General features: G+C 44.6%; 2 protein-coding genes across 3 annotated transcripts; both read left to right on the top strand.

The window, feature by feature from the left end:
- The first annotated feature begins 13,690 nt into the window (after positions 1 to 13,690).
- Positions 13,691 to 21,986, top strand: gm2a (GM2 ganglioside activator). 2 transcript variants are annotated; one of them, XM_042326070.1, is made up of 4 exons: positions 13,691 to 13,992; positions 14,098 to 14,250; positions 17,936 to 18,118; positions 18,217 to 18,777. In XM_042326070.1, the coding sequence occupies exons 1-4, from the start codon at positions 13,894 to 13,896 to the stop codon at positions 18,283 to 18,285; spliced, it is 504 nt and encodes a 167-aa protein (XP_042182004.1). In that variant the 5' UTR covers positions 13,691 to 13,893; the 3' UTR covers positions 18,286 to 18,777. The 2 variants fall into 2 exon arrangements, with proteins under 2 accessions (XP_042182004.1, XP_024284450.1); XM_024428682.2 differs by lacking the exon at positions 18,217 to 18,777 and adding an exon at positions 18,784 to 21,986 and having other exon boundaries at positions 13,699 to 13,992.
- Positions 21,987 to 36,143: 14,157 nt separating this feature from the next.
- LOC112255852 (coiled-coil domain-containing protein 69) lies at positions 36,144 to 57,864 on the top strand. Its single transcript, XM_024428680.1, has 9 exons — positions 36,144 to 36,416; positions 40,613 to 40,676; positions 42,392 to 42,576; positions 50,545 to 50,632; positions 50,780 to 50,853; positions 50,991 to 51,092; positions 53,552 to 53,671; positions 54,106 to 54,203; positions 56,529 to 57,864. Exons 1-9 carry the CDS (start codon positions 36,396 to 36,398, stop codon positions 56,695 to 56,697), a joined length of 921 nt encoding a protein of 306 aa, XP_024284448.1. The 5' UTR covers positions 36,144 to 36,395; the 3' UTR covers positions 56,698 to 57,864.
- Positions 57,865 to 72,089: the final 14,225 nt, after the last annotated feature.

Here is a 72,089-nt window from a genome sequence, read left to right as displayed (position 1 = left end):
ACTCCAGGGTCGCTATCATCAATGGCTCATCTGTGGCCCCACTCTCCAAAAGTGTCTCATGGGATGCTGGGATATTCAAAAAAAGATATATATAACTTTCACACCTCACACTCTTACAGGTTACCAACGTGTATATGTCGTGAAACAGGACCAATATGAGCACCCCCTATTTGAACTAATCCCAGCCTTGTTGTCAGCTCCATTCCTAGTCAGAGGAGTCCAGGGAGGCTGAGGGGTGTGATTCACCTTGATCCAATCTGGTTTGTTCTGATCCATTTAACCTACAGAGAGCCAACCTGGGCTGTACTGGTCCATTTAACCTACAGAGAGCCAATCTGGTTTGTTCTGGTCCATTTAACCTACAGAGAGCCAACCTGGGCTGTACTGGTCCATTTAACCTACAGAGAGCCAACCTGGGCTGTACTGGTCCATTTAACCTACAGAGAGCCAACCTGGGCTGTACTGGTCCATTTAACCTACAGAGAGCCAACCTGGGCTGTACTGGTCCATTTAACCTACAGAGAGCCAACCTGGGCTGTACTGGTCCATTTAACCTACAGAGAGCCAACCTGGGCTGTACTGGTCCATTTAACCTACAGAGAGCCAACCTGGGCTGTACTGGTCCATTTAACCTACAGAGAGCCAATCTGGTTTGTTCTGGTCCATTTAACCTACAGAGAGCCAACCTGGGCTGTACTGGTCCATTTAACCTACAGAGAGCCAACCTGGGCTGTACTGGTCCATTTAACCTACAGAGAGCCAACCTGGGCTGTACTGGTCCATTTAACCTACAGAGAGCCAATCTGGTTTGTTCTGGTCCATTTAACCTACAGAGAGCCAATCTGGTTTGTTCTGGTCCATTTAACCTACAGAGAGCCAATCTGGTTTGTTCTGGTCCATTTAACCTACAGAGAGCCAACCTGGGCTGTACTGGTCCATTTAACCTACAGAGAGCCAACCTGGGCTGTACTGGTCCATTTAACCTACAGAGAGCCAATCTGGTTTGTTCTGGTCCATTTAACCTACAGAGAGCCAACCTGGGCTGTACTGGTCCATTTAACCTACAGAGAGCCAACCTGGGCTGTACTGGTCCATTTAACCTACAGAGAGCCAACCTGGGCTGTACTGGTCCATTTAACCTACAGAGAGCCAACCTGGGCCGTACTGGTCCATTTAACCTACAGAGAGCCAATCTGGTTTGTTCTGGTCCATTTAACCTACAGAGAGCCAACCTGGGCTGTACTGGTCCATTTAACCTACAGAGAGCCACCCTGGGCTGTACTGGTCCATTTAACCTACAGAGAGCCAATCTGGTTTGTTCTGGTCCATTTAACCTACAGAGAGCCAACCTGGGCTGTACTGGTCCATTTAACCTACAGAGAGCCAACCTGGGCTGTACTGGTCCATTTAACCTACAGAGAGCCAATCTGGTTTGTTCTGGTCCATTTAACCTACAGAGAGCCAACCTGGGCTGTACTGGTCCATTTAACCTACAGAGAGCCAATCTGGTTTGTTCTGGTCCATTTAACCTACAGAGAGCCAACCTGGGCTGTACTGGTCCATTTAACCTACAGAGAGCCAACCTGGGCTGTACTGGTCCATTTAACCTACAGAGAGCCAATCTGGTTTGTTCTGGTCCATTTAACCTACAGAGAGCCAATCTGGTTTGTTCTGGTCCATTTACAGAACTAAACAGAGAGCCAACCTGGGCTGTACTGGTCTATTTAACCTACAGAGAGCCAACCTGGGCTGTACTGGTCCATTTAACCTACAGAGAGCCAATCTGGGCTGTACTGGTCCATTTAACCTACAGAGAGCCAACCTGGGCTGTACTGGTCCATTTAACCTACAGAGAGCCAACCTGGACTGTACTGGTCCATTTAACCTACAGAGAGCCAACCTGGGCTGTACTGGTCCATTTAACCTACAGAGAGCCAACCTGGGCTGTACTGGTCCATTTAACCTACAGAGAGCCACGCTTGCCATTATGACCTATTTGAACTCTATATGTTATTTAACCTTTATTTACCTACAATGACGGCCTACCAAAAGACAAAAGGCCTCCTGCGGGGTTGGGGGCTGGGATTAAAAAATATGTAAATAAATGAAATACAAATTTAGGACAATACACACATCACGACAAGAGAGACACAACACTACATAAAGAGAGACCTAAGACAACAACATAGAATGGCAGCAAGACATGACAACACAGCATGGTAGCAAAACAACATGACAACATATGGTAGAGACAACAATTAATCAGACAAAGCAGCCACAATGTCACACCCTGACCATAGTTTGCTTTGTATGTTTCTATGTTTTGTTTGGTCAGGGTGTGATCTGAGTGGGCATTCTATGTTGTGTGTCTAGTTTGTCTGTTTCTGTGTTTGGCCTGATATGGTTCTCAATCAGAGGCTGGTGTTAGTCATTGTCTCTGATTGGGAACCATATTTAGGTAGCCTGTTTGGTGTTGGGTTTTTGTGGGTGATTGTCTCCTGTGTCAGTATTTGTACCACACGGGACTGTTTCGGGTTTTTGTAGTTTATTCATGTGTAGTTTCTTTATTAAAGAACCATGAATTATAACCACGCTGCATTTTGGTCCGCCTCTCCTTCCCAGGAAGAACCCCGTTACACACAACTGTCAGTAAGAGTGTCCACGACTGAGTCTCTGAATGAAGAGATTGAGATTAAACGGTCCAGTTTGAGTGTTTTTTGCAGCTCATTCCAGTCGCTAGCTGCAGCGAACTGAAAAGACGAGCGACCCAGGGATGTGTGACCTTTGGGGACCTTTAACAGAATGTGACTGGCAGAACGGGTGTTATATGTGGAGGATGAGGGCTGCAGTAGGTATCTCAGATAGGGGGGAGTGAAGGGGTGTTATATGTGGAGGATGAGGGCTGCAGTAGATATCTCAGATAGGGGGAGTGAAGGGGTGTTGTATGTGGAGGATGAGGGCTGCAGTAGGTATCTCAGATAGGGGGGAGTGAAGGGGTGTGTGAAGTGGGTCATCTACAGAGATGACTAGTTTACAGAAGTATAGAGTGATAGAATAGAAGATAGATAGGAGTATAGAGTGATAGAATAGAAGATAGGAGTATAGAGTGATAGAATAGAAGATAGATAGGAGTATAGAGTGATGCAGTGATGTGTCCTATAAGGAGCTCTGGTGGCAAATCTGAAGGCAGAATGGTAAAGAACATCTAGCCGCTCAAGAGCACCCTCACCTGCCGATCTATAAATGATGTCTCCTTAATCTAGCATGGGTAGGATGGTCATCTGAATCAGGGTTAGTTTGGCAGCTGAGGTGAAAGAGGAGCGGAGAGAATACTATAGACATCAAGAAAGCCAGTCAGTTGATTATTGACAAGTTTTTCAACATTATTGATAAACAGGGCAAAATAGAAATAGGCCTATAACAGTTAGGATCAGCTTGATCTCCCCCTTTAAATAAAGGACAAACTGTGGCTGCCTTCCAAGCAATGGGAACCTCCCCAGAGAGGAAAGACAGGTTAAAAAGGTCAGAGATAGGCTTGGTGATGATAGGGGCTGCAACCTTAAAGAAGAAAGGGTCTAAACCATCTGACCCAGATGTTTTTAGGGGTCAAGTTTAAGGAGCTCCTTTAGCACCTCGGACTCGGTGACCGTCTGCAGGGAGAAACTTTGTAGCGAAAGATGGGAAAAAGAGGGAGGAGCATCGGGACTAGTCGCATTAGAAGGGGTGGGAGATGTGGAGATGTTGGACGGGCAAAGAGGCATGGCTGAGTCAAATAGGAATCCTGACTTAATGAAGTGGTGATTAAAGAGCTCAGCCATGTGCTTCTTGTCAGTAACAACCACATCATCAACATTAAGGGACATGAGCAGCTGTGAGGAGGAGGGTTTATTCTCCAGGTCTTTAACAGTTTTCCAGAACTTCTTGGGGTTAGACCCACAGAGAGAGAACTTGTCCTTCAAGTAACTAACTTTGGCCTTCCGGATAGCCTGAGTGACTTATTTCTCATTTGTCTGAACGAGAACCAGTCAGCCTGAGTATGCGTATGCCAAGTCTTTCATCAAATTCTTGAGGTGGAGTAACTCTGCAAGATCACGGTCGAACCAGGGCCTGAACCTGTCATTCTTATTTTCTTTATGGGGGCGTGTTTGTTAACAATACCACTGAAAATATAAAAAAAGAAGTTCCAAGCGTCTTCAACAGGGGGGGGGATCAAGCTGATTCTATACCATTTTACAGAGGCCAGTTCATGAAGGAAGGCTTGCTCATTAAAGTTTTTTACCAAGCGTCTACGACAAATCAGGACAGGTCATTTCACTGAGCAGCCATTACGAACACAGGCTGTAAAAACAGTGATCACTAAGGTCATTACAGAAACACCAGACTGATACCTATCAGGATTATTTGTGAGGACAACATCAAGGAGTTGTCACATTCTGACCTTAGTTCCTTTGTTTTGTCTTTGTTTTAGTATGGTCAGGGCGTGAGTTGGGGTGGGCAGTCTATGTTTGTTTTTCTAGGTTGGTTTTTGAGTTTGGCCTGGTATGGTTCTCAATCAGAGGCAGGTGTCGTTAGTTGTCTCTGATTGAGAATCATACTTAGGTAGCCTTTTTCCACCTGTGTTTCGTGGGTGTTTGTTTTCTGTTTTGTGTCATCACCAGACAGGACTGTTTCGTTTCATTCTTCCTAGTTGTTATTTTGTTTAGCTTTCAGTTTTGATTATATTAAAAGTCATGAACACTTCCCACGCTGCACCTTGGTCCTCACCTTCTTCCACCGACGACAGCCATTACAGGAGTGTAGCCTTTTCTGGGTGTTTGGAGTCATACTTTAGGGGATTGGTAATAATCTGAGAAAGATTTAGGGAGTCCCATTGCTTTAGGACTTGGTCAGGTGCTTTAAGCATGTCCCAGTTTAGATCACCTAGTAGGACAAATTCAGACTTAGTGTAAGGGGCCAGGAGAGAGCCTAGGGCAGGTAGAGTACAGGCCGGTGCTGACGGAGGACGATAACACCTAGTGACAGTCAACAGAGAGCTATTTGAAAATGTAATGCTTAAAATCAGCAAATCAAAATTGTTTGGGAACAGACTTGGTGGAGACAACAGAGCACTGAAGGTGATCCTTGGTAAAGATTGCCACTCCCCCACCTTTGGAAGATCTGTCTTGCCAAAAAAAGGTTATAACCAGAAAGGTTAACATCAGTATTCAAAACACTCTTCCTAAACCACGTCTCAGTAATGACCAACACATCTGGATTGGAGCTGTGAACCCACACTTTCAATTGATCCATTTTAGTTAATAAACTTCTAGTGTTAATGTGCAGAAAACCCAGGCTGTTACGAGAGCAGAAATCAGTGAAGCAGATATCAGAGTTGAATTGGGGTTAGCAACAGTAGATGGGCCAGGGAGTACATGCACATTTCCAAATATCATCAGCAGTAATACAATCAAGGCACGGCAGAGAGTGTACTGAATAGTACTGTGCACAGTGATTTACGGTTGTACAGGTAGGAACAGGCCTACATCATAGTTTACCATGATGGCTTTGTCACAGACAACAGTGGTTCAACTTCAGTACAGATAATACAAATAAATTAAATATATTTAACTATATCAGACCATTCCCACACAGACGCACACACACACACACACAAACACACACACACACACACACAAACTCTCTCTCATACACACACATACACGCATATAAACACAAACAAACTCTCACACACACAAACTTTTGCTAGGAACTTTAATAATATCAAGTGCAATCTCATATGCAAATGCAAGGTCATGACATGGTGCGTCATAATCATGGCTGATAATGCATGTGGTCGAAAGTCAGAGTGGCATTTTTTCTACATCTTTTCCAACGTTTCACCAAAGGTGAGGGAAATGTAATCAATATTGCTTTCAATTAACAAAAAGATGAACGCAAACCATATGAATAAATTAACAATTATCATTCCCGCCAAGACTTTGCTTTATCACACTGACAGTACAGTTAACACACCATCTGTCTGACTCATGATGTGACAGTACAGTTAACACACCATCTGTCTGACTCATGATGTGACAGTACAGTTAACACACCATCTGTCTGACTCATGATGTGACAGTACAGCTAACACACCATCTGTCTGACTCATGATGTGACAGTACAGTTAACACACCATCTGTCTGACTCATGATGTGACAGTACAGTTAACACACCATCTGTCTGACTCATGATGTGACAGTACAGTTAACACACCATCTGTCTGACTCATGATGTGACAGTACAGTTAACACACCATCTGTCTGACTCATGATGTGACAGTACAGTTAACACACCATCTGTCTGACTCATGATGTGACAGTACAGTTAACACACCATCTGTCTGACTCATGATGTGACAGTACAGCTAACACACCATCTGTCTGACTCATGATGTGACAGTACAGTGAACACACCATCTGTCTGACTCATGAGGTAACATTTCCTCAACAGTTAATACACCATACTGTCTGACTATGATGTGACAGGTATATAACAACACCATCTCTGACTCAATGATGTGCAGTTTTGTTAACGACATCAGAACCTTCCAATCATGATGTGCATAGCAGTTAACATGAAACAGTGTTGACTAATGATGTGAATAACAAGGGTAATAATGGGTAATGACTCATGATACAGGTAATAACAGGTAATAACAAGGGTTATAATGGGATAACAAGGGTTATACTGGGTAATAACAACCATACTGTAATAACTAATGATGTGTAATAACAAGGGTTATAATGGGTAATGACAAGGGTTATGATGTTAATAACAAGTTAATAATGGGTCTAACAAGGGTAGATGGGTAATAACAAGGGTAATCTGTCTGTAATCATGAGGGTTATAATACAGGTAATAACCAGGGTTATGACTCATGATAACAAGGGTAATAATGGGTAATAACCATCTGTCTAATAATGTGGTACATACACACCATCTGTCTGACTCATGATGTGACAGTACAGTGAACACACCATCTGTCTGACTCATGAGGTAACATTTCCTCAACGGCTTGATAGCTATACTGTGATAGACCGGCCAGGTATATAACAAGAGGTCATAATGGGTTTTAATAACACTGGTTTCCAATCATAACAAGGGTCATAATGGGTAATAACAGGGTTATGAAACAGTGTTACAAGGGTAATAATGGGTAATAACAAGGGTAATAATGGGTAATAACAGGGGTAATAACAGGTAATAACAAGGGTTATAATGGGTAATAACAAGGGTTATACTGGGTAATAACAAGGGTTATACTGGGTAATAACAAGGGTAATAATGGGTAATAACAAGGGTTATAATGGGTAATAACAAGGGTTATACCGGGTAATAACAAGGGTAATAATGGGTAATAACAAGGGTAGTAATGGGTAATAACAAGGGTAATAATGGGTAATAACAAGGGTTATAATGGGTAATAACAAGGGTTATACTGGGTAATAACAAGGGTAATAACACGTGTAATAATGGGTAATAACAAGGGTTATACTGGGTAATAACAGGGGTAATAATGGGTAATAACAAGGGTAATAATGGGCAATAACAAGGGTAATAATGGGTAATAACAAGGGTCATAATGGGTAATAACACTGGTTATAATGAGTAATAACAAGGGTCATAATGGGTAATAACAAGGGTTATAATGGGTAAGTACAAGGGTAATCATGGGTAATAATGACAGGAGGGTTCTATAGAGACATGGAAAACGTGTTTTATATGGAATAACCTGTCATATGAAGTTTCTGAAACATGTGAAGGAAGCTTTCAACTCAATACTGATACAGAGGTATTCAAAAGACAGTGAAGACCACAGTATAAAGAAGTGTGGCTTCACAGCATGGCTTCACAGCATGGCTTCAACAGCATGGCTTCACAGCATGGCTTCAACAGCATGGCTTCAACAGCGTGGTTTCACAGCATGGCTTCACAGCATGGCTTCACAGCATGGCTTCACAGCTGGACGAAGGTGGTAGAGACAGGGCCGAGGCTAAAGAGATGGGAGAAACATGTTTTGTTAAATCCTCTTCACACTGTTTAATGTCTGAGACAGAGAGAGGGAGGGAAGACGAGGAGAGACACGATGGATGGAAGATCAGCTCAGACAATCAAAGGAAGAAAGATTTAGTGATGCGTCCCACCAGGTACCCTATTCCTTATTTAGTGCACTACTTTTGACCAGAGCCTTGTTTTATTATGCAATAATAGGGAAGTAAGGAAACAGGGTGCCATTTTGGACGCATTCTTGGTGATGCCAGAGAGAGGAGTCTGTCTGGTGTACCCTGTCCTACCGTCTGTCTGGTGTACCCTGCCCTACCGTCTGTCTGGTGTACCCTGTCCTACCGTCTGCCTGGTGTACCCTGTCCTACCGTCTGTCTGGTGTACCCTGTCCTACCGTCTGTCTGGTGTACCCTGCCCTACCGTCTGTCTGGTGTACCCTGTCCTACCGTCTGTCTGGTGTACCCTGCCCTACCGTCTGTCTGGTGTACCCTGTCCTACCGTCTGTCTGGTGTACCCTGCCCTACCGTCTGTCTGGTGTACCCTGCCCTACCGTCTGTCTGGTGTACCCTGTCCTACCGTCTGTCTGGTGTACCCTGCCCTACCGTCTGTCTGGTGTACCCTGTCCTACCGTCTGTCTGGTGTACCCTATCCTACCTTCTGTCTGGTGTACCCTGCCCTACCGTCTGTCTGGATCAAATGAGAGAGAGGACTGTTTGATAACATCATAGAATTGGTATCGCTCCAACATAACTCATACAGGTCTTCGTCAGCCTGGGAATCTGATTAGGCAATGTTGTCTTTGTGTTGATTTTATAGGCTTAGTCCTGTATAAACTAGAAACACGTAGAAACAACTGTGCTCTTACAGTACATCCCTACCAACCCTTCCAGGAAAAATCTCAACCAGCCCAAGCAGGATATATCTTTCTCAGGGTTATTATCTGTCCCACCAGTCCTGTCACTATGCTGTCTCAGGGTTAATATCTGTCCCACCAGTCCTGTCACTATGCTGTCCCACCAGTCCTGTCACTATGCTGTCTCAGGGTTATTAGCTGTCCCACCAGCCCTGTCACTATGCTGTCCCACCAGCCCTGTCACTATGCTGTCCCACCAGGCCTGTCACTATGCTGTCTCACCAGTCCTGTCACTATGCTGTCTCAGGGTTATTAGCTGTCCCACAAGCCCTGTCAATTTGCTGTCCCACCAGCCCTGTCACTATGCTGTCTCAGGGTTATTAACTGTCCCACCAGTCCTGTCACTATGCTGTCCCACCAGTCCTGTCACTATGCTGTCCCACCAGTCCTGTCATTATGCTGTCTCAGGGTTGTTAGCTGTCCCACCAGCCCTGTCAGGGTTATAGCTGCTGTCCCACCTGCCCTGCCTGTCACTATGCTGTCCCACCAGCCCTGTCACTATGCTGTCCCACCAGTCCTGTCACTATGCTGTCTCACCAGTCCTGTCACTATGCTGTCTCAGGGTTATTAGCTGTCCCACCAGTCCTGTCACTATGCTGTCTCACCAGTCCTGTCACTATGCTGTCTCAGGGTTATTAGCTGTCCCACCAGTCCTGTCACTATGCTGTCTCAGGGTTATTAGCTGTCCCACCAGAATATATTTAAATCAGCGAGTGTGTATAGGGCGCTGCATGTTGCATTCATCCAATGGCTGTTTGCATGAGCTGCATTGCTAGAAATATCTTAATGCATCTGCAGAATATTAACCTGGTCAGCTTGTAGAAATTTTCAATATTTTGCCTATCTGGGATAAATGTTGTCAGTGCATGACATTTAGGCTATATGACTGACAAAGTATAGGCTATATGACTGACTAGGTATAGGCTATATGACTGACAAAGTATAGGCTATATGACTGACTAGGTATAGGCTATATGACTGACTAGGTATAGGCTATATGACTGACAAAGTATAGGCTATATGACTGACTAGGTATAGGCTATATGACTGACTAGGTATAGGCTATATGACTGACAAAGTATAGGCTATATGACTGACTAGGTATAGGCTATATGACTTGACTAGGTATAGGCTATATGACTGACTAGATAAAGGCTATATGACTGACTAGATAAAGGCTATATGACTGTCTAGATAAAGGCTATATGACTGACTAGATAAAGGCTATATGAATGACTAGGTATAGGCTATATGACTGTCTAGATAAAGGCTATATGACTGTTTAGATAAAGGCTATATGACTGACTCTGTATAGGCTATCTGACTGACTAGGTATAGGCTATATGACTGACTAGGTATAGGCTATATGCCTGACTAGGTACAGGCTATATGACTGACTAGGTATAGCCTATATGCCTGACTAGGTACAGGCTATATGACTGACTAGGTATAGGCTATATGCCTGACTAGGTATAGGCTATATGACTGACTAGGTATAGGCTATATGACTGACTAGGTATAGCCTATATGCCTGACTAGGTATAGGCTATATGACTGTCTAGATAAAGGCTATATGACTGACTAGATAAAGGCTATATGACTGTTTAGATAAAGGCTATATGACTGACTCTGTATAGGCTATCTGACTGACTAGGTATATGACTGACAAAAACACTACCATAGTGTTATAACATCAGAAAATAACACTGAAAGGATTTTAACATTTAAATTCAAAACAACTTGTGTAAGACACTGCTGGACTTTGCTTTCAGCATTGTCTACGATGTCAAATCTCTGAGAGTAGGCCATGCCGTGGTGTTCACAGGGAGGTGAGGAAATAAAGACAACACCTCCATCTGGTGGTGGGAAGCAGAATGACAGTACTGCAGAACAAGATGCTGCCCGTTGACAAGTCTGCTACTGTAACTATAGGCCAGCTACCTAGATATGTGTAAACGTTGTCTTCAAAATGCAGTGCCTCAGGCTAGCAACCAATTAAGCCTCTACATCTGCGTTGCTTACTCTCGTGGGTTTTAGGCTCGGTTTCTGTATAGGCCTTTGTGACAACTGCTGTTGTAAATAGGTCTCTATAAATAAATGTGATTGATTGATTAAAGCCTATCCGATGGGTTTAGTTGCAATGCTATATGCTTGTTTTTGGAACCTGGATTGGATACTAATGGATGGGTGTTTTGCTGAGATGTTTGGCTACTGTTTTTAGAACTAAATCTGGCAACCACTGAATTGTCTTTATGCTGGGGACAGGCTATGGATTCGATTTGTTCACAAAAGCCTGTATCACAATTGATCAATCTATAGAATTAAGACCAATTTCCTGATTGAAGGTATCAAGTGAGGGATTAAATTGATTACAAAAACGAACACATCTGGTAAATATAGTTATATTCTAACGCATCTGGTAAACAAACTTCTGACTGTGGGAAGATCCCAACTGTTTAATTCCTCGCGTCTTCTCTCCACTCGCCTCCTTCTCAAACCCCATTGGATGAGAGAGCTTCCAAATACTGATCTTCCCCAGTATTTGGAACCAAGGACTGATCACCCCAATCCACAAAAGTGGAGACAAATTTGACCCCAATAACTACCGTGGAATATGCGTCAACAGTAACCTTGGGAAAATCCTCTGCATTATCATTAACAGCAGACTCGTACATTTCCTCAATGAAAACAATGTACTGAGCAAATGTCAAATTGGCTTTTTACCAAATTACCGTACAACAGACCATGTATTCACCCTGCACACCCTAATTGACAACCAAACAAACCAAAACAAAGGCAAAGTCTTCTCATGCTTTGTTGATTTCAAAAAAGCCTTCAACTCAATTTGGCATGAGGGTCTGTTATACAAACTGATGGAAAGTGGTGTTGGGGGTAAAACATACGACATCATAAAATCCATGTACACAAACAACAAGTGTGTGTGTTAACAACAAGTTAAAATTGGCAAAAAACACACAAATTTCTTCACACAGGGTTGTGGGGTTAGACAGGGATGCAGCTTAAGCCCCACCCTTTTCAACATATATATCAACGAACTGGCGCGGGCACTAGAGAAGTCTGCAGCACCCGGCCTCACCCTACTAGAATCCGAAGTCAAATGTCTGCTGTTTGCTGATGATCTGGTACTTCTGTCACCAACCAAGGAGGGCCTACAGCAGCACCTAGATCTTATGCACAGATTCTGCCAGACCTGGGCCCTGACAGTAAATCTCAGTAAGACCAAAATAATGGTGTTCCAAAAAGGTCCAGTCACCAGGACCACAAATACAAATTCCATCTAGACACTGTTGCCCTAGAGCACACAAAAAACTATACATACCTTGGCCTAAACATCAGCGCCACAGGTAACTTCCACAAAGCTGTGAACGATCTGAGAGACAAGGCAAGAAGGGCATTCTATGCCATCAAAAGGAACATAAATTTCAACATACCAATTAGGATCTGGCTAAAAATACTTGAATCAGTCATAGAGCCCATTGCCCTTTATGGTTGTGAGGTCTGGGGTCCGCTCACCAACCAAGACTTCACAAAATGGGACAAACACCAAATTGAGACTCTGCACGCAGAATTCTGCAAAAATATCCTCCGTGTACAACGTAGAACACCAAATAATGCATGCAGAGCAGAATTAGGCCGATACCCACTGATTATCAAAATCCAGAAAAGAGCTGTTAAATTCTATAACCACCTAAAAGGAAGCGATTCCCAAACCTTCCACAACAAAGCCATCACCTACAGAGAGATGAACCTGGAGAAGAGTCCCCTAAGCAAGTTGGTCCTGGGGCTCTGTTCACAAACACACCCTACAGAGTCCCAGGACAGCAGCACAATTAGACCCAACCAAATCATGAGAAAACAAAAAGATAACTACTTGACACATTGGAAAGAATTAACAAAAAAACAGAGCAAACTAGAATGCTATTTGGCCCTACACAGAGAGTACACAGCGGCAGAATACCTGACCACTGTGACTGACCCAAAATTAAGGAAAGCTTTGACTATGTACAGACTCAGTGAGCATAGCCTTGCTATTGAGAAAGGCCGCCGTAGGCAGACATGGTTCTCAAGAGAAGACAGGCTATGTGCTCACTGCCCACAAAATGAGGTGGAAACTGAGCTGCACTTCCTAACCTCCTGCCCAATGTATGACCATATTAGAGAGACATATTTCCCTCAGATTACACAGATCCACAAAGAATTCGAAAACAAATCCAATTTTGAAAAACTCCCATATCTACTGGGTGAAATTCCACAGTGTGCCATCAAAGCAGCAAGATTTGTGACCTGTTGCCACGAGAAAAGGGCAACCAGTGAAGAACACGCACCATTGTAAATACAACCCATATCTATGCTTATTTATTTTATCTTGTGTCCTTTAACCATTTGTACATTGTTAAAACACTGTATATATATATATAATATGACATTTGTAATGTCTTTATTGTTTTGAAACTTCTGTATGTGTGATGTCTACTGTTAATTTTTATTGTTTATTTCACTTTATATATTATCTACCTCACTTGCTTTGGCAATGTTAACACATGTTTCCCATGCCAATAAAGCCCTTGAATTGAATTGAATTGAATTGAGAGCCAGAGGTCCCGCCCATCTGACTTTCTCCTACAATGAGTTTTGAGAAGAAGGAGAGAGGAGCGAGGGCGCGAGGGAAACAATTAAGATTTGTCCGTTGACATTTGCGCCCGCTGTACGGAGTCTGTCACGTGACGAGCGTCCAGTTTGCCTTGATAAACACGGAAGTGGGACACAAATCTTTGCCGCAATGCCTCACAAAGTGTTATGACACAGTCATTACCGATTATTTTTAAAACGTGCACAATCTTAGTTTACGCGATTTCTGCTGTTATTTTGAATTAACCGTAATTATTTATAGTTCTGCTGTAGAGTAGATTAGCACAATGAAGAACTGTATTGCTGCTGTGATAACACTATGCATTGTAATGCAGGTGAATGACGCTTTGGATTTCGAGAAAACGCGCACGGCATATTCTGCAAAGGCGAGTGAAATATCTGTAAATGTATTAAAATGTTGTTCAGTAACCTACGCTATCAATTCTTTATGTATGGTATAGTAACATAGACTATTCAATACTGTTGCACAGATCTTTGGGTTCTCATGGGAGAACTGCGGTAAGCCAGACGACCCAGCGGTTCTGAAGACCCTAACCCTGTCCCCGGACCCCATCACAGTTCCAGGGGACCTGACGGCCAGTGCATCCGGGAACACAACGGTCGAGCTGGCCGCTCCCCTCGCTGTTAGTACTAAGCATGCACCAAGGGTCTCCTCTTAAAATCCTCAAATGAGATCTTGAATGCTATTTGATTACTTATGAAGTATACTGATTTGTTTAGGTAGCTAGCAGTGGTGGAAAAAGTACCGAATTGTCATAGTTAATAAAAGTAAATATACCTTAATAGAAAATTACTCAAGTAAAAGTGAAAATGACCCAGTAAAATACAAGTTGAGTAAAAATCTAAAAGTATTTGGATTTAAATATACTTAAGTATCAAAAATAAATGTAATTGCTAAAATATACTTAAGTATCAAGAGTAAAAGTACAAGTATAAATAATTTAAAATTCCTTATATTATTAAGCAAACCAGGTGGGATTTGCTTGTTTTAAAAAAAATCTACGGATAGCCAGGGACATGCTCCAACACTCAGACATCATTTACAAACAAAGCATGTGTTTAGTGAGTCCGCCAGATCAGGGGCAGTAGGGATGACCAAGGATTTTCTCTTGATAAGTGTGTGAATAAGGCAATTCTCCTGTCCTGCTAATGGAAAATGTATGGTGTAAAATGTACAGAATTTTCTTTAGGAATGTAGCGACAACAATATCAATAGTACAGATATCCCCAAAAACTACTAAAGTTGTACTTTAAAGTATTTTTACTTAAAGACTTTACAGCGCTGGTAGCTAGTGAGGTAGGCATATGGTATTGCCTGTCTTTTTAATATATACATATATATAGAATGAATAGGCTCTTGGTGGATAAAAATGGGCACAGTAAAAGACAGTTATACACACTATAGCCCTAATAAATAAGATACCATCAGTTCTTCCTGAAAAACTTACCAACAGAATTGAAAGCTGTTACTTAGCCATTTCAGTCTGTAGGCCTATTCAGACATGTGAGAGCCTATTCCACTTTGTCTGTGTGTGTGTGTCTATTGTTGGATCTGAGTGCTTCTGGGGGGCTCTGGGTAGTTCTGGGTAGTTCTGGGTGGCTCTGGGTAGTTCTGGGTAGTTCTGGGGGGGGGGCTCTGGGTAGTTCTGGGTAGTTCTGGGGGCTCTGGGTAGTTCTGGGGGCTCTGGGTAGTTCTGGGTGGCTCTGGGTAGTTCTGGGTGGCTCTGGGTAGTTCTGGGGGCTCTGGGTAGTTCTGGGTGGCTCTGGGTAGTTCTGGGTGGCTCTGGGTAGTTCTAGTTCTGGGTGGCTCTGGGTAGTTCTGGGTAGTTCTGGGGGCTCTGGGTAGTTCTGGGGGCTCTGGGTAGTTCTGGGTGTTTCTGGGTAGTTCTGGGTAGTTCTGGGGGCTCTGGGTAGTTCTGGGTGGCTCTGGGTAGTTCTGGGTGGTTCTGGGTAGTTCTAGGTGGTTCTGGGTAGTTCTGGGTGGCTCTGGGTAGTTCTGGGGGCTCTGGGTAGTTCTGGGGGCTCTGGGTAGTTCTGGGTAGTTATGGGGGCTCTGGGTAGTTCTGGGGGCTCTGGGTAGTTCTGAGTGGCTCTGGGTAGTTCTGGGGGCTCTGGGTAGTTCTGGGTGGCTCTGGGTAGTTCTGGGTGGCTCTGGGTAGTTCTGGGGGCTCTGGGTAGTTCTGGGTGGCTCTGGGTAGTTCTGGGTGGCTCTGGGTAGTTCTGGGGGCTCTGGGTAGTTCTGGGTAGTTATGGGGGCTCTGGGTAGTTCTGGGGGGCTCTGGGTGGTTCTGGGTGGTTCTGGGTAGTTCTGGGTAGTTCTGGGTAGTTCTGGGTAGTTCTTGGGGGCTCTGGGTAGTTCTGGGTGGCTCTGGGTAGTTCTGGGTGGCTCTGGGTAGTTCTGGGTAGTTATGGGGGCTCTGGGTAGTTCTGGGGGCTCTGGGTAGTTCTGGGTGGTTCTGGGTAGTTCTGGGTAGTTCTGGGTAGTTCTTGGGGGCTCTGGGTAGTTCTGGGTGGCTCTGGGTAGTTCTGGGTGGCTCTGGGTAGTTCTGGGGTAGTTCTGGGTAGTTCTGGGTGGCTCTGGGTAGTTCTGGGGGCTCTGGGTAGTTCTGGGTAGTTCAGGGTGGCTCTGGGTGGTTCTGGGTAGTTCTGGGTAGTTCTGGGTAGTTCTTGGGGGCTCTGGGTAGTTCTGGGTGGCTCTGGGTAGTTCTGGGTGGCTCTGGGTAGTTCTGGGGTAGTTCTTGGTAGTTCTGGGTGGCTCTGGGTAGTTCTGGGGGCTCTGGGTAGTTCTGGGTAGTTCTGGGTAGTTCTGGGTGGCTCTGGGTAGTTCTGGGGGGCTCTGGGTAGTTCTGGGTAGTTCTGGGTGGCTCTGGGTAGTTCTGGGGGGCTCTGGGTAGTTCTGGGTAGTTCTGGGTGGCTCTGGGTAGATCTGGGGGGCTCTGGGTAGTTCTGGGTGGCTCTGGGTAGTTCTGGGTGGCTCTGGGTGCTGTGTTGTTAAACAGGTAGAAACTTGCCTGCGGAAGGTTTGTCTGACTCACTGATCCCATGAGCTTCATGTGAGCAGCTCACCACATAAACCCCACTCTGCTGCACTGATGACCCAAATAGATATGAAATGTACCGTATACTTCCTGATACAATGCTCACCCTTACAATGTAGAGTTCACAAGAGAAGGGATGGCATTGACAGTGGTGTTGGCAATGTTCTGATCAAGAATGCACCAATGTAATATTGTTGCATTTTGAAGGTTTTTGCAACAGACATACTAGACATTCTGCTTTAGTTGATGCAATGCATGTGTAACGGATATGAAATGGCTAGCTAGTTAGCGGTGGTGCGCGCTAATAGCCTTTCAATCAGTGACGTCACTTGCTCTGAGACCTTGAAGTAGTGGTTCCCCTTTGCTCTGCAAGGGCCGTGGCTTTTGTGGAGCGATGGGTAACGATGCTTCGTGGGAGGCAGTTGTTGACGTGTGCAGAGGGTCCCTGGGTCGAGCCCGGGTCGGGGCGAGGGGACAGACGTAAAGTAATACTGTTACACATAGAAGAGTGACTTAATTGTTCTTCTTGGAAATGAATTTCTTAGATCACAGGGCCAGATTATCATTTTCCTTCCCTACCAAGTAAAAAGGCAGTAACTGCTCATAGCGTGGAACTGAGAAAAATGCCTTTTATTTACTTTGGTTTTACAGTAACTTTATACAGTTACTGATAACATGACCCCCTTATTTTCTCCTGAACACAATACAATAGAGGCAGGATACTTGTCCACATGATTAAACATGTATTTAATGTAGGAAAAATGACATGAAACAAATGTTCAACCAAATGAGCAGTTACTGCCTTTTTAGCTTGGTAGGGCAGTAGTTGCCTACCCAGAATTCTTTCTAACATTGCAGAATTCCAATGGTGACATCATTGCAAGGGAAGAATATAACCCTTTCTTCTTTGCTGTAAACGACTAGGGCACAATGTTCAAGTCAAGAATAGCTCGGCATTAGACATGGCTTTAAAACACCTTGGTACTGGTCTGATTTTCTCCTCTTTAGGTAACCTGGCCACGCTTGGTGGTACAACTGTAAAATATAGTTTTATTGACACTTGTTATTTTATTGATACTTTGTTTTTCATAACATCCTGGTCCTATTTAGGATGCAGTCAAAAGTCAAACAGTAGTTAAATAACAGTATTTTGTCCATAGGTAAATGTAACCTTGTGATGTTCTACCTTGTGGATAGGTGCACTGTTACTGTAGCCTACAATGTTTTTCCAGACATCCCACTTAACTGGCCCTATATATTTCTCTTTTAGGTGAATGTGACCCTGGAGAAGGAGGTGGCAGGGTTCTGGGTCACGGTCCCATGTCTGGAAGAGATAGGGAGCTGCCATTACACAGACGGCTGTGACCTGCTCAACCAGCTGATACCGCCAGGACAGGACTGTCCTGAACCTCTTCACACCTACGGCATCCCCTGCCACTGTCCCTTTAAAGCTGTGAGTCTCGAGTTTGTGGTAGTGTTCATTTAGGGCACAATAATTTGAAACCATTTTGCTATGAAAAATGATCATGGTTGTTCCTGGTCCCTCTATAGGCACATCTGTCCATTTTCTTCCATTTGGTGCATTTTGAACACAACCCTCCTACATGGTATGTGATGTAGAACGTACCTGTTATTCAGTGGTTACCGCTTAGGTTACTTCCCTCTTTCATATCCTCATCAGTGCAATGTAGTGAATGTCTGTTGTTAGCACTGTGAATGATTGGTAACAGAGTGCTGTTTGTTGAACAGCAGCTAGCCAAACAACAAAACGTTCTCTGAATGTTTTCAACATGTGCACTTAGCGTTCTGTTGCTCAGTACTCATTCTGGTTTTCCTCAAGGTTTTCTTTTTGTTTACTCAATGTCTACTGTGTTCAAATGACCTATTGTCTCTCTCCTGAGGGTGCATACCTTTTCTATACAGTAAAACATGCTTCACTCTAAGGCTGTGTCCCCAATGACACCTTATCCCTGTATATACTTCGACCACGGTGCACTACCTTTGAATAGAGCCCTATGGGCCTTGGTCATACGTAGTGCACTTTATAGGGTATAGGATGCCATTTGGGATGAAGTGGAAGTGTATTGGTTGAAACCTCTATTTCCTGTCTGTTCTAAGGGGATGTACACACTACCAGAGTCAGACTTCTACCTCCCTGACATTGACCTGCCCTACTGGCTGACCAACGGATGCTACAGAGTACAAGGAGTGCTGGGAGCTATGGGGAAAGAACTGGGCTGCCTCAAAATCACCTTATCTGTCCACTCTAATAACTAAATAATGGATGAATTACCTTCTCTTTCCACTCTAATTAAATGATGGATACATTACCTTCTCTGTCCACTCTAATTAAATGATGGATACATTACCTTCTCTGTCCACTCTAATTAAATGATGGATACATGACCTTCTCTGCCCACTCTAATTAAATGATGGATACATTACCTTCTCTGCCCACTCTAATTAAATGATGGATACATTACCTTCTCTGCCCACTCTAATTAAATGATGGATACATTACCTTCTCTGTCCACTCTAATTAAATGATGGATACATGACCTTCTCTTTCCACTCTAATTAAATGATGGATACATTACCTTCTCTGCCCACTCTAATTAAATGATGGATACATTACCTTCTCTGTCCACTCTAATTAAATGATGGATAAATGACCTTCTCTGCCCACTCTAATTAAATGATGGATACATTACCTTCTCTTTCCACTCTAATTAAATGATGGATACATTACCTTCTCTGTCCACTCTAATTAAATGATGGATACATTACCTTCTCTGCCCACTCTAATTAAATGATGGATAAATGACCTTCTCTGCCCACTCTAATTAAATGATGGATACATTACCTTCTCTGCCCACTCTAGTTAAATGATGGATAAATGACCTTCTCTGCCCACTCTAATTAAATGATGGATACATTACCTTCTCTGCCCACTCTAGTTAAATGATGGATAATTGACCTTCTCTGCCCACTCTAATTAAATGATGGATACATTACCTTCTCTGCCCACTCTAGTTAAATGATGGATAAATGACCTTCTCTGCCCACTCTAATTAAATGATGGATACATTACCTTCTCTGCCCACTCTAGTTAAATGATGGATAAATGACCTTCTCTGCCCACTCTAATTAAATGATGGATACATTACCTTCTCTGCCCACTCTAGTTAAATGATGGATAAATGACCTTCTCTGCCCACTCTAATTAAATGATGGATACATTACCTTCTCTGCCCACTCTAGTTAAATGATGGATAAATGACCTTCTCTGCCCACTCTAATTAAATGATGGACACATTACCTTCTCTGCCCACTCTAGTTAAATGATGGATAAATGACCTTCTCTGCCCACTCTAATTAAATGATGGATACATTACCTTCTCTGCCCACTCTAGTTAAATGATGGATAAATGACCTTCTCTGCCCACTCCAATTAAATGATGGATACATTACCTTCTCTGCCCACTCTAGTTAAATGATGGATAAATGACCTTCTCTGCCCACTCTAATTAAATGATGGATACATTACCTTCTCTGCCCACTCTAGTTAAATGATGGATAAATGACCTTCTCTGCCCACTCTAATTAAATGATGGATACATTACCTTCTCTGCCCACTCTAGTTAAATGATGGATAAATGACCTTCTCTGCCCACTCTAATTAAATTATGGATACATTACCTTCTCTGCCCACTCTAGTTAAATGATGGATAAATGACCTTCTCTGCCCACTCTAATTAAATGATGGATACATTACCTTCTCTGCCCACTCTAGTTAAATGATGGATAAATGACCTTCTCTGCCCACTCTAATTAAATGATGGACACATTACCTTCTCTGCCCACTCTAGTTAAATGATGGATAAATGACCTTCTCTGCCCACTCTAGTTAAATGGTGGACACATTACCTTCTCTGCCCACTCTAGTTAAATGGTGGACACATTGCCTTCTCTGCCCACTCTAGTTAAATGGTGGACACATTACCTTCTCTGCCCACTCTAGTTAAATGGTGGACACAGGGAACATTATGTACCATTCAATGAGCTGGTGTACTGACATGTTGTCTTCTTTATTCTGAAGGGAACGTCTGCGCTCATCTCTTCTCATCTTATCAAAGTGCCAATTGAGAACTGGGCCTGTATACACAAAGCCTCTCAGAGTAGGAGTGCTGCTCTAGGATCAGTTTTATCTTTACAATCGTAATGAATAAGAGAGGGGGACCTGATCCTAGATCAGTACTCTAAAACGCTTTGTGGATACTGGCCCTGTACCAAACAAGCAGTACCTGAGCTGCTACTGTAGTGGTACTGTAGTTTAAGGATACGATTCAGACTCACTTTCAGGTAAAACAGTTAAGTTGAGTGATTTTGCATGGCTTGCTACTGTACTGCTATGAACTTGTCAGAACCATTATGATTATTTTTCTTAATGTTTTACACTGTCTTTTTTATGCAGAATTATTTTTATTAGATTTCTTCTCAAGGTTGAATGGCCGAGGGTATGCTTCTATTGGTCATCGGCTTTTACCCTGGGTAAGGTACTGGTCACATAACTAGTAGTTTTAGGAGTTTTAATTGTGACAGTCGTTTCTAGCTGATGCTTACTGTGTCATAATTTTTGGTTCTATGGGTCGTAATGCTACTTCCTGTTGCTAGTGGTGACACTTCTGATTTTACGACCCCTGGGAATATGTTGTTCTTCCTGTTGCTAGTGGTGACACTTCTGATTTTACGACCCCTGGGAATATGTTGTTCTTCCTGTTGCTAGTGGTGACACTTCTGATTTTACGACTCCTGGGAATATGTTGTTCTTCCTGTTGCTAGTGGTGACACTTCTGATTTTACGACCCCTGGGAATATGTTGTTCTTCCTGTTGAGGGTGTATTGATCTGTTTTTTTCTGAAGGTGTTTTGTTGTTGACATGTTCAAAGTGCCTAAATAGACCTGCTGGAAAGGAGATCTGCGAATCAGGTGGGACTGTGTGATGTTTCAAAGGGAAATGGGATGAAAGCAGCCAATCAATTCCCTCCCTCATATAATACCGTACCAATAGGCTAATCCTGTTCTATAACCAATTAAAGTGTTGTAAGGAATGTAAGTGCACTTCCTATCTTAAATAATAATTCTAATGAAATGGTTATCAAGTAAAGAAGTCTTAAGGAATCAACATGAAAAATTGCACCTTGATTATTTAGAAATGACATGCTTACTACTGTAACAAATCAGCATTATGTTGGTCAATATTTCACTGTAAAAACATTTTTTAAAAATCTTCAATAAAATAATATCATATATGTTGGTAAGTCTTTTGTTTTCTGAAATGCATTACTGTATTGCGCAATCAAGGTGTTCAGGATTTGAATCTCTGCAGTTTCACAGGATGGCCACAGGATGGCACTAGAGGTTAACCGTTGATTACATGATGGATATGTTAGTACCTAGTCTTTCTGATGTTGACCAGTCAGTCTGCAGTTGGAAATCCACTCTTTGTGTCCTCATTCCTGATTTTTACAGGGTGTACTCCAATTCACTTTACTAACATATGTCCAGGTGCTCTGTAGCCTCTCTCTCTCTCCCTCTCTCTGTCTCTGTCTCTCTCTCTCTGTCTCTCTCTCTCTCTCTCTCTCTCTCTCTCTCTCTCTCTCTCTCTCTCTCTCTCTCTCTCTCTCTCTCTCTCTCTCTGTCTCTCTCTCTATCTCTCTCTCTCTGTCTCTCTCTCGCTCTCTCTCTCTCTCTCTCTCTCTCTCTCTCTGTCTCTCTCTCTCTCTCTCTCTCTCTGTCTCTCTCTCTATCTCTCTGTCTCTCTCTCTCTCTCTCTCTCTCTCTCTCTCTCTCTCTCTCTCCCTCTCTCGTTCTCAAAATATGTCTCAGAGCAGATGCCTCAATCAATTTATAACATTTTGGACATGCGTTTTCTGGATGTTTTTGTTGTTATTCTGTCTCACTGTTCAAATAAACCTACCATTAAAATGATAGACTGATCATTTCTTTGTCAGTGGGCAAACGTACAAAATCAGCAGGGGATAAAATACTTGTTTCCCTCACTGTATATCCACAGTAAAACGAGCTCAGCAAGGAAGAAGCCACTGCTCCAAAACCGCCTTAAAAAAGCCAGATTACGGTTTGCAACTGCACATGGCGACAAAGATCGTACTTTTTGGACAAATGTCCTCTGGTCTGATGAATCAAAAATATAACTGTTTGGCCATAATGACCCTCGTTATGTTTGGAGGAAAAAGGGGGAGGCTTGCAAGCTGAAGAACACCATCCCAACCGTGAAGCACGGGGGTGGCAGCATCATGTTGTGAGGGTACTTTGCTGCAGTAGGGACTGGTGCACTTCACAAAATAGATGGCATCATGAGGCTGAAAAATTATGTGGATATGTTGAAGCAACATCTCAAGACATCAGTCAGGAAGTTAAAGCATGGTCGCAAATGGGTCTTCCAAATGGACAATGACCCCAAGCATACTTCCAAAGTTGTGGCAAAATGGCTTAAGGACAACAAAGTCAAGGTATTGGAATGGCCATCACAAAGCCCTGATCTCAATCCTATAGAACATTTGTGGGCAGAACTGAAAAAGTGTGTGCGAGCAAGGAGGCCTACAAACCTGACTCAGTTACACCAGCTTCGTCAGGAGGAATGGGCCAGATTTCACCCAACTTATTGTGGGAAGCTTGTGGAAGACTACCTGAGATGTTTTACCCAAATTAAGCAATTTAAAGGCAATGCTACCAAATACTAATTGAGTGTATGTAAACTTCTGACCCACTGGGAATGTGATGAAATAAATAAAAGCTGAAATAAATCATTCTATCTACTATTATTCCGACATTTCACATTCTTAAAATAAAGTGGTGATCCTAACTGACGTAAGACATGGGATTTTTACTAAGATTAAATGTCAGGAATTGTGAAAAACTGAGGTTAAATGTATTTGGCTAAGGTGTAGGTAAACTTCCGACTTCAACTGTATATACAGGGGGTACCTGTCACGCCCAGATCTGTTTCACCTGTTCCTGTGCTTGTCTCCACCCCTTCCAGGTGTCGCTTATTATCCCAGGTGTATTTATCCCTGTCTTTCCTGTCTCTCTGTGCCAGTACTAGCGGTTTTCCTAGCTCTTTTTCCCCAGTCTCTGTTTTTTCCTAGCCCTCCTGGTTTTGACCATCGCCTGTCCTGATGCCAAACCCGCCTGCCTGACCACTCTGCCTGTCCTGACCTCGAGCCTGCCTATCGCCTGGTACTGTTTGGACTCTGAACTGGTTTAGGAACTCTCGCCTGTCCTGACCTGCAAATATTGCAAATATTCTGGATAGCCGTTTGATTAGATGTTCCGGAGTCTTATGACTTGGGGGTAGAAGCTGTTTAGAAGCCTCTTGGACCTAAACTTGGCGCTCCGGTACCGCACGCTCCGGTACCGCACGCTCCGGTATCGAGAACAGTCTACGACTAGGGTGGCTAGAGTCTTTGACAATTTTTAGGGCCTTCCTGTGACACCGCCTGGTATAGAGGTCCTGGATGGCAGGAAGCTTGGCCTCAGTGATGTACTGGGCCATACGCACTACTGTCTGTATCGCCTTACAGTCAGATGCCGAGCAGTTGCCACACCAGGCAGTGATGCAACCGGTCAGGATGCTCTCGATGGTGCAGCTGTAGAACCTTTTGAGAATATGGGGACCCATGCCAAATCTTTTTAGTCTCCTGAGAGGAAATAGGTTTTGTCGTGCCCTCTTCACGACTGTCTTGGTGTGCTTAGACCATGTTAGTTTGTTGGTGATGTGGACGCCAAGGAACTTGAAACTCTCAACCTGCTCCAATACAGTCCTGCCGATGAGAATGGGGGTGTGCTCGGCCCTCCTTTTCCAGTAGTCGACAATCATCTCCTTTGTCTTGATCATGTTGAGGGAGAGGTTGTTGTCCTTGCACCATACGTTCAGGTCTCTGACCTCCCTATAAGCTCACTATAGGGAATATGGTGCCATTTGGAACTTGGGAATGCTATTTGCTGGCCAGCAGGGGGGTTGGCTACCCTCCTGATGACTGGTCCTCTTACCCTCCTGATGTCTGGCCCTCCTATCCTCCTACCCTCCTAATGTCTGATTTTCCTACCCTCCGGATGTCTTGGTCCTCTACCCTCCGGATGACTTGGTCTCCTACCCTCCGGATGTCTGGTTCTCCTACCCTCCTGATGTCTGGCCCTCCTACCCTCCTGATGTCTGGCCCTCCTACCCTCCTGATGTCTGGTTCTCCTACCCTCCTGATGTCAGGCCCTCCTACCCATTGATGCCTGGCCTTCCTACCCTCCTACCCTCCTGATTTCTGACCCTACTACCCTCCTGATTTCTGACCCTACTACCGTCCTGATGTCTGACCCTGCTACCCTCCTGATGTCTGGCCCTGCTACCCTCCTGATGTCTGGCTCTGCTACCCTCCTGATGTCTGGCCCTGCTACCCTCCTGATGTCTGGCCCTTCTACCCTCCTGATGTCTGGTCCTCCAACCCTCCTGATGTCTGGTCCTCCTACCCTCCTACCCGCCTGATGTCTGGTCCTCTTACCTGCCTGATGTCTTCGCCTACCCTCCTGATGTCTGGTCCTCCTACCCCCTTACGTCTGGTTCTCCTACCCACCTGATGTCTGGCCCTGCTACCCTCCTGATGTCTGGTCCTCCTACTCTTTTGATGTCTGGTCCTCTTACTCTCCTGATGTTTGGTCCTCCTACTCTCCTGATGTCTGGTTCTCCTACCCTCCTGATGTCTGGCCCTGCTACCCTCCTGATGTCTTACCCTCCTGATGTCTGGTACTCCTACCCTCCAGATGTCTGGTCCTCCTACCCTCCTGATGTCTTGGCCTCCTACCCTCCTGATGTCTGGTCCTCCTACCCTCCTACCCGCCTGATGTCTGGTCCTTTTACCTGCCTGATGTCTTCTCCTACACTCCTGATGTCTGGTCCTCCTACCCCCTTACGTCTGGTTCTCCTACCCTCCTGATGTCTGGCCCTGCTACCCTCCTGATGTCTTACCCTCCAGATGTCTGGTCCTCCTACCCTCCAGATGTCTGGTCCTCCTACCCTCCTGATGTCTTGGCCTCCTACCCTCCTGATATCTTGGCCTCCTACCCTCCTGATGTCTGGTTTTCCTACCCCCTTACGTATGGTTTTCCTACCCTCCTGATGTCTGGTCCTCCTACCCTCCTGATGTCTGGTCCTCCTACCCTCCTGATGTCTGGTCCTCCTACCCTCCTGATGTCTGGTCCTCCTACCCCCTTACGTATGGTTTTCCTACCCTCCTGATGTCTGGTTTTCCTACCCTCCTGATGTCTGGTCCTCTTACCCTCCTGATGTCTGGTCCTCTTACCCTCCTGACGTATGGCGTATGGTTTTTCTCTTACCTCTTACCCTCCTGACGTATGGTTTTCCTACCCTCCTGATGTCTGGTCCTCTTACCCTCCTGATGTCTGGTCCTCTTACCCTCCTGATGTCTGGTCCTCTTACCCTCCTGATGTCTGGTCCTCTTACCCTCCTGAGGTCTGGTCCTCTTACCCTCCTGAGGTCTGGTCCTCTTACCCTCCTGAGGTCTGGTCCTCTTACCCTCCTGAGGTCTGGTCCTCTTACCCTCCTGATGTCTGGCCCTTCTACCCTCCTGATGTCTGGTCCTCCAACCCTCCTGATGTCTGGTCCTCCTACCCTCCTACCCGCCTGATGTCTGGTCCTCTTACCTGCCTGATGTCTTCTCCTACCCTCCTGATGTCTGGTCCTCCTACCCCCTTACGTCTGGTTCCTACCCTCCTGATGTCTGGCCCTGCTACCCTCCTGATGTCTGGTCCTCCTACTCTTTTGATGTCTGGTCCTCTTACTCTCCTGATGTTTGGTCCTCTTACCCTCCTGATGTCTGGTCCTCTTACCCTCCTGATGTCTGGTCCTCTTACCCTCCTGAGGTCTGGTCCTCTTACCCTCCTGAGGTCTGGTCCTCTTACCCTCCTGAGGTCTGGTCCTCTTACCCTCCTGAGGTCTGGTCCTCTTACCCTCCTGAGGTCTGGTCCTCTTACCCTCCTGAGGTCTGGTCCTCTTACCCTCCTGAGGTCTGGTCCTCTTACCCTCCTGAGGTCTGGTCCTCTTACCCTCCTGAGGTCTGGTCCTCTTACCCTCCTGAGGTCTGGTCCTCTTACCCTCCTGAGGTCTGGTCCTCTTACCCTCCTGAGGTCTGGTCCTCTTACCCTCCTGAGGTCTGGTCCTCTTACCCTCCTGATGTCTGGTCCTCCTACCCTCCTGATGTCTGGTCCTCTTACCCTCCTGATGTCTGGTCCTCTTACCCTCCTGATGTCTGGTCCTCTTACCCTCCTGATGTCTGGTCCTCCTACCCTCCTGATGTCTGGTCCTCTTACCCTCCTGATGTCTGGTCCTCTTACCCTCCTGATGTCTGGTCCTCCTACCCTCCTGATGTCTGGTCCTCCTACCTTCCTACCCTCATCTCGTGCTTCAGCTTTATGGGGGTTTATTATGCAAAGACTTTTATGCCTCCACAATCACACTCCCTGTTTATAGTAGGGTTGGGGCATGACTTCCCTTATGCCTCCACAATCACACTCCCTGTTTATAGTAGGGTTGGGGCATGACTTTCCAAATGCCAAGTCCTATAAAAATACACTAAAAATACACTATAAAATGCTGATCACAAGACAATGCGTATTAGTCTACAGTAGACTACTACTGAAAACTAAATATTTGGCTTTAATTGATTATATTTGTTAAAATATAATAACTGTTAATGGGGGATATGGAGTTTCACATCTACTTATAAACTCTTACACATTGGTGAATGTTTACATCGTCAGTCTATGTGGGGAAACTACATTTCCAGCATGTATAAACAGTTATTGGCTCTTACATAAAATCCCCTATTCACACATACAATGAACTCCATAGTTTTAGCCTACTGTTCCATACATATTTGGAAGTAGTCCAGCCTAATACACATTGTCTTCAAAGTGATCGGCACCCTAAGCATATGACTATAGGATTGATGTTAAAAAGTCATGGCCCTACAATCTTAAAAATCTTTGACTTGTTTTTGTGTTTTCATCCTTGTTCTCAAACCTTCACTTTGAGAAAGTCCTAATTTCCTATCCTAGTGCCCTAGTAATGAAAAGGAAGGATGTCACATCCCTTCTACCTCCCTCTTTCCAGTGTCCATTGAGGCCCTCTTTCTCAGATAAATGATTAGGCCTACCAATGACAATGACCTTTCCAGATGATCTCTTTCCTCTTTCCAGTGTCCATTGAGGCCCTCTTTCTCAGATAAATGATTAGGCCTACCAATGACAATGACCTTTCCAGATGATCTCTTTCCTCTTTCCAGTGTTCTTTCCAAAGGCCTTATCGAGGCTAGCTTGATTCCAGATCTGTTTGTGCTGTTTTGCCAACTCCTATGGTCATTGTCATACTGCATAAACATTAGTTGGCAAGACAGCACCAACAGATCTGGGACCAGGATGGTCTATAGGTCCAGTGGTGTGTATGGGTTCTATAGGTCCAGTGGTGTGTATGGGTTCTATAGGTCCAGTGGGGTGTATGGGTTCTATAGGTCCAGTGTTGTGTACGGGTTCTATAGGTCCAGTGGTGTGTATGGGTTCTATAGGTCCAGTGTTGTGTATGGGTTCTATAGGTCCAGTGGTGTGTATGGCCAAGGGTTCTAAATAGGTCCAGTGGGGTGTGGATGGGTTCTATAGGTCCAGTGGTGTGTATGGGTTCTAAATCAAATCAAATCAAATTTATTTATATAGCCCTTCGTACATCAGAACATGATATCTCAAAGTGCTGTAGTCCTCCGAGAGAGAGAGAGAAAGAGAATTAGAGAACGCACACTTAGATTCACACAGGAATAGGACAGGAGAGGTACTCCAGATATAACAAACTAACCCTAGCCCCCCGACACATAAACTACTGCAGCATAAATACTGGAGGCTGAGACAGGAGGGGTGAGGAGACACTGTGGCCCCATCCGAGGACACCCCCGGACAGGGCCAAACAGGAAGGATATAACCCCACCCACTTTGCCAATGCACAGCCCCCACACCACTAGAGGGATATCTTCAACCACCAACTTACCATCCTGAGACAAGGCTGAGTATAGCCCACAAAGATCTCCGCCACGGCACAACCCAAGGGGGGCGCCAACCCAGACAGGATGACCACATCAGTGAATCAAACCACTCAGGTGACGCACCCCTTCCAGGGACGGCATGAGAGAGCCCCAGTAAGCCAGTGACTCAGCCCCTGTAATAGGGTTAGAGGCAGAGAATCCCAGTGGAAAGAGGGGAACCGGCCAAGCAGAGACAGCAAGGGCGGTTCGTTGCTCCAGAGCCTTTCCGTTCACCTTCCCACTCCTGGGCCAGACTACACTCAATCATATGGCCCACTGAAGAGATGAGTCTTCAGTAAAGACTTAAAGGTTGAGACCGAGTTTGCATCTCTGACATGGGTAGGCAGACCGTTCCATAAAAATGGAGCTCTTTAGGAGAAAGCCCTGCCTCCAGCTGTTTGCTTAGAAATTCTAGGGACAATTAGGAGGCCTGCGTCTTGTGACCGTAGCGTACGTGTAGGTATGTACGGCAGGACCAAATCAGAGAGATAGGTAGGAGCAAGCCCATGTAATGCTTTGTAGGTTAGCAGTAAAACCTTGAAATCAGCCCTTGCTTTGACAGGAAGCCAGTGTAGAGAGGCTAGCACTGGAGTAATATGATCAAATTTTTTGGTTCTAGTCAGGATTCTAGCAGCCGTATTTAGCACCAACTGAAGTATATTTAGTGCTTTATCCGGGTAGCCGGAAAGTAGAGCATTGCAGTAGTCTAACCTAGAAGTGACAAAAGCATGGATTAATTTTTCTACATCATTTTTGGACAGAAAGTTTCTGATTTTTGCAATGTTACGTAGATGGAAAAAAGCTGTCCTTGAAATGGTCTTGATATGTTCTTCAAAAGAGAGATCAGGGTCCAGAGTAACGCCGAGGTCCTTCACAGTTTTATTTGAGACGACTGTACAACCATTAAGATGAATTGTCAGATTCAACAGAAGATCTCTTTGTTTCTTGGGACCTAGAACAAGCATCTCTGTTTTGTCCGAGTTTAAAAGTAGAAAGTTTGCAGCCATCCACTTCCTTATGTCTGAAACACATGCTTCTAGCAAGGGCAATTTTGGGGCTTCACCATGTTTCATTGAAATGTACAGCTGTGTGTCATCCGCATAGCAGTGAAAGTTAACATTATGTTTTCGAATAACATCCCCAAGAGGTAAAATATATAGTGAAAACAATAGTGTTCCCAAAACGGAACCTTGAGGAACACCGAAATTTACAGTTGATTTGTCAGAGGACAAACCATTCACAGAGACATACTGATATCTTTCCGACAGATAAGATCTAAACCAGGCCAGAACTTGTCCGTGTAGACCAATTTGGGTTTCCAATCTCTCCAAAAGAATGTGGTGATCGATGGTATCAAAAGCAGCACTAAGGTCTAGGAGCACGAGGACAGATGCAGAGCCTCGGTCCGATGCCATTAAAATGTCATTTACCACCTTCACAAGTGCCGTCTCAGTGCTATGATGGGGTCTAAAACCAGACTGAAGCATTTCGTATACATTGTTTGTCTTCAGGAAGGCAGTAAGTTGCTGCGCAACAGCCTTTTCTAAAATTTTTGAGAGGAATGGAAGATTCGATATAGGCCGAGTTTTTTATATTTTCTGGGTCAAGGTTTGGCTTTTTCAAGAGCGGCTTTATTACTGCCACTTTTAGTGAGTTTGGTACACATCCGGTGGATAAAGAGCTGTTTATTATGTTCAACATAGGAGGGCCAAGCACAGGAAGCAGCTCTTTCAGTAGTTTAGTTGGAATAGGGTCCAGTATGCAGCTTGAAGGTTTAGAGGCCATGATTATTTTCATCATTGTGTCAAGAGATATAGTACTAAAACACTTGAGCGTCTCTCTTGATCCTAGGTCCTGGGAGAGTTGTGCAGACTCAGGACAACTGAGCTTTGAAGGAATACGCAGATTTAAAGAGGAGTCCGTCATTTGCTTTCTAATAATCATAATCTTTTCCTCAAAGAAGTTCATGAATTTATCACTGCTAAAGTGAAAGTCATCCTCTCTTGGGGAATGCTGCTTTTTAGTTAGCTTTGCGACAGTATCAAAAAGGAATTTCGGATTGTTCTTATTTTCCTCAATTAAGTTAGAAAAATAGGATGATCGAGCAGCAGTAGGGGCTCTACGGTACTGCACGGTACTGTCTTTCCAAGCTAGTCGGAAGACTTCCAGTTTGGTGTGGCGCCATTTCCGTTCCAATTTTCTGGAAGCTTGCTTCAGAGCTCGGGTATTTTCTGTGTACCAGGGAGCTAGTTTCTTATGAGAAATGTTTTTAGGATGGAGGGATGGAGGGAGGGATGGAGGGATGGACATTTCTATAGGTCCAGTGGGGTGTACAGGTTCTATAGGTCCAGTGGTGTGTATGGGTTCTATAGGTCCAGTGGTGTGTATGGGTTCTGTATAGGTACCACATCTATGATCAGTACTGTAGAGGTACCACATCTATGATCAGTACTGTAGAGGTACCACATCTATGATCAGTACTATAGAGGTACCACATCTATGATCAGTACTATAGAGGTACCACATCTATGATCAGTACTGTAGAGGTACCACATCTATGGTCAGTACTGTAGAGGTACCACATCTATGCTTAGTGTAAACTAGACTCATTGCAGGGTTGTGGAGAAGACAGATGGTGTGTCAGAATAAAGAAATATGGGATATAGAGAAGACAGCTGTTGTCTCAGATTAAAGAAATACGGGATGTAGAGAAGACAGCTGGTTTGTCAGTGTAAACAAAGACATTGGAATCCATTTATCTATTCATCTATTTTGCAAGAGAGACTTTCTGTCTCTAATATGTTCAACGTTGAAATAATGCAATGTTGATTGAGATAATATAGGTATTTTTGAAGTGGGGCCAACTTTCAGAGTCGTATATGTTTGAGTCTTATCTATGAGATAAAATCTCTTTGTTCAATGTTGAAATTATTGAATGTTAATTGCAGGGAAATGTATTTTTGTAAGAGTGCCAACTTTCAGAGTCATATCGGTTTAACCTCTTGTAGTTTTGCATTTAACCCATGATGTCACCTTTGGGAAATGTGATTGTCAGCTAAAAGCCAATCAGAGCAGAGCTCTTCATGGGACACTGCCAACCTGCCCAGTAGTTTACATTCTGTGTGCAAGACCACACGCACGCACTCATACACCCACACACACATCCATACATTCCATACATATAGATCATTTAGCCTCCCTGTGACGTTGTGAGAGATCAGACCTCTGATTTCACGAACCTCTGGAAATGGATGTTGTTATTGAAGAAGGCCTTGGATGTGTAATTATGTCTGACATCTTTAGAACGGATGGGGTTTTGACAATAACTCCAACATTCCAGCATCCGTTGTCTGTCCCTTTTGTTCATATCAACCAGTCTTACGCACTGTATGTCTGGAACCAACAGTACCCTGAACCGTTTCTACCCTCAGACTACTTACTAGTTAGTCTGGCTATTTGGTTAACTATTTAACTATCTGCATTGACCCTTTTTGCAATCTTTAAAAAAAAAACTTATGACATACCCTGCTGCTACTATATGCTATCTGTCACTTTAGTCCTAGTTATATGTACATATCTCCATGTATATGGCAGCAGGGTAGCCTAGTGTTTAGAGCGTTGGACTAGTAACCGAAAGGTTGCAAGTTCGAATCCCCGAGCTGACAATCTGTCATTCTGCCCCTGAACAAGGCAAGTAACCCACTCATTGAAAATACAACTTAGTTCTTAACTGACTTGACTAGTCAAATAAAATATCTCTCAATTACCCCTGCACATGGACTAAGTACTGATACTCTGTGTATATTGCCAAGTCCTTGTTATGTATTATCCTATTATATCTCTATTTTATTTCTCTCTGCATTGTTCAAATCAAATCAAATTTTATTTGTCACTTACACATGGTTAGCAGATGTTAATGCGAGTGTAGTGAAATGCTTGTGCTTCTAGTTCCGACAATGCAGTAATAACGAACAAGTAATCTAACTAACAATTCCAAAAAACTACTGTCTTATACACAGTGTAAGGGGATAAAGAATATGTACATAAGGATATATGAATGAGTGATGGTACAGAGCAGCATAGGCAAGATACAGTAGATGATATCGAGTACAGTATATACATATGAGATGAGTATGTAAACCAAGTGGCATAGTTAAAGTGGCTAGTGATACATGTATTACATAAGGATGCAGTCGATGATATAGAGTACAGTATATACGTATGCATATGAGATGAATAATGTAGGGTAAGTAACATTATATAAGGTAGCATTGTTTAAAGTGGCTAGTGATATATTTACATCATTTCCCATCAATTCCCATTATTAAAGTGGCTGGAGTTGAGTCAGTGTCATTGACAGTGTGTTGGCAGCAGCCACTCAATGTTAGTGGTGGCTGTTTAACAGTCTGATGGCCTTGAGATAGAAGCTGTTTTTCAGTCTCTCGGTCCCAGCTTTGATGCACCTGTACTGACCTCGCCTTCTGGATGACAGCGGGGTGAACAGGCAGTGGCTCGGGTGGTTGATGTCCTTGATGATCTTTATGGCCTTCCTGTAGCATCGGGTGGTGTAGGTGTCCTGGAGTGCAGGTAGTTTGCCCCCGGTGATGCGTTGTGCAGACCTCACTACCCTCTGGAGAGCCTTACGGTTGAGGGCGGTGCAGTTGCCATACCAGGCGGTGATACAGCTCGCCAGGATGCTCTCGATTGTGCATCTGTAGAAGTTTGTGAGTGCTTTTGGTGACAAGCCGAATTTCTTCAGCCTCCTGAGGTTGAAGAGGCGCTGCTGCGCCTTCTTCACGATGCTGTCTGTGTGAGTGGACCAATTCAGTTTGTCTGTGATGTGTATGCCGAGGAACTTAAAACTTGCTACCCTCTCCACTACTGTTCCATCGATGTGGATGGGGGTGTTCCCTCTGCTGTTTCCTGAAGTCCACAATCATCTCCTTAGTTTTGTTGACGTTGAGTGTGAGGTTATTTTCCTGACACCACACTCCGAGGGCCCTCACCTCCTCCCTGTAGGCCGTCTCGTCGTTGTTGGTAATCAAGCCTACCACTGTTGTGTCGTCCGCAAACTTGATGATTGAGTTGGAGGCGTGCGTGGCCACGCAGTCGTGGGTGAACAGGGAGTACAGGAGAGGGCTCAGAACGCAGATGTTGTTGCCTACCCTCACCACCTGGGGGCGGCCCGTCAGGAAGTCCAGTACCCAGTTGCACAGGGCGGGGTCGAGACCCAGGGTCTCGAGCTTGATGACGAGCTTGGAGGGTACTATGGTGTTGAATGCCGAGCTGTAGTCGATGAACAGCATTCTCACATAGGTATTCCTCTTGTCCAGATGGGTTAGGGCAGTGTGCAGTGTGGTTGAGATTGCATCGTCTGTGGACCTATTTGGGCGGTAAGCAAATTGGAGTGGGTCTAGGGTGTCAGGTAGGGTGGAGGTGATATGGTCCTTGACTAGTCTCTCAAAGCACTTCATGATGACGGATGTGAGTGCTACGGGGCGGTAGTCGTTTAGCTCAGTTACCTTAGCTTTCTTGGAAACAGGAACAATGGTGGCCCTCTTGAAGCATGTGGGAACAGCAGACTGGTATAGGGATTGATTGAATATGTCCGTAAACACACCGGCCAGCTGGTCTGCGCATGCTCTGAGGGCGCGGCTGGGGATGCCGTCTGGGCCTGCAGCCATGCGAGGGTTAACACGTTTAACTGTCTTACTCACCTCGGCTGCAGTGAAGGAGAGACCGCATGTTTTCGTTGCAGGCCGTGTCAGTGGCACTGTATTGTCCTCAAAGCGGGCAAAAAAGTTATTTAGTCTGCCTGGGAGCAAGACATCCTGGTCCGTGACTGGGCTGGATTTCTTCCTGTAGTCCGTGATTGACTGTAGACCCTGCCACATGCCTCTTGTGTCTGAGCCGTTGAATTGAGATTCTACTTTGTCTCTGTACTGGCGCTTAGCTTGTTTGATAGCCTTGCGGAGGGAATAGCTGCACTGTTTGTATTCAGTCATGTTACCAGACACCTTGCCCTGATTAAAAGCAGTGGTTCGCGCTTTCAGTTTCACACGAATGCTGCCATCAATCCACGGTTTCTGGTTAGGGAATGTTTTAATCGTTGCTATGGGAACGACATCTTCAACGCACGTTCTAATGAACTCGCACACCGAATCAGCGTATTCGTCAATGTTGTTGTCTGACGCAATACGAAACATCTCCCAGTCCACGTGATGGAAGCAGTCTTGGAGTGTGGAGTCAGCTTGGTCGGACCAGCGTTGGACAGACCTCAGCGTGGGAGCCTCTTGTTTTAGTTTCTGTCTGTAGGCAGGGATCAACAAAATGGAGTCGTGGTCAGCTTTTCCGAAAGGGGGGCGGGGCGGGGCCTTATATGCGTCGCGGAAGTTAGAGTAACAATGATCCAGGGTCTTTCCACCCCTGGTTGCGCAATCGATATGCTGATAAAATTTAGGGAGTCTTGTTTTCAGTCTTGGGAAAGACCGTAAGTAAAACTGTTAGTCTACACTGAAGCATGTGACAAATACAATTTGATTGGATTTGTAAGTCATGAGTTGCAACAATAATTCTTAGCTATGCAACAGGATGAAATGTTGCAGGTTGGTAAATTATCCCAGAGGGCTATGTGCAGCCTACAGGGGTAAGGCTATGATATGGAGTCTTTACAGCTGCCTACCCCTCCCTGCAAGATCAGCATGACCTTTCTCCTCAGAGACGGAATTCATCTGTAAAGTAAAATCCATCCCTGGATGGATGGAGGGATGGATGGATGGAGGGAGGGAGGGATGTATCTACTGTGTGTTTCACATGTCCATTGACTATGTGTGTTTTTCACATGGACTCTTCCTCAACATGTATTATAAACCAACATTTTTATTTTTTTATTTTACCTTTATTTTACTAGGCAAGTCAGTTAAGAACAAATTCTTATTTTCAATGACGGCCTAGGAACAGTGGGTTAACTGCCTGTTCAGGGGCAGAACGGCAGATTTGTACCTTGTCAGCTCAGGGATTCGAACTTGCAACCTTTCGGTTACTAGTCCAACGCTCTAAAATGACAGATTCAGATCAATCCATACAATTCTTCAATTCTTCATCTTACTGCAGTGAGAATTCAATATTATTGGGCACATTATAGGCCTGATATAATTAAATAGCCTCTAGGCAATAGGAAAAATAATCCATGCATGAAACCTATGATTAGGTAACCTATTATGTGTGATGTAAATCTGACGGGGCGTGTATTCGGTGTATTACGGTAAAATGTCAACTCCATAGACTTGAAACACCCACAAGCCTAAATTTTGCGTAACAGGATGAGCAATCCACTGATCTACACCCTGTTTCCCCTTCTAGAACGTGGGTCGGTTCAGTTTGTTTTAAGATCAGTTTTTTTGATTTTTTTGAAAGAGAACCGCCCAACTGGTCGAGTTGAGTGAGTTGTTGTGAGTGAGAAGCACAGACCTCTTGAGAGACCATACCACAGCCCGGCGAGGCGCAGTGTTCAGAAGAGTTGGTAACTCTAGTCAAGGACTGGTAGGGTTGACGAGAGGACGCGGGGCAGGCATGGGTTGCAGCCACAGCAAGGTGCGTGGCAGAATTAGCAAAACAATGTTATTTATTCATCTCTGTTGTGAAATAATCTAGTATATTAAGTAACCAAGTGGTGTTTTGTTATTGTAGCTGCCCATTGTCGCACGGATTCGTAGCACAACACAGGCGTGTTGATATATTTTTTTAATCGATCAAGCGAAATAGTTTGTTAGATTATAGTCTAATTGCCCACGTGCGTTAATCTCCAGTGGATTTTATTTATGGGGATTAGCATCGTGTTTTGCAACGCGTGATGTATTCTATCAGTCAATTTGTGCGAAGTTTTCTACAAGTTTTTATTGGAAACAGATGTGCTGAAAATAATTTTAAAAGATGTCTATCCTCTGAGACGGACTTTCCCACGGTTTCAAACTCTACTTGTCAAACGTAACAGTGCAGGGAACTCATCTGACGTCATTCTTCCGCATTAATTAGAGGAAGTTACAGGTTGACCAGACATTGACAGTTACTGGTGGTGATACATTGTATCAATGATCTTCGGTGTCATTGTATCGTCATCATCACCAGTAAATTCTACATTATATTAATTGATTGACACCCTGTAGCCTACATAGTCAGTGAATTACATCTGTGAAGTTTTTTACATTTTTTTACATTCTGATCATAGGAGTTGTTGGGTTTTTCTACTTAAGTGGACAAAATGAGTTGCTGTTTCCTGTGACGACTACTGAGAACTACAAATTGCACTGTTTTGTGATGGGAAAGAAGTGACTTGAGGATATGGAGTGTAATAATTAACATGCACGTGTTAAATGTATTTTAAGTAGGCTACAGTTAGATGTTCTAGTACTGCCTCTGACATTTACAACCAGTGGCACAGGTTTATATTACCACCCAGAAATAATACCCCAGATTGTACCACTACCAGAAGGCGTTGAAGAGAGAGACTAGATTGATGAATCATTAAGTTTAAATTTATTTCCCCTTCAAACTCATCTGGCAATGCATCAAACAGTCACACATTGAGACCACTCACACAGTTAAAAACAGAGGGTATCCTTTGATTGGTTTAGTCAAGATTCTCTGTGAGTGTATTTCTTCATTTCTCAATGGTGGTGTTTGACATAGAAAATATGTTTTCTTCTACAACAACAGACATGAGTACTTAAGAGGTACTGCAAACCAAGCCACTGGCGAGCTGTATAGCAGCGTCTGCAGAGCAGATCACAAAACCATCTGTTTGGCTGGTTGACGTAGGCAACTGGAGAAGTGTGAAGGTCTGCTAGAGAGGGCTCTACAAGAGAAGCCTGGAGACACACACACACACACACACACACACACACACACACACACAGCAATATGGGTCTCCATACGGACCATGATGAAAATGCCACATGAAGAGACTCCTCCTCAGCCAAGTGTTAATGGCATATCACGGAACATGGGTTTCTCATGTGTTTCTCATGTGTTTCTCATGTGTTTCTCATGTGGTTTCTCATGTGGTTTCTCATGTGTTTCTCATGTGTTTCTCATGTGGTTTCTCATGTGTTTCTCATGTGTTTCTCATGTGTTTCTCATGTGTTTCTCATGTGTTTCTGTTTCTCATGTGTTTCTCATGTGTTTCTGTTTCTCATGTGTTTCTCATGTGTTTCTCATGTGTTTCTCTACTTGAAAGACTCAACCACAGTCTAAATGAAATGTCCTTTAACTAAGTCTGAATGTCCTTCGTTGTATTGAAGATGTGGTTTTAGTTTTCTGAATTTCCTTTGAGTTGGGGGGGGCTGTTTTTCTAGTTCTATCAGCCCCATGGTACATGTCTGTCGCCTATGCGTGTACCTTTTGACAGGCCAGTTCTTTATTCACATTTTTTTTTTTGGGGGGTTCGCACTCTTCTTGGAAAGTTTTTTTTCACCTCTTGTGAGAGCATACCTGGACTAGATATTTCTCACAGAAGTCAGAAAACATTCAATCTTAACCTTGTACTCTCGGGGTCAGGAAGAACTTGTAAACATAAGGATTCCGGTGTAGACTACAGTCTGCCATGGGGCTAGGATGTTCCCTGTGCGTTTAGTCAGTGAACACAGAACTCAACGTTGGAAGTTTCTCCTATGTTTAAAAAGACTGGGGAGACCGGGTCTCCGTCCCAAATGGCACCCTATTCCCTCTGTAGTGCGAACTGCTATTGGCCCTGGTCAAAAGTAGTGCACTACATAGGAAATGGGGTCCCATTTGGGGCGTACGGCCTGAGAAAGAAGAGGTGTGATTTATGGTCGTGTTAGAGCCTTTCCCAACCCCACCTCAACATGTGCCCCTGGACTTGTGTGTTTAAGATCCTTAACTGAGATTTAAAGCAGGTAATAAAACGCATGCCCATCACACATCATGTTAAGATCCTTTTATTGAGATTAAAGCCCATCACACATCATGCTATACTGGTCTCTACAGTGTCTTTCTGGAGTCACTTTTCTTATTGGACTATTGGAGCAGCCAGGTTGGTGAGAAGGAACACAGTATTTATTGGAGCAGCCTGGTTGGTGAGAAGGAACACAGTATTTATTGGAGCAGCCTGGTTGGTGAGAAGGAACACAGTATTTATTGGAGCAGCCTGGTTGGTGAGAAGGAACACAGTATTTATTGGAGCAGCCTGGTTGGTGAGAAGGAACAGTATTTATTGGAGCACACAGTATTTATTGGAGCAGCCTGGTTGGTGAGAAGGAACACAGTATTTATTGGAGCAGCCTGGTTTGAAGGAAGCAGCCTGGTTGGTGAGAAGGGTATTTATTGGAGCAGCCTGGTTGAAGGAACACGGTATTTATTGGAGCAGCCTGGTTGAAGGAACACGGTATTTATTGGAGCAGCCTGGTTGAAGGAACACGGTATTTATTGGAGCAGCCTGGTTGAAGGAACACGGTATTTATTGGAGCAGCCTGGTTGAAGGAACACGGTATTTATTGGAGCAGCCTGGTTGAAGGAATTGGAGCAGCCTGGTTGGTATTTATTGGAGCAGCCTGGTTGGTGAGAAGGAACACAGTATTTATTGGAGCAGCCTGGTTGGTGAGAAGGAACACAGTATTTATTGGAGCAGCCTGGTTGGTGAGAAGGAACACAGTATTTATTGGAGCAGCCTGGTTGGTGAGAAGGAACACAGTATTTATTGGAGCAGCCTGGTTGGTGAGAAGGAACATGGTATTTATTGGAGCAGCCTGGTTGGTGAGAAGGAACACGGTATTTATTGGAGCAGCCTGGTTGAAGGAACACGGTATTTATTGGGGCGGCAGGGTAGCCTAGTGGTTAGAGCGTTGGACTAGTAACCGAAAGGTTGCAAGTTCATATCCCCGAGCTGACAAGGTACAAATCTGTCATTCTGCCCCTGAACAGGCAGTTAACCCACTGTTCCTAGGCCGTCATTGAAAATAAGAATTTGTTCTTAACTGACTTGCCTAGTTAAATAAAGGTGAAATAAATACAGCTTGTACGCCGTGTTGCTTGGATACCTATGTGTTTATACAGCGGTAGTGGTTGTGGGATAACGTTGTGTTGTTGTAGGAGGTCAGAAGGTGGCTGGTCTCCATGGACTGCAGGGCAGCAGCATGGAATTGCCCTACTTACAAAAACAGTTATGATTGACCTCGCTGTAACTCCTTAGTGTAGTAGTCTATGCTCAACTAGTATAGGTTATTCTACAACAACGTAATGTATCTAATGCAGAAATGTTTTTATTAAGACTCCATAATTTACTAGTTTGAAGTAAATCACATTGTACAACCAGTATGACGACCCAGGTCAGCTGTTGAATCATAAAACTGTAGCATAGACATGTTACGTAACTTTTGAACAAACTAATGATTCATTTCCAGTCATGTGGGTACTAATCACTCCCTGTGAGAGAGCCATATGGGTCAAGCACCAATCAGAAGCTTTACATAAGATCTTACCCTGCTCCAGTTTACAAACAAGTTCTGTGGTCCCTGGCACTTCAAAACATCCAAAATCAAATGTTATTTGTCACATGCGCCGAATACAAGTGAAATGCTTACTTACAAGCCCTTAACAAACAATGCAGTTTTAAGGGGGGGTGTTTTCAAAGTATTTACTAAGATCAACTGAAGTAAAAACAAAACTTTTTGTTCTTATTTATAATATAATATTATATATATATAATATTTATAATATGTTGCGATATTGTCGTATTGTATTCCTACATCAGACTCACTCTTTTCTCCTTGTAGAGGAAAAGCAAAGTGAAAGAGGAAGAGAAGACGGTGAAGGAGGTCAGAGGTCAAGATGGAGGAGGTGAGGGGTGTGGTTTCCTGTTGTGTTGTAGACTGACGCTGTGACTCCTCCTCTCCTGTTGTGTTGTAGACTGACACTGACTCCTCGTGTTGTAGACTGACACTGATTACTCCTCCTGTTGTGTTGTAGACTGACACTGACTCCTCTCCTGTTGCGTTGTAGACTGACACTGATTACTCCTCCTGTTGTGTTGTAGACTGACACTGTGACTCCTCCTCTCCTGTTGCGTTGTAGACTGACACTGTGACTCCTCCTCTCCTGTTGCGTTGTAGACTGACGCTGTGACTCCTCCTCTCCTGTTGCGTTGTAGACTGACGCTGTGACTCCTCCTCTCCTGTTGCGTTGTAGACTGACGCTGTGACTCCTCCTTCTCCTGTTGCGTTGTAGACTGACGCTGTGACTCCTCCTCTCCTGTTGCGTTGTAGACTGACTCCTCCTCTCCACTGTGACTCCTCCTCTCCTGTTGCGTTGTAGACTGACGCTGTGACTCCTCCTCTCCTGTTGCGTTGTAGACTGACGCTGTGACTCCTCCTCTCCTGTTGCGTTGTAGACTGACGCTGTGACTCCTCCTCTCCTGTTGCTTGTCTGGTTGTCTTTTATTACATCTCTGATGCAGAGGGTTTTACACATCACACTGCCTATTGACTCATTATAAAATCCTCTATTATTAGGCCCACTAATAACCTGTACATAATAACTGGGCTCCAGTATGGCTCAGTTTGTAGAGGATAGTGCTTGCAACACCCTGGGCTGCTCGTACGTAATAATGTATGCATGCATGACTAAGTCACTTAGCGTCTGCTAAATGGCATAAAATATCTGAGTGTTTTAAATGACACACACTTTGTCATGATCCCGGTAGGTTGAAATGATGTCACTACACCCAGAAACTGGTTGGAATTACAGATTTTTAAAGGGACATCAAAATGACCTAATTTCAACCAGTCAGTTTTGAATGCTTCGATGGCCTTGTGTCAACACTGCTGTCTGCATTAGAAGACTCAACAGGTACTGTCTTGTGTACTTGGTGTGTACTCTGTTGTCATGCAATTATGGTTCTCAGGGTCATGCCTTCACCAAGTGCCTGAGTGAACAAGACTGTGTTGGCCTAGCCTGCTGAGCTAAAAACCTAAGACATTAACTCTGAGATCTAACACAAGTTTCCATGTCTCAGGAAGGTCAATCATCAATCGGAACGTGGTTCACCAAACTAGTCTTGAGTTCCTCAGGAAGTTGAACTGGAGCCCTCCCCTATACATATCGGAGTAGCTCTAAGTACTTTATAGTCAGACAAATTGAGTTAGTATATTCTAGTGGTGTTGTATTGCGTCTAGTCTGACCAGTAAAGTTTGCAGCCAGGTCTGGTTTGGTTCAACCCCTCTGCCAACTACGTTATGGGAATGGCTCAATCACACAGTACTAAGCAGTAGACGAAGCCTGTGGAGCATACTGTACAATATACATGATAGACGTGAATAGAACTGATTTCTTATCCTACATGTCTACATAATATGTTTCTATCTGAGCATTCTAGCAAGGTTTTTGTCTTGATAACCACAGCCATGGGTCGTGTTCTGGTACATTGTAACATAGCGAACGTAGAATTTTGCCATGTAGAACAATACTTTTTGTTATTGCACATGTTCAGGTATTCCCTCCCTGTTTTTCTTCTGTTTGTTACTTACTGAATACAACCCTGGTATCCCCTCCTCCAGGTAAAGTCCCTCTGGAGGAGCTGAACGTGGGTCTAGAAGCAGAGAAGCAGCTGGGTCAGTATGAGTGGCAGCTGAAGATCCTACGGGAGGTGCTGTCTGCCTCTGGGACTCAGGAGAGGGAGGAGCTACTAAAAGACCCAACCCAAGGAGAGCTCTGTGCCCTGGTCCACAACATCATTGAGAAGGTATCTAACCCCATAGAAAGTTCTGGTCCACAACCTCATTGAGAAGGTAGCTAAAGCCCCATAGAGAGCTCTGGTCCACAACATCATTGAGAAGGTAGGTGACCCTTAGACCACAGAAGATTCATTTCCATTCTAACCAAATGGATGGGTAGCCAGGAACCAAATTAATAGATAGGATGGGTAGCCAGACACCAAATGGATGGGTAGCCAGACATCAAATGGATGGGTAGCCAGACATCAAATGGATGGGTAGCCAGACATCAAATGGATGGGTAGCCAGACACCAAATGGATGGGTAGCCAGACACCAAATGGATGGGGTAGCCAGACACCAAATGGATGGGTAGCCAGACACCAAATGGATGGGTAGCCAGACACCAAATGGATGGGTAGCCAGACACCAAATGGATGGGTAGCCAGACACCAAGTGGATGGGTAGCCAGACACCAAGTGGATGGGTAGCCAGACACCAAGTGGATGGGTAGCCAGACACCAAGTGGATGGGTAGCCAGACACCAAGTGGATGGGTAGCCAGACACCAAGTGGATGGGTAGCCAGACACCAAGTGGATGGGTAGCCAGACACCAAGTGGATGGGTAGCCAGACACCAAGTGGATGGGTAGCCAGACACCAAGTGGATGGGTAGCCAGACACCAAGTGGATGGGTCATCCTTTAGCCCACTTATTGTAGACCATCAATCCACTACTACCTTAAGTGTGATCTGGACCACCGTATCACTGAGAAGGTAGATAGTCACTGCTAGCCCACTTCCCTCAGCTCACTGCTAGCCCACTTCCCTCAGCTCACTGCTAGCCCACTTCCCTCAGCTCACTGCTAGCCCACTTTCAGATCCTCAGATCACTGCTAGCCCACTTCCCTCAGATCACTGCTAGCCCACTTCCCTCAGATCACTGCTAGCCCACTTCCCTCAGATCACTGCTAGCCCACTTCCCTCAGATCACTGCTAGCCCACTTCCCTCAGATCACTGCTAGCCCACTTCCCTAACCTGTCCCTATATTCACTGTATAGCCTGTACCATTTACATTCACCATATACCATCAGCCAGCAGCATACCACCCTGCATCCCACTGCTGGCTTGCTTCTGAAGCAGAGCAGGGTCGGTCCTGGTCAGTCCCTGGATGGGAGACCAGATGCTGCTGGAAGTGGTGTTGGAGGGCCAGTAGGAGGCATCCTTTCCTCTGGTTTTAAAAAAATATCCCAATGCCCCAGGGCAGTGATTGGGGACATTGCCCTGTGTAGGGTGCCGTCTTTCGGGATGGGATGTTAAATGGGTGTCCTGACTCTCTGAGGTCATTAAATATCCCATGGCACTTAATTGTAAGAGTAAGGGAGTTAACCCTGGTGTCATGGCTAAATTCCCAATCTGGCATTCATACCATCATAGCCACCTAATCATCCCCAGTTTACAGTTGGCTCACTCACCCTGTCCAATTTCATTCATATAATCTATTATCCCAGGTTTGTTACTGTAAATACCATCTAATATGTTCCCTGTACAATTTACCATTAAAAATAACCATCTACAAATGCCCTGTCCAATTTATTTACCATTCACCATATACCATCTACTATATCCCTGTACAATTTACCATTCACCATATACCATCTACTATATCCCTTTCATTTACCATTTACATTCACCATATACCATCTACTATATCCCTGTTCCATTTACATTCACCATCTACTATATCCCTACTATTTACCATTCACCATCTACATATACCCTTACCATTTCATCCACCATATACCATCTACTATATCCCTGTACAATTTACCATATACCATCTACTATATCCCTGTACCATTTACATTTACCATTCACCATATACCATCTACTATATCCCTGTACAATTTACCATTCACCATATACCATCTACTATATCCCTGTACCATTTACATTTACCATTTACATTCACCATATACCATCTACTATATACCCTGTACCATTTACATTCACCATATACCATCTACTATATCCCTGTACCATTTACCATTCACCATATACCATCTACTATATACCCTGTACCATTTACCATTCACCATATACCATCTACTATATCCCTGTACAATTTACCATTCACCATATACCATCTACTATATACCCTGTACCATTTACCATTCACCATATACCATCTACTATATCCCTGTACAATTTACCATTCACCATATACCATCTACTATATACCCTGTACCATTTACCATTCACCATATACCATCTACTATATACCCTGTACCATTTACATCCACCATATACCATCTACTATATACCCTGTACCATTTACATTCACCATATACCATCTACTATATACCCTGTACCATTTACATCCACCATATACCATCTACTATATACCCTGTACCATTTACATCCACCATATACCATCTACTATATACCCTGTACCATTTACATTCACCATATACCATCTACTATATACCCTGTACCATTTACATTCACCATATACCATCTACTATATACCCTGTACCATTTACATCCACCATATACCATCTACTATATACCCTGTACCATTTACATTCACCATATACCATCTACTATATACCCTGTACCATTTACATTCACCATATACCATCTACTATATCCCTGTACCATTTACATTCACCATATACCATCTACTATATACCCTGTACCATTTACATTCACCATATACCATCTACTATATACCCTGTACCATTTACATTCACCATATACCATCTACTATATACCCTGTACCATTTACATTCACCATATACCATCTACTATATACCCTGTATCATTTACATTCACCATATACCATCTACTATATACCCTGTACCATTTACATATACCATCTACTATATACCCTGTACCATTTACATCTACCATCTACTATATACCCTGTACCATTTACATCTACCATCTACTATATACCCTGTACCATTTACATCCACCATATACCATCTACTATATACCCTGTACCATTTACATTCACCATATACCATCTACTATATCCCTGTACCATTTACATTCACCATATACCATCTACTATATACCCTGTACCATTTACATTCACCATATACCATCTACTATATACCCTGTACCATTTACATCCACCATATAAACTATTCAGACACCTTTACTTTTTCCACATTTTGTTACGTTACAGCCTTTGGCTGAAATTGATTTTTTTTTTAAATGTAATCTACAAATAATACCCCATAATGACAAAGTGAAAAAAATAAAGGTTTTTAGATTTAAAAAAAAAAACAGAACTTATTTACATAAGTATTCAGACCCTTTGCTATGATATTTAAAATTGAGATAAGGTGCATCCTGTTTCCATCGATCATCCTTGAGATGTTTCTACAGCTTGATTGGAGTCCACCTGTGGTAAATTCTATTGATTGGACATGATTTGGAAAGGCACACACTTGTCTATATAAGGTCCTGACAGTGCATGTCAGAGCAAAAACCAAGCCATGAGGTCGAAGGAATTGTCTGTAGAGTTCTTAGACTGGACTGTGTCCAGGCGCAGATCTGGGGAGGGGTACCAAAACATTTCTGCAGCATTGAAGGTCCCCAAGAACACAGTGGCCTCCATCATTCTTAAATGGAAGAAGTTTGGAACCGCCATGACTCTTCATTGAGATGTCCGCCCGGCTAAACTGACCAATCGGGGGGCGATGGGCCTTTGTCAGGGAGGTGACCAAGAACCCGGGGGTCACTCTGACAGAGCCAGAGTTCCTCTGTGGAGATGGGAGAACCTCCAAGAAGGACAACAATCTCTGCAGCACTCCACCAATCAGGCCTTTATACTCCGAGTGGCCAGGCGGAAGCTGGAATGAAACCAATATGTAAGGCAGGTCCTCGCCAGACATCACCGGCAACAACGTCGCCTATGGGCACAACCCACCATCGCTGGACCAGACAGGACTGGCAAAAAGTGCTCTTCACTGACTAGTTGCGGTTTTGTCTCACCGGGGTGATGGTCGGATTCGTGTTTATCGTCGAAGGAATGAGCGTTACACCGAGGCCTGTACTCTGGAGCGGGATCGATTTGGAGGTGGAGGGTCCGTCATGGTCTGGGGCGGTGTGTCACAGCATCATCGGACTGAGCTTGTTGTCATTGCAGGCAATCTCAACGCTGTGCATTACAGGGAAGACATCCTCCTCCCTCATGTGGTACCCTTCCTGCAGGCTCATCCTGACATGACCCTGCAGCATGATAATGCCACCAGCTATACTGCTGGTTCTGTGCGTGATTTCCTGCAAGACAGGAATGTCAAGGTTCTGCCATGGCCAGCGAAGAACCCGGAACTCAATCCCATTGAGCACGTCTGGGACCTGTTGGATCAGAGGGTGAGGGCTAGGGCCATTTCCCCCCCCAGAAATGTCCGGGATCTTGCAGGTGCCTAGGTGGAAGTGTGGAGTAACATCTCACAGAAAGACCCTGGGTCTCGACCCCGCCCTGTGCAACTGGATACAAGACTTCCTGACGGGCCGCCCCCAGGTGGTGAGTGTAGGTAACAACATCTCCACCCTGCTGATCCTCAACACTGGGGCCCCACAAGGGTGCGTTCTGAGCCCCCTCCTGTACTCCCTGTTCACCCACGACTGCGTGGCCATGCACGCCTCCAACTCAATCATCAAATTTGCGGACGACACTACAGTGGTAGGCTTGATTACCAACAATGACGAGACGGCCTACAGGGAGGAGGTGAGGGCCCTCGGAGTGTGGTGTCAGGAAAATAACCTCGCACTCAACGCCAACAAAAAAAAGGAGATGATTGTGAACTTCAGGAAACAGCAGAGGGAACACCCCCCCCATCCACATCGATGGAACAGTAGTGGAGAGGGTAGTGAGTTTTAAGTTCCTCGGCGTACACATCACGGTCAAACTGAATTGGTCCACCCACACAGACAGCGTTGTGAAGAAGGCGTAGCAGCGCCTCTTCAACCTCAGGAGGCTGAAGAAATTCGGCTTGTCACCAAAAGCACTCACAAACTTCTACAGATGCACAATCGAGAGCATCCTGTCGGGCTGTATCACCGCCTGGTACGGCAACTGCTCTGCCCACAACCGTAAGGCTCTCCAGAGGGCTCTCCAGAGGGTAGGGAGGTCTGCACAACGCATCACCGGGGGCAAACTACCTGCTCTCCTGGACACCTACACCACCCGATGTCACAGGAAGGCCAAAAAGATCATCAAGGACATCAACCACCCGAGCCACTGCCTGTTCACCCCGCTATCATCCAGAAGGCGAGGTCAGTACAGGTGCATCAAAGCTGGGGCCGAGAGACTGAAAAACAGCTTCTATCTCAAGGCCATCAGACTGTTAAACAGCCACCACTAACATTGAGTGGCTGCTGCCAACATACTGACTCAACTCCAGCCACTTTAATAATGGAAATTGATGGAAATGTATGTAAAAAATGTATCACTAGCCACTTTAAACAATGCCACTTAATATAATGTTTACATTACATCTCATATGTATATACTGTACTCTATACCATCTACTGCATCTTGCCATCTTTATATCTTTATGTAATACATGTATCACTAGCCACTTTAAACTATGCCACTTTATGTTTACATACCCTACATTACTCATCTCATATGTATATACTGTACCCTATACCATCTACTGCATCTTGTCTGTGCCGTTCTGTACCATCACTCATTCATATATCTTTATGAACATATTCTTTATCCCTTTACACTTGTGTGTGTATAAGGTAGTAGTTGTGGAATTGTTAGTTAGATTACTCGTTGGTTATTACTGCATTGTCGGAACTAGAAGCACAAGCATTTCGCTACACTCGCAATAACATCTGCTAACCATGTGTATGTGACAAATAAAATTTGATTTGAATCCTGTAAATATTTACATTCACCATCTACCCTTTCCACACTGAGCAGAGCCTAGCCAACTGTACTGTGCTGGCCTGACTATACAGCATGTCCACCATTAGTGGAAGAGGACAATGTGAAAAGAACGTATCCATGCCAACGCAGTACAGTTGGCACGATAGTATGAAAAGGGCATTAGTGTTTAATTAGTGTGAGCCACAAAGCCACTACTACAACATATTATTACTAAGCAGATCAGAACAAGTCAATCTGTTCCTCCTGCAGGATTGCATTGTGATTTGTATTTGAATTGCACAGTGTCTTACACAAACAACTTGGTTAGCCTTTTGAGTTGAGGTCTCAGTGGCTGCACCCTAGTCCCTATATCGTCCCTAAGGGCTCTGGTCTAAAGTAGTGTAATACAGGATGCCATTTGGGACAGTACCCATGTTTCCAGGGACACGGCCCATGTTTCCACCATGTTTCCAGGGACACGGCCCATGTTTCCAGGGACACGGCCCATGTTTCCACCATGTTTCCAGGGACACGGCCCATGTTTCCAACATGTTTCCAGGGACACGGCCCATGTTTCCAGGGACACGACCCATGTTTCCACCATGTTTCCAGGGACACGGCCCATGTTTCCAGGGACACGGCCCATGTTTCCACCATGTTTCCAGGGACACGGCCCATGTTTCCAACATGTTTCCAGGGACACGGCCCATGTTTCCAACATGTTTCCAGGGACACGGCCCATGTTTCCAGGGACAGGGACGGCCCATGTTTCAGGGACAGGGACACGGCCCATGTTACCAGGGACACGGCCCATGTTTCCAGGGACACGGCCCATGTTTCCAACATGTTTCCAGGGACACGGCCCATGTTTCCAGGGACACGGCCCATGTTTCCAGGGACACATGTTTCCAGGGACACGGCCCATGTTTCCAGGGACACTGCCCATGTTTCCAGGGACACGGCCCATGTTTCCAGGGACACGGCCCATGTTTCCAGGGACACTGCCCATGTTTCCACCATGTTTCCAGGGACACTGCCCATGTTTCCAGGGACACGGCCCATGTTTCCAGGGACACGGCCCATGTTTCCAGGGACACGGCTCATGTTTCCAGGGACACGGCCCATGTTTCCAGGGACACGGCCCATGTTTCCAGGGACACGGCCCATGTTTCCAGGGACACGGCTCATGTTTCCAGGGACACGGCTCATGTTTCCAGGGACACGGCTCATGTTTCCAGGGACACGGCTCATGTTTCCAGGGACATGTTTCCAGGGACGGCCCATGTTTCCAGGGACACGGCCCATGTTTCCAGGGACACGGCCCATGTTTCCAGGGACACGGCCCATGTTTCCATGACACGGCCCATGTTTCCAGGACACGGCCCATGTTTCCAGGGACACGGCTCATGTTTCCAGGGACACGGCTCATGTTTCCAGGGACACGGCCCATGTTTCCAGGGACACGGCCCATGTTTCCAGGGACACGGCCCATGTTTCCAGGGACACGGCCCATGTTTCCAGGGACACGGCTCATGTTTCCAGGGACACGGCTCATGTTTCCAGGGACACGGCTCATGTTTCCAGGGACACGGCCCATGTTTCCAGGGACACGGCTCATGTTTCCAGGGACACGGCCCATGTTTCCAGTGACACGGCCCATGTTTCCAAGGACACGGCCCATGTTTCCAAGGACACGGCCCATGTTTCCAGGGACACGGCCCATGTTTCCAGGGATGTGCAGCTTGAAGTCAGTGACTGAAGGCAGAATAACCAGAGCATCACAGTAACATGATGATGTCAAGTCATATATTGTACAGCTATTGGAGATAATGAACACATGCTGGTATTATACACCTGGTAGAGCAGGTCATCTGGTATTATACACCTGGTACACCAGGTCATCTGGTTTTATACACCTGGTAGAGCAGGTCATCTGGTTTTATACACCTGGTAGAGCAGGTCATCTGGTTTTATACACTTGTTTTGTTTATGTAACAAAGATCTCACTGTTTTTATATTTGGTTTTCACTTTGTCTAGCTCCTATGACAAGTGTGGCTGTACATGGCTTCAACCCCTGTCCTTGTGTTGTTGATCATTTCCAGGTGGAAACAGAGACGGCTGCTGACATGACTGTTCTCTATGTGGAGAAGAGCCAGAGGACCGCAGAGCAGCACGCGAGACAGCTGGAAGGCAAGTCAAGAGCATGTGAAATAACTTCTGTATGTAGATGGAATAACCATGTGGATTGTGTTGGAACTGGAATGCGAATGAGTAATCATTGACTGATGTTATCCCGGCCCGTAGAACTACATATAGAATTCCTATTATCCCCCACAGAACGGCAGAGGAGACAGAGTGAAGACAGAAAACGGCTAACGGAGACACACCAGGCAGCAGAGAAAGTGTTGAAGGTATGTGTGTTTAGTTGTCTCTCTAACTTGATCAGTTTGTATCACCTGTTTTGATGTACTGTGGTCTATACAGTACCTCTTACCTTCTAACTGTGTACTAGGAAGTACAGAACTGACCAGTAGGTTTTCTTTTAAAGGAGGAGGTAGAGGAGCTGACTACAGAGCTACACGTGTACAATCAGTTAAAGAAGAGAGTTGACGAGTCTACCTTCAAGAAGGACCTGCAGCGGAACATTCAGGTGTGTGTGCGCAGTGTGTCTGTTTCTGCGTGGCTTGTGTATGATCCCATAGCCTGTTCACTTAGTTGGACTGTTGTTTGAGACATCTGGTCTCCAGGTCTCATTACTATGCTGTTAATTTTATACTCTTCCTCTCGCTCCCCCTCCCCTTCTCTCTCTACTCTCGCTCTCCCCTTCTCTCTCTACTCTCGCTCTCCCCTTCGCTCTCTCCCTCGCTCTCTCTCGCTCTCCTTCTCTCCCGCTCCCTCCTTTCTCGCTCTCCCTCTCTCTCTCTCTCTCCCTCTCTCTCCCTCTCGCTCTCCCTCTCCTTCTCTCTCTACTCTCGCTCTCCCTCTCTCTCTCGCTCTCCCTCCTTCTCTCTCTTTACTCTCTCTCTCCCTCTCTCTCGCTCTCCCTCTCCTCTCTCTCTTTACTCTCTCTCTCCCTCTCTCGCTCTCCCTCTCCTCGCTCTCCCTCTCCTCGCTCTCGCTCTCCCTCTCCTCTCTCTCTCTCTCTCTCCTCTCGCTCTCCCTTCTCGCTCTCCCTCTCGCTCTCCCCTTCTCGCTCTCCTCTCGCTCTCTACTCTCGCTCTCCCCTCTCTCTCTCTCGCTCTCCCCCTCTCCTCTCGCTCTCTCCTCTCGCTCTCGCTTTCCCCTCTTGCTCTCCCCTCGCTCTCGCTCCCCTTCTCGCTCTCCCCTTCTCTCGCTCTCTCTCCCTTCTCTCTCGCTCTTGCTCTCGCTCCCCTCTCTCTCGCTCTTGCTCTCGCTTTCCCCTTCTCTCTCGCTCTCGCTCTCTCTCCCCTTCTCTCTCGCTCTTGCTCTCGCTTTCCCCTTCTCTCTCGCTCTCGCGCTCCCCTTCTCTCTCGCGCTCCCCTTCTCTCTCGCTCTCCCCTTCTCTCTCGCTCTCCCCTTCGCTCTCGCTCTCCCCTTCGCTCTCGCTCTCCCCTTCGCTCTCGCTCTCCCCTTCGCTCTCGCTCTCCCCTTCGCTCTCGCTCTCCCCTCGCTCTCGCTCCCCTTCGCTCTCGCTCTCCCCTTCGCTCTCTCTCGCTCTCCCCTTCTCTCTCGCTCTCGCTTTCTCTCTCCGCTCTCGCTCTCCCTCTCGCTCTCTACTCTCGCTCTCCCCTTCTCTCTCGCTCTGCTCTCCCCTTCTCTCTCGCTCTCGCTCTCTCCTCTCGCTCTCTCTCGCTCTCCTTCTCCCCGCTCTCTTTCTCGCTCTCCCCTCTCTCTCTCCCTCTCGCTCTCCCTCCCTTCTCTCTCGCTCTCTCCCTCTCCCTCCCTTCGCTCTCCTTCTCTCTCTCCTCTCGCTCTCCCTCTCGCTCTCGCTCTCCCTCCTTCTCTCTCTTTACCCTCTCTCTCCCTCTCTCGCTCTCCCTCTCCTCGCTCTCCCTCTCCTCGCTCTCGCTCTCCCTCTCCTCTCTCTCCCTTTTCTCTCGCTCTCGCTCTCGCTCTCCCTCTCGCTCTCCCCTTCTCGCTCTCCCTCTCGCTCTCTCTCTCGCTCTTCTCTCTCTCTCTCGCTCTCCCCTTCTCTCTCTACTCTCGCTCTCTCTACTCTCGCTCTCGCTTTCCCCTTCTTGCTCTCCCCTTCGCTCTCGCTATCCCCTTCTCGCTCTCCCCTTCTCTCGCTCTCTCTCCCCTTCTCTCTCGCTCTTGCTCTCGCTTTCCCCTTCTCTCTCGCTCTTGCTCTCGCTTTCCCCTTCTCTCTCGCTCTCGCTCTCTCTCCCCTTCTCTCTCGCTCTTGCTCTCGCTTTCCCCTTCTCTCTCGCTCTCGCGCTCCCCTTCTCTCTCGCTCTTGCTCTCGCTTTCCCCTTCTCTCTCGCTCTTGCTCTCGCTCTCCCCTTCCTCGCTCCCCTTCTCTCTCGCTCTCGCTCTCTCTCCCCTTCTCTCTCGCTCTCGCTCTCTCTCCCCTTCTCTCTCGCTCTTGCTCTCGCTTTCCCCTTCTCTCTTGCTCTCTCTCCCTTCTCTCGCTCTTGCCCCTTCTCTCTCGCTCTCTCTCCCCTTCTCTCTCGCGCTTCCCCTTCTTCTCTCTCGCGCTCCCCTTCTCTCTCGCGCTCCCCTCTCTCTCTCGCTCTCCCCTCTCTCTCTCCCCTTCGCTCTCGCTCTCCCCTTCGCTCTCGCTCTCCCCTTCGCTCTCGCTCTCCCCTTCGCTCTCTCTCTCTCTCTCTCTCTCGCTCTCCCCTTCGCTCTCGCTCTCCCTTTTCTCTCGTTCTCGCTCTCTCTCCCCTTCACTCTTACACTCGCTCTCCCCTTCACTCTCTCGCTCTCCCCTTCATCTCTTACTCTCCTCCTCCTCTCGCTCTCATTCTCGCTCGCTCCCCTTCGCTCTCGCTCTCCCCTTCTCTCTCTCGCTCTCTCGCTCTCCCCTTCGCTCTCGCTCTCCCTTTTCTCTCGTTCTCGCTCTCTCTCCCCTTCACTCTTACACTCGCTCTCTCCTTCACTCTTACACTCTCTCGCTCTTTCCTTCTCTCTCTCCTCTCTCTCCAGGCCCATGGCAGTCCTGGGCCATTCTGGGAGCAGGAGCAGGAGAGTCTGCTGTTTGTCATTGAGATGAAGAGTGAACGTATTCAGGAGCAGGGAAACAAACTGCTACAGATGCAGGTTCTGGTAGGTTGACTGGGACTTGGACTGGCTGACAGACTGACTCTTAGATTTCTCCAAGTCAAAGCTTATTCAAAGTGCATCATCACGGTCTCAATACACTTTACAGAGGAATAAAACAGAAACAAGAAATCTTAGGGTTATAGACTCTGGGTTATAGAAGTCTGACACCGTACCCAAACCGCGCGCAAATTTATTTTCTCCTCCCCCCCCACACCAAACGCCTTCACGAAACGCTGGTTGACCTATCTAAACAAACTGAACCAATTATATTCATTTGGGGACAGGTCGAAAAGCATTAAACATTTATGGCAATTTTAGTTAGCTAGCTTGCTGTTCTTAGCTAATTTGTCCTGGGATATAAACGTTGAGTTGTTATGTTGCATTTCAGGTAAAATAACAAGTCTTCACCACCTAACTTTGCATTTCTATCACGTCAGATGGAGAAAAATCTGTCTCTGGAAGATCAGGTCATAACTGTTTTACAGCAGAACGAGGACCTGACGGTTCGGATTGACAACCATCAAAGCCTTATACAGTAAGAACTGCTGCTGCTTATCAGCTGATATCCACACCATCTCTGTCTGTTGGAATATTCTGTTACCCTGGAGTTGTTGCTAACGGTCTGTTTCCCTGGAGTTGTTGCTAACGGTCTGTTTCCCTGGAGTTGTTGCTAACGGTCTGTTACCCTGGAGTTGTTGCTAACGGTCTGTTTCCCTGGAGTTGTTGCTAACGGTCTGTTTCCCTGGAGTTGTTGCTAACGGTCTGTTTCCCTGGAGTTGTTGCTAACGGTCTGTTTCCCTGGAGTTGTTGCTAACGGTCTGTTTCCCTGGAGTTGTTGCTAACGGTCTGTTTCCCTGGAGTTGTTGCTAACGGTCTGTTTCCCTGGAGTTGTTGCTAACGGTCTGTTTCCCTGGAGTTGTTGCTAACGGTCTGTTGCTAACTTCCTGTACCAGGAAGTCACATTGTAGAAGACTACATGTCAACAAGGCTGTAAATAGATGAACAAACTAACTTAAATTTAGCAAATGGCTTTGGCATTTAGATCAGATGTGAATGTGGTGCCACTTGGTGGAGAAAGTGGTGAGAATATTAATTAAAGTTGTGGCAGTTTACAGTACTTTAGTGTAAAAGTTAAATTTCACCATAGAAACTTGTGTAATTTCCTCTTTTACATTAAAGTATATAGATGCTGGAGGACTTTTTGGTGCTACTTCTACTTATGGCAATGCCTTTACACTTGTAGAATTTTGATGAACAGTGATTTGAGGTCAGCAAAATATTTATAAAATCTACTTTGCTACAGGTAATTTATTTTTTTCTCGCTCATTATGAATGTCTTCCTGTCAAACTATCAATGTAATACAGAGCATTCTGAAAATATTCAGACCCCTTGACTTTTACCACATTGTTACATTACAACCTTATTCTACAATTGATTAAGTAGTTTTTTACACACAATACCCCATAGTGATGAAGCAAAAACACATTTTACATAAGTATTCAGATCCTTTACTCAGTACTTTGTTGAAACACCTTAGGCAGCGATTACAGCCTTGAGTCTTCTTGGATATGATGCTTCAAGCTTGGTACATCTGTATTTGGGGACTTTCTCCCATTCTTCTCTACAGATCCTCTGAAGCTCTGTCAGGTTGGATGGGGAGCGTCGCTGCACAGCTATCTTCAGGTCTTTCCAGAGATTGGATTCAAATCCGGGCTCTGGCTGGGCCACTCAAGGACATTCAGAGACTTGTCCCGAAGCCACTCCTGCGTTGTCTTGGCTGTGTGTTTAGAGTCGTTGTCCTGTTGGAAGGTGAACCTTCGTCCCAGTCTGAGGTCCTGAGCACTGTGGAGCAGGTTTTCTTCAAGGATCTCTCTGTAGTTGGCTCCATTAATCTTTCCCTTGATCCTGACTAGTCTCCCAGTCCCTGCCACTAAAGAACATCACCACTGAAACCACCACGCTTCACTGTATGGATGGTATATGCCTGGTGATGAGCGATGCCTGGTTCACATAGTTCAATCTTGGTTTCATCAGACCAGATAATCTTGTTTCTCATGGTCTGAGAGTCCTTTAGGTGCCTTTTGGCAAACTCCAAGCAGGCTGTCATGCCTTTTTACTGAGGAGTGGCTTCCGTCTGGCCACTCTACCATAAAGGCCAGATTGGTGGAGTGCTGCAGAGATGGTTGTCCTTCTGGAAGGTTCACCCTTCTCAGGTTCTTGGTCACCTCCCTGACCAAGGCCCTTTTCCCCCGATTGGTCAGTTTGGCCGGGCGGCTCTAGGAAGTGTATTGGTGGTTCCAAACGTCTTCCATTAAGAATGATGGAGGCCACTGTTCTTCCTTCAATGCTGCAGAGTTTTTTTGGTACCCTTCCCCAGATCTTTGCCTCGACACAATCCTGTCTCGGAGCTCTACGGACATCCCTTTGTCCTCATGGTTTGGTTTTTGCTCTGACATCCACTGTCAACTGTGGGACCTTATATAGACAGGTGTATGTCTTTCCAAATCATGTCCAATCAATTGAATTTATCACAGGTGGACTCCAATCAAGTTGTAGAAACATCTCAAGGATTATCAATGGAAACAGGATGAACCCGAATTCAATTTCAAGTCTCATAGCAAAGGGTCTGAATACTTATGTAAATAAGGTATTTCTGTTTTTTTGTTTTAAATACAGTTGCAAAAATGTGTCATTATGAGGTATTGTGTGTAAATTGAGGTAAAACATTTATTTAATCAATTTTTAGAAAAACGATGTAATGTAACAAAATGTGGACAAAGTCAAGGGGTCTGAATACTTTCCTAATGCACTGTCTACGTGTCTTCTAATATTTGTCCTTCCCTGTGCTCCTGTCTGTAGGCAGCTCTCCAAGGAGCACCAGGACCTCCAAGGGACGTTAGACAGGCAGACAGGTCTCTGTCAGAGGCTCACCCAGGAGAAAGAGCAACTCATGTTTAAACTGAAGCACAGAGACTCCTGTCCTACGTTCCCATCCTTCCCCATAGTGTCTGAGATCTCCCCCAGCTGATCCACCCAGACCGAACAGGACAATCGGTTACTTCTGTCTTAATCCTGTCTAGGGTTGCAAGCATGGATCCGTTAACCTTCCCAAAATTCTAAAATTATTTTTTTCAGTAATCCCTGATTGGAGGATTCCAAGAATCCCTGATTGGAGGATTCCAAGAATCAGGAAGTAATATACACGGAGGGATTTCTCCAACCTGAAATTTTTCAAATGAAATTTCTGAAAAATCTGGGGATTGTGGGAACGTTTCGGGGCTTTTGCAACCCTACTGTAATCCTACTTTGACAACCAAAGTCCAGGTACCTTTACAAAGGGCTATAGTCACATGTTTGTTGGAACCTGATGCCAAAAAATTTTGATTTTTGTTTTTTCTCCGGTTTTATACCTGCTGTGCCGTAGAGTACATAATGTTTCTGTAGCAGTATGGTATTCATACAACAGGACTGTTTTTTTTTGTGTGGGGGTGGGGGGGGCATTGGGCACAGCCATGCACTGTTGGACTTAACTGACACCCTGCTGTTCAACTGAGATTCTCATAGTTGTGTTACTGTTCAACTGATATTATAGGTGAATGTGACAGTGTTCACTTTGATGGTTTGAATTGCAGTTGGAGAGGCAGATGTTCAATCATGTAGTACGTAGCTAGTAGCTACATCTTTATCTACCTTCTTCCTGAGACACTATTACGACGTCTGTCAAAGTTTTACGTCACTGAATATGGAGTAAATGTTACAGGATATAATGCAGTATATACAATTTAAACAGTAACTTTAGACAACAGCTTTTGTATTAGGGGTATGTTTGACTTTTTTGTTTCATACAATATGGGAAATGGATTGCCATGGTTTTATTTTTGCAGATGAGGACATTTTTGTGATTTTTTTTTTTTAAAGTTACAAAGAACCAAAAGCACTTCTCAGTGTTTTTAATTTGTATTTCTTCTGATGCACTAGCACTTTTAATCAGTATTCTACTAGTACTAAATGTGAGAAAGGTTGCTGTAAAAAAATATTTTTTTTACTCTTGTTTACTCCTGTGTTTTACATTTTGTTTGTTTACATTGACATTTGAATAATTTAGCCAACGCTCTTATCCACAAAGGCAGCGGATAGATCTAGGAGGAGAGAGAGAGCTTGAGTTACAATAAACATCTGCATCTGAACCACTGTACTTTGTGTTTGTGTGAAATGTGTCAGTGTCTCCACTAGGGGGCAGGTTGTGTGAAATGTGTCAGTGTCTCCACTAGGGGGCAGGTTGTGTGAAATGTGTCAGTGTCTCCACTAGGGGGCAGGTTGTGTGAAATGTGTCAGTGTCTCCACTAGGTTGTGTGAAATGGGGCAGGTTGTGTGAAATGTGTCAGTGTCTCCACTAGGGGGCAGGTTGTGTGAAATGTGTCAGTGTCTCCACTAGGGGGCAGGTTGTGTGAAATGTGTCAGTGTCTCCACTAGGGGGCAGGTTGTGTGAAATGTGTCAGTGTCTCCACTAGGGGGCAGGTTGTGTGAAATGTGTCAGTGTCTCCACTAGGGGGCAGGTTGTGTGAAATGTGTCAGTGTCTCCACTAGGGGGCAGGTTGTGTGAAATGTGTCAGTGTCTCCACTAGGGGGCAGGTTGTGTGAAATGTAATAAGCTAGTGTTAATTGTTTTAACTTTTTATATTCCATTTGACAGAACTCCTATTCTCTAGCTGTATTATTTAGTGTGTATTATCTTCCTATTTATACCAAAAGGCTCTTCTCAGATATTTAAAAAATAATAATTTAGTCTTAGGTAACAGTTATTTTTTTCCATACTGTGTGTAATGTGTTGTGATAAACGCTGGGGGGCAGAACAGGACAGTTGTGTGGAAAGAGTTGATGAGTATTGCTTTGGCTAGGTCCTGTTCTGCTTTAATTTATGACACATTGTATTCTCCAGTATGTTTTCACGGAAAGGAAAAGGCTGTCTCAATGAAATAATAATGAACATTTTATGTATTTGTCAAGTCAATGTGGAAAACATGTTGAAAGTGCAGAAAAGATACTGATGATGTTAATTTGTTTTAGGGTATAGTCACTTTATAATATCTAAAGGGTTCATTAGTTCCTAATTTATGAAATAATTTACCCCGCAAAGGGGTAAATTAGGTGATTTGAGAAGGTGTCGGATGGGACTAACAACAACCACAAAGGTGAAGCTGATTGACACATTCATTGGTGACTTTTGAACCCTGGTGCTTGAACCCTCCCCCCCACCCCCCCACCTTGTGCTTTGCTCAGGGCTGATGGGGAGCAGAGGAGGTGAAAGTGGGACCCCTCTCACCCCCCTCTCTGTCTCGTTGCGGCCGGCAGCGGAACCGTTTGCTCAGCGGATGTAAAAAGGATCACTATGTCAATGGATGTTTGACAAGCCAGGACAATACTTGGTGGGGCTCCACGCTAACTGCAGGTCAAACCCCTGGCTGTGGTGTCACCCAGTTCCCAGGGCATTTCACAGTCACCTGGGGGAACACCTTTCTGCGTTTGGCCTCCCAAATGGCACCCGAGCAACAATACAGCATCCTGTTACCACTCCCAGTCACAATGAGGAGCATGTCAACCCCATCTGCACACAAACACACACAGTCTAGCTAGCATGGCCACTCCGCCTCCAGTCTAGGGTTAACCTGTGGAAACTAACCCTAGACTGTAGGCTGAAGCTATGGAAACTAACCCTAGACTGGAGGCTGAACCTGTGGAAACTAACCCTAGACTGTAGGCTGAAGCTATGGAAACTAACCCTAGACTGGAGGCTGAACCTGTGGAAACTAACCCTAGACTGTAGGCTGAAGCTATGGAAACTAACCCTAGACTGGAGGCTGAACCTGTGGAAACTAACCCTAGACTGGAGGCTGAAGGCTGAGACTGTAGGCTGAAGCTATGGAAACTAACCTAGACTGGAGGCTGAACCTATGGAAACTAAACCTAGACTGGAGGCTGAACCTGAAACTAACCCTAGACTGGAGGCTGAAACTAAACCTAGACTGGAGGCTGAACCTGGAAACTAAACCTAGACTGGAGGCTGAACCTGTGGAAACTAACCCTAGACTGGAGGCTGAACCTGTGGAAACTAAACCTAGACTGGAGGCTGAACCTGTGGAAACTAACCCTAGACTGGAGGCTGAACCTGTAGAAACTAAACCTAGACTGGAGGCTGAACCTGTAGAAACTAAACCTAGACTGGAGGCTGAAACGGTGACCTGTCCTCTGTCTAAGAGTTACCTCCTCACTTTCATTTTTTTATTTTTACTATTTTACTTTTCCCACAAATTGCCTTTTGTTGATTTGTTAGAGGTTAATAAAGTCTGATTTACTATAACCACCAAGCCAAAACACCCACAATTCCCTTTGAAACGGAGTCATGACAGAGAGACACAGCACTATGGTTAATATTCCTGGGGAGGTGGAGAAGAAAGAGGAACGAGGTGATGTGTCTGGTGTCATGACTGTGTTTTGAACACACCTGAATTGTCTTGGTCCCTCTGTGCGTTATTAGCTGTGTGAGTTTAGTACAATACCTGACCCTGCCTCATCATTTGCTAATTGCTCAGAAATAGAAGCATATTCCCATATTCATTAACAGACTACTGAAAATGTTTCCATTACCTCTGTGTCCTCATGCCTGATTAATAACATGTGAATACACTCCTAGTATCTTTATTACAATTTGGATTATTTTATTACAGGCAACGATAACCCTTAAATTACCAAGTGGGGAATTAAGAATTAAAAACCTCATGCAAATTTCTGTAGGTAATTACCAACTGCTATTTGTGGCAACTGAGGTGTTTTTCTACGCATTTGCTTAGAACAAAAAAGGTGAAAATTGCACCCAGGGGAAAACAGCTTTGAGGGAAAGAAGGTGTAGTAATCTCAACTGTCTCTCTCATTCACTCTCTCACACACACACACACACACACACACACACACACACACACACACACACACACACACACACACACACACACACACACACACACACACACACACACACACACACACACACACACACACACACACACACACACACACACACACACACACACTCTGTATTCTACCTGTTCTCTGCCCTCCTAGGGTTTTAGTAGATTTTGGCAATTTAAAAAATATATATTTTCCATTTTAAATTCAGAAAAAATGCAACTCTGCAAATAAGTATCTCCATGGGCTTGGATGAAATGTTGATTTAAAGACCCGGTTTCATTTTAGGAATAATTATCTCCATGGGCTTGGTTGAAATGTTGATTTGAAGACCTGGTTTCATCTTAGGAATTGATGGCCAAAGCACACAATGAAAAACACATCACAAACGAAATAAAACAAAATTGCAATGCATTCGGAAAGTTTTCAGACCCCTTGACTTTTCCACATCTTGTTATGTTACCAGCCTTATTCTAAAATCTATCAAATACATTTTTGTCCTCAATCTACATACAATAACCCGTAATGATGAAGCAAAAACAGTTTATTTTTATTTTTAATTTTAGCACAAAAAAAAACAGAAACCTTATTTACACAAGTATTCAGACCCTTTGCTATGAGACTCTCAATTGAGCTCAGGTGCATCCTGTTTCCATTCATTATCCTTAAGATGGTTCTTCAACTTGATTGGAGTCCACCTGTCGCAAAGCCAATTAATTGAACATGATTTGGAAAGGCACACACCTGTCTATATAAGGTGCCACAGTTGACGGTGCATGTCAGAGTAAAAAGGTCGAAGGAATTGTCCGTAGAGCTCTGAGACAGGATTGTGTTGAGGCACAGAACTGGGGAAGGGTCCCAAACAATGTCTGCAGCATTAAAGTTCCCCAAGAACACAGTGGCATCGATCATTCTTAAATAGAAGAAGTTTGGAACCACCAAGACTCTTCCAAGAGCTGGCTGCCCAGCTAAACTGACCAATCGGGGGAGAAGAGCCTTGGTCAGGGAGGTGACCAAGCACCCAATGGTCAATCTGACAGAGCTCTAGAGTTCCTCTGTGGAGATGGGAGAACCTTCCAGAAGGACAACAATCTCTGCAGCACTCCACCATTCAGGCCTTTATACTAGAGTGGCCAGACGGAAGCCACACCTCAGTAAAAGGCACATGACAGCCCGCTTGGAGTTTGCCAAAAGGCACCTAAAGGACACTCAGACCATGAGAAACAAGATTCTCTGGTCTGATGAAACCAATATGGAAATCTTTGGCCTGAATGCCAAGCGTCACATCTGGAGGAAACCTGGCACCATCACTCTGGTGAAGAATGGTGGTGGCAGCATCACGTTGTGGGGATGTTTTTCAGCGGCAGGGACTGGGAGACTAGTCAGGATCGAGGGAAAGATGAACGGAGCAAACTACAGAGAAATCCTTGATGAAAATAGCTGTGCGGCAACGCTCCCCATCCAACTTGGAGATGATCCATTCACCTACTTTGCGTCTCACAAAGACGGCGGTTGGAACCAAAAATCAAAAATTTGGACTCATCAGACCAAAGGACAGATTTCCACTGTCTAATAACCATTGCTTTTGTTTCTTGGCCCAAGCAAGTCTCTTCTTATTATTGGTGTCCTTTAGTAGTGGTTTCTTTGCATAAATTCGACCATGAAGGCCTGATTCACACAGTCTCCTCTAAACAGTTGATATTGAGATGTGTCTGTTACTTGAACTCTGCGAATCATTTATTGAGGCAGGTAACTCTAGCGAACTTATACTCTCCAGCAGAGGTAACTCTGGGTCTTCCTTTCCTGTGGCGGTCCTCATGAGAGCCAATTTCATCATAGCGCTTGATGGTTTTTGGGACTGCACTTGAAGAAACTTTCAAAGTTCCTGACATTTTCCGCATTGACCAACCTTCATGTCTTAAAGTAATGACGGACTGTTGTTTCTCTTTGCTTATTTGAGCTGTTCTTGATATAATATATACAGTGCCTTGCGAAAGTACTCGGCCCCCTTGAACTTTGCGACCTTTTGCCACATTTCAGGCTTCAAACATAAAGATATAAAACTGTTTTTTTTTGTGAAGAATCAACAACAAGTGGGACACAATCATGAAGTGGAACGACATTTATTGGATATTTCAAACTTTTTTAACAAAGCAAAAACTGAAAAATTGGGCGTGCAAAATTATTCAGCCCCTTTACTTTCAGTGCAGCAAACTCTCTCCAGAAGTTCAGTGAGGATCTCTGAATGATCCAATGTTGACCTAAATGACTAATTATGATAAATACAATCCACCTGTGTGTAATCAAGTCTCCGTATAAATGCACCTGCACTGTGATAGTCTCAGAGGTCCGTTAAAAGCGCAGAGAGCATCATGAAGAACAAGGAACACACCAGGCAGGTCCGAGATACTGTTGTGAAGAAGTTTAAAGCCGGATTTGGATACAAAAAGATTTCCCAAGCTTTAAACATCCCAAGGAGCACTGTGCAAGCGATAATATTGAAATGGAAGGTATCAGACCACTGCAAATCTACCAAGATCTGGCCGTCCCTCTAAACTTTCAGCCCATACAAGGAGAAGACTGATCAGAGATGCAGCCAAGAGGCCCATGATCACTCTGGATAAACTGCAGAGATCTACAGCTGAGGTGGGAGACTCTGTCCAGAGGACAACAATCAGTCGTATATTGCACAAATCTGGCCTTTATGGAAGAGTGGCAAGAAGAAAGCCATTTCTTAAAGATATCTATAAAAAGTGTTGTTTAAAGTTTGCCACAAGCCACCTGGGAGACACACCAAAAATGTGGAAGAAGGTGCTCTGGTCAGATGAAACCAAAATTGAACTTTTTGGCAACAATGCAAAACGTTATGTTTGGCGTAAAAGCAACACAGCTCATCACCCTGAACACACCATCCCCACTGTCAAACATGGTGGTGGCAGCATCATGGTTTGGGCCTGCTTTTCTTCAGCAGGGACAGGGAAGATGGTTAAAATTGATGGGAAGATGGATGGAGCCAAATACAGGACCATTCTGGAAGAAAACCTGATGGAGTCTGCAAAAGACCTGAGACTGGGACGGAGATTTGTCTTCCAACAAGACAATGATCGAAAACATAAAGCAAAATCTACAATGGAATGGTTCAAAAATAAACATATCCAGGTGTTAGAATGGCCAAGTCAAGGTCCAGACCTGAATCCAATCGAGAATCTGTGGAAAGAACTGAAAACTGCTGTTCACAAATGCTCTCCATCCAACCGCACTGAGCTCGAGCTGTTTTGCAAGGAGGAATGGGAAAAAATGTCAGTCTCTCGATGTGCAAAACTGATAGAGACATACCCCAAGCAACTTACAGCTGTAATCGCAGCAAAAGGTGGCGCTGCAAAGTATTAACTTAAGGGGGCTGAATAATTTTGCACGCCCAATTTTTCAGTTTTTGATTTGTTAAAAAAGTTTGAAATATCCAATAAATGTCGTTCCACTTTTTATTTATTTATTTTATTTATTTTACCTTTATTTAACCAGGTAGGCAAGTTGAGAACAAGTTCTCATTTACAATTGCGACCTGGCAAAGATAAAGCAAAGCAGTTTGACAGATACAACGACACAGAGTTACACATGGAGTAAAACAAACATACAGTCAATAATACAGTATAAACAAGTCTATATACAATGTGAGCAAATGAGGTGAGAAGGGAGGTAAAGGCAAAAAAGGCCATGGTGGCAAAGTAAATACAATATAGCAAGTAAAACACTGGAATGGTAGTTTTGCAATGGAAGAATGTGCGAAGTAGAAATAAAAATAATGGGGTGCAAAGGAGCAAAATAAATAAATTAATTAAAATTAAATACAGTTGGGAAAGAGGTAGTTGTTTGGGCTAAATTATAGGTGGGCTATGTACAGGTGCAGTAATCTGTGAGCTGCTCTGACAGTTGGTGCTTAAAGCTAGTGAGGGAGATAAGTGTTTCCAGTTTCAGAGATGTTTGTAGTTCGTTCCAGTCATTGGCAGCAGAGAACTGGAAGGAGAGGCGGCCAAAGAAAGAATTGGTTTTGGGGGTGACTAGAGAGATATACCTGCTGGAGCGTGAGCTACAGGTGGGAGATGCTATGGTGACCAGCGAGCTGAGATAAGGGGGGACTTTACCTAGCAGGGTCTTGTAGATGACATGGAGCCAGTGGGTTTGGCGACGAGTATGAAGCGAGGGCCAGCCAACGAGAGCGTACAGGTCGCAATGGTGGGTAGTATATGGGGCTTTGGTGACAAAACGGATTGCACTGTGATAGACTGCATCCAATTTGTTGAGTAGGGTATTGGAGGCTATTTTGTAAATGACATCGCCAAAGTCAAGGATTGGTAGGATGGTCAGTTTTACAAGGGTATGTTTGGCAGCATGAGTGAAGGATGCTTTGTTGCGAAATAGGAAGCCAATTCTAGATTTAACTTTGGATTGGAGATGTTTGATATGGGTCTGGAAGGAGAGTTTACAGTCTAACCAAACACCTAAGTATTTGTAGTTGTCCACGTATTCTAAGTCAGAGCCATCCAGAGTAGTGATGTTGGACAGGCGGGTAGGTGCAGGTAGCGATCGGTTGAAGAGCATGCATTTAGTTTTACTTGTATTTAAGAGCAATTGGAGGCCACGGAAGGAGAGTTGTATGGCATTGAAGCTTGCCTGGAGGGTTGTTAACACAGTGTCCAAAGAAGGGCCGGAAGTATACAGAATGGTGTCGTCTGCGTAGAGGTGGATCAGAGACTCACCAGCAGCAAGAGCGACCTCATTAATGTATACAGAGAAGAGAGTCGGTCCAAGAATTGAACCCTGTGGCACCCCCATAGAGACTGCCAGAGGTCCGGACAGTAGAGCCTCCGATTTGACACACTGAACTCTATCAGAGAAGTAGTTGGTGAACCAGGCGAGGCAATCATTTGAGAAACCAAGGCTGTCGACTCTGCCGATGAGGATGTGGTGATTGACAGAGTCGAAAGCCTTGGCCAGATCAATGAATACGGCTGCACAGTAATGTTTCTTATCGATGGCGGTTAAGATATCGTTTAGGACCTTGAGCGTGGCTGAGGTGCACCCATGACCAGCTCTGAAACCAGATTGCATAGCAGAGAAGGTATGGTGAGATTCGAAATGGTCGGTAATCTGTTTGTTGACTTGGCTTTCGAAGACCTTAGAAAGGCACGGTAGGATAGATATAGGTCTGTAGCAGTTTGGGTCAAGAGTGTCCCCCTTTGAAGAGGGGATGACCGCAGCTGCTTTCCAATCTTTGGGAATCTCAGACGACACGAAAGAGAGGTTGAACAGGCTAGTAATAGGGGTGGCAACAATTTCGGCAGATAATTTCAGAAAGAAAGGGTCCAGATTGTCTAGCCCGGCTGATTTGTAGGGGTCCAGATTTTGCAGCTCTTTCAGAACATCAGCTGAATGGATTTGGGAGAAGGAGAAATGGGGAAGGCTTGGGCGAGTTGCTGTTGGGGGTGCAGTGCTGTTGACCGGGGTAGGAGTAGCCAGGTGGAAAGCATGGCCAGCCGTAGAAAAATGCTTCTTGAAATTCTCAATTATGGTGGATTTATCAGTGGTGACAGTGTTTCCTATCTTCAGTGCAGGGGCAGCTGGGAGGAGGTGTTCTTATTCTCCATGGACTTTACAGTGTCCCAGAACTTTTTTGAGTTAGTGTTGCAGGAAGCAAATTTCTGCTTGAAAAAGCTAGCCTTGGCTTTTCTAACTGCCTGTGTATAATGGTTTCTTCATGTGTATAATGGCACACTTCATGATTGTGTCCCACTTGTTGTTGATTCTTCACAAGAAAATACAGTTTTATATCTTTATGTTTGAAGCCTGAAATGTGGCAAAAGGTCGCAAAGTTCAAGGGGGCCGAATACTTTCGCAAGGCACTGTATATAATATGGACTTGGACTTCTGTATACGACCCCTACTGTCACGCCCTGACCTTAGAGATCCTTTTTATTCTCTATGTTTGTTTAGGTCAGGGTGTGACTCGGGTGGGAAAGTCTATGTTTTCTGTTTCTTTGTTTTTGGCCGAGTGTGGTTCCCAATCAGAGGCAGCTGTCTATCGTTGTCTCTGATTGGGGATCACATATAAGTTGTCATTTTCCTTTTGGGTTTTGTGGGATCTTGTTTTCTGTTTAGTGTCTGTACCTGACAGAACTGTGCGCTTTCGTTTTCACCTTATTTTGTTTGAGTGTTTTTTGAAAATAAAAATCATGAACACTTTCCACGCTGCGCTTTGGTCCACTCCTTTCAACGAGAGCCGTAACACCTACCTTGTCACAACACAATTGATTGGCTCAAATGAAATAAAGAAATAAAAATAAATACATTCTACAAATACATTTTTAAGAAGGCATACCTGTTAATTGAAATGCATTCCAGGTGACTACCTCTTGAAGGTGGTTGAGAGAATGCCAAGAGTGTGCAAAGCTGTCATCAAGGCAAAGGGTGGCTACTTTGCCTTGATTATACTTTTTGGGGTTACTACATGATTCCATATGTGTTATTTCATAGGTTTGATGTCTTCAATATTATTCTACAATGTAAAAAAAGATAGAAACTAACCCTGTTCAGACATGACCAGCCATTCACTAACACCAACCCTGTTCAGACATGACCAGCCATTCACTAACACCAAACCTGTTCAGACATGACCAGCCATTCACTAACACCAACCCTGTTCAGACATGACCAGCCACCTGTTCACATGACCAGCCATTCCTAAACCCTGTTCCAGACATGACCAGCCATTCACTAACACCAAACCTGTTCAGACATGACCAGCCATTCACTAACACCAACCCTGTTCAGACATGACCAGCCATTCACTAACACCAACCCTGTCCAGACATGACCAGCCATTCACTAACACCAACCCTGTTCAGACATGACCAGCCATTCACTAACACCAAACCTGTTCAGACATGACCAGCCATTCACTAACACCAACCCAGTTCAGACATGACCAGCAATTTACCAGCCCCAACCCTGTCCAGACATGACCAACACCAACCCGGTCCAGACACAACCAGCCATTCAGCACTAGCAGGTCCTACTATACCACCTGACCCAGAGCCAAATGGTCTTGGAGGCAGGGCTCCATGTACAGATGGTCTGCCTCGCACCCTCCTGTCCAACCCCATCTTCTGCTTTCTACATTTACAATTTACTCAAATGTACTTTGGACACATGGGCCATTCAGATTTCACATCTCCAAATATGATTTACATCTGCTTACTTTGTTCAAAATACTAATGTTCATTTGTGTTGTATTCAATGTATGTGGTTAATATAATGTTTATATACATATGTGTATGTACTGTTTGTCCTTGCAACATGAGTCAAAGTGAAATCCTGAGATGGAACACTAGAGGTCTCATTACAACCGGAATCTTGTGGTCCTGGTTAGCTTTCATCAGAAAGGAGACTGATTGTAGTTAGCTTCCGTCAGAAAGGAGACTGATTGTAGTTAGCTTCCGTCAGAAAGGAGACTGATTGTAGTTAGCTTCCATCAGATAAGAGACTGTGGTCCTAGTTAGCTTCCATCAGATAAGAGACTGATCGTAGTTAGCTTCCATCAGATAAGAGACTGATTGTAGTTAGCTTCCATCAGATAAGAGACTGATCATAGTTAGCTTCCATCAGATAAGAGACTGTGGTCCTCGTTAGCTTCCATCAGATAAAAGACTGATCGTAGTTAGCTTCCATAAGATAAGAGACTGATCGTAGTTAGCTTCCATTAGATTAGAGACTGTGGTCCTAGTTAGCTTCCATCATATAAGAGACTTTGGTCCTCATTAGCTTCCATCAGATAAGAGACCGTGGTCCTCATTAGCTTCCATCAGATAAGAGACCGTGGTCCTCATTAGCTTCCATCAGATAAGAGACTGTGGTCCTCGTTAGATTCCATCAGACAAGAGACTGATCATAGTTAGCTTCCATCAGATAAGAGACTGATCATAGTTAGCTTCCATCAGAGTTAGCTTCCATCAGATAAGATACTGATCGTAGTTAGCTTCCATCAGATTAGAGACTGTGGCCCTAGTTAGCTTCCATCAGATAAGAGACTGTGGTCCTCATTAGCTTCCATCAGATAAGAGACAGTGGTCCTCGTTAGATTCCATCAGACAAGAGACTGATCATAGTTAGCTTCCATCAGATAATAGTTAGCTTCCATCAGATAAGAGACTGATCGTAGTTAGCTTCCATCGGATAAGAGACTGATCGTAGTTAGCTTCCATCAGATAAGAGACTGATCGTAGTTAGCTTCCATCAGATTAGAGACTGATCGTAGTTAGCTTCCATCAGATTAAAGACTGTGTTCCTCGTTAGCTTCCATCAGATAAGAGAATGATCGTAGTTAGCTTCCATTAGATTAGAGACTGTGGTCCTCGTTAGATTCCATCAGACAAGAGACTGATCATAGTTAGCTTCCATCAGATAAGAGACTGATCATAGTTAGCTTCCATCAGAGTTAGCTTCCATCAGATAAGAGACTGATCGTAGTTAGCGTCCATCAGATTAGAGATCAGCTTCCATCAGATAAGAGACTGTGGTCCTCATTTAGCTTCCATCAGATAAGAGACCGTGGTCCTCGTTAGATTCCATCAGACAAGAGACTGATCATAGTTAGCTTCCATCAGATAATAGTTAGCTTCCATCAGATAAGAGACTGATCGTAGTTAGCTTCCATCGGATAAGAGACTGATCGTAGTTAGCTTCCATCAGATAAGAGACTGAGGTCCTCATAGATTCCATCAGATAAGAGACTGTAGTCCTCGTTAGCTTCCATCAGATTAGAGACTGTGGTCCTCGTTAGCTATGATAGGAGACTGATAGATAGGAGACTGATAGATAGGAGACTGGTAGATAGGAGACTGGTAGATAGGATACTGATTGATAGGAGACTGATATATAGGAGACTGGTAGATAGGAGACTGATAGATAGGAGACTGATAGACAGGAGACTGGTAGATAGGAGACTGATAGATAGGAGACTGATAGATAGGAGACTGTGGTGTCGTTTGTTTAGCAGTCCCATCAAACGAGGCAGATTAATCGCTTGAACAAGTCAGTTACACTGTATATATAAATCAACAGGCTTGGAGGCAGCCCTGCCTGCTCTCCAATGAAACCCAATCCCACTCTGTTCCAGGTGCATGTCACTCTGTATCTGTACATCAGTCCTATGACTGAACCGGCCCTAGCAGATCATGTAACACTGGTGAAGATGATTTGGGGTTTGGATGTATTGATATGTCACATTATTAAGATGTCATATTAATTCATCACAAGAAGAAAACTTGCATTGAATAACTGATTGACATTCAAACTGTGATACAACAAAATAGGTCATAGGGATACAAATAAGATGTTAACCTTGATATTAGGCTCATACTAATATGCCATTAGTTTACAGCTATTGAAGTGATCATGTATTTTGTGACATGTTTAAAATCTATCTCATAGATGGGATTCTGTACGACTAAAATATACTTAAATCCTATTATTGTAAAAACTCTCAAAATGCAAGACTGAACAATGATGAATTAATTATATTTACCCTCTAATTTGTCTGTCAGAATAACCTGCCAACACTTCTACTGTTCTGTCAGTCACTGGAGATTCCATGACGCACAAGTAATGACACATTCATTACACACACAGATTAACAGTGTAGATTAGATTAGATTAGTGTAGATTAGATCCTGAACGTGAGTTATTTGTGTCTGTTTCATGTACCAGTAAACCTCATCTGCCGACCGCCTCATCCCTGGTATAACGCCATGGCGTTGGTTTATCCCTGGTATAACGCTATGGCGTTGGTTTATCCCTGGGATAGAGTGAATTATGACATTTTTGTCATAGCTCTCATACATGCAAGAACATGTCGGAGTAATAGAGTTTAGTTTATGGTACTAGACCTCCTGGAGCAATTTGTCCTCGACAACAACACATAAAGTGTTGCTTAAGTGTTGAGTAGGCCTCACTAAGAGCCCCTTGGCCAATTTCAGTTGGTTGGGGTCTGGAACAAAGATATACAGACTGTGGGATGTTGTCAATGAATGAATGCCATTCTCAAAATATACTGTAGGTTATTTGACACCAAAACTATCACATAGTCAATGATAACCCTACAGTACCTATATCTTTATGTAGACTTAAACTCAAATCTGCACATCAAGCATCAGCTACTTTACCATAGAAGTTACATATAATCTAACACAATGTATTAATTATGTCACTATAATGGCGTACTATAGTTACATTGCAACTTCTGACATTTCTAGATCTATTCTGGGAATCATATTCCTATGTCTAGATTCATTGTGGTTCATGGTGAAGAATGTGGTTATACAATAGCGTTCCACATGACATCCCCAATGACAATAGGCTACACCTTGATCAATGATAGGGGCTGATTATTAAGGAAACAGGACGTCCATGAGACCGTTATAACTGTTCCAGCAGAGATCTTCCTTCTCTTGGTGTTTATGGACTATGAGCTCTTATGGAGCACAATACACTTCTACAATAGGATGAAGAAGACAATACACAACAATGCACTGTGTGGTCTTGTCCTGTTTGATTGTTTATGTCCTGTATTGTCCTATTTTGTTTCACAACACTGCAAGAAGAATCTCCGCAAAGGAATAATGAAGTGATTCTAATCAAATCAAATCTACTCAGCAGGAGTTTCTGAGCTGACTTATGTCACACACACAAAGCTGAAGAGAACCCTCCTCTGCCTCAATCTCCATAGTTACTGAAGAGGACCCTCTTCTGTCTCTAACACCATAGTGACTGAAGAGGACCCTCTTCTGTCTCTAACACCATAGTGACTGAAGAGGACCCTCTTCTGTCTCTAACACCATAGTGACTGAAGAGAACCCTCTTCTGTCTCTAACACCATAGTGACTGAAGAGGACCCTCTTCTGTCTCTAACACCATAGTGACTGAAGATGACCCTCTTCTGTCTCTAACACCATATTACTGAAGAGAACCCTCATCTGTCTCAATCTCCCAGTGACATAGTTACTGAAGAGAACCCTCTTCTGAGTTTGGAGAACCCTCCTCTGTCTCTAACACCATAGTGACTGAAGAGAACCCTCCTCTGTCTCTAACACATAGTGACTGAAGAGAACCCTCTTCTGTTTCTAACACCATAGTGACTGAAGAGAAGACACATAGTGATTGAAGAGAACCCTCCCCAGCCTCTAACACCATAGTGACTGAAGAGAAGCCTCTTCTGTTTCTAACACCATAGTGACTGAAGAGAACCCTCCCCAGCCTCTAACACCATAGTTACTGAAGAGAACCCTCCTCTGTCTCTAACACCATAGTGACTGAAGAGAACCCTCCTCTGTCTCTAACACCATAGTGACTGAAGAGAACCCTCCTCTGTCTCTAACACCAGTGACTGAAGAGAACCCTCCTCTGTCT

This window comes from Oncorhynchus tshawytscha, linkage group LG08 (genome assembly GCF_018296145.1).
Source record: "Oncorhynchus tshawytscha isolate Ot180627B linkage group LG08, Otsh_v2.0, whole genome shotgun sequence".
In the NCBI taxonomy this organism is placed as follows: domain Eukaryota; kingdom Metazoa; phylum Chordata; class Actinopteri; order Salmoniformes; family Salmonidae; genus Oncorhynchus; species Oncorhynchus tshawytscha.
The sequence above is the reverse complement of the archived record's forward strand: the minus strand, read 5'-3'. Positions and strand labels throughout refer to the sequence as shown.

Coding starts and splice junctions, on each gene's coding strand:
- gm2a (XM_024428682.2), top strand. CDS start 13,894: ATGAAGAACTGTATTGCTGCTGTGATAACACTATGCATTGTAATGCAG. Junction 13,993..14,097: donor GCACGGCATATTCTGCAAAG/GCGAGTGAAATA, acceptor ACTGTTGCACAG/ATCTTTGGGTTCTCATGGGA. Junction 14,251..17,935: donor AGCTGGCCGCTCCCCTCGCT/GTTAGTACTAAG, acceptor TTTCTCTTTTAG/GTGAATGTGACCCTGGAGAA.
- LOC112255852 (XM_024428680.1), top strand. CDS start 36,396: ATGGGTTGCAGCCACAGCAAG. Junction 51,093..53,551: donor ACCTGCAGCGGAACATTCAG/GTGTGTGTGCGC, acceptor CTCTCTCTCCAG/GCCCATGGCAGTCCTGGGCC. Junction 53,672..54,105: donor TGCTACAGATGCAGGTTCTG/GTAGGTTGACTG, acceptor CTATCACGTCAG/ATGGAGAAAAATCTGTCTCT.